Source organism: Amphiprion ocellaris, chromosome 10, assembly GCF_022539595.1.
Source record: "Amphiprion ocellaris isolate individual 3 ecotype Okinawa chromosome 10, ASM2253959v1, whole genome shotgun sequence".
NCBI lineage: Eukaryota > Metazoa > Chordata > Actinopteri > Pomacentridae > Amphiprion > Amphiprion ocellaris.
Genome location: NC_072775.1, coordinates 18,589,213 through 18,652,641, shown reverse-complemented (window position 1 = coordinate 18,652,641; position 63,429 = coordinate 18,589,213). Strand labels below are relative to the sequence as shown.

Below are 63,429 nucleotides of genomic sequence, written 5' to 3'. Positions count from 1 at the left end.
CAAGATGGTTTGGCTGTGATGAATCTAGAGTATATCTCTATAATATAGTTTTGGACATCATCGGTGTTGTTTTTGTGGGCAAAAACGGAAAGCAGATCAAGACTGGCCCACATTTCCCATTGCTGCAGTTTTGAGACATATAAATAAAACACACTTTTTTTTCAAATCACAATAATTACATAACTAATATTGTTTTGAGAAGAAATTGGTTAATACTTTGCTATAATTTTTTGTCTCTTGCAGTAGTTTTGGGATCTTGGGATCCCTAGGGACCCCACTCGGTGTCCTTGTGTGTTAAATATGTTGGTAGGATGAGGGTTGAAATTGGTTTAAATAGGTGGTTTAGGGGTACTTGAGTACATCTGATAGAGCTGCGGTGGTATGTCAGGAACCACAGTCCACCCAAGTCAGTTTTCACGGCTTTGTGCAAACCATTTTGTAAACAGAAAGTCACGCCGCAAAGCGCTTGACCCCATTGCTCGCTTTGTCCATTTCAGAGACCTGCTGAGACCTCTTCAACAGCCACACTCAGAGACACCAGGCACCCGTAAGCTCTGCAAATTACTACCCTCCGGTTAATGGGTCACTTTTTAGTGCAGTCAGGAGAACACTCTTATTTACTCCTCTCTGGGTTTTGCAGTGCTGACACTAAGTTTTGATTCAAATAATCAAGTAAGGGTGTCGGACATGACGCTGACCTGACCTGAACTGAACTTCTACGTGGCTTGATATGAGCGGCTGCAGCTTGTCTCACAGCGTGTTTTCAGGTCCTGGTGTCTGAAAACCAAACAGGGGCCTCAAATTGTGCAGCCATATCCCAGAATGCACTTTCTATTTTTGGTCCCCAACTTTTGTTCTGCCTCAGAGGAAAGAGATGAGCCCTGCCCCTCTAATTAAGTGGCCATAAAAATGCTGCAGAGCTAGGGTGCTCGAGGAATGAGAATGAGCTCAGTTGGCCTGATAAACAGGGCCTTTTACCCCCTCATTATCTGCAAAACTAAACTTCAAGAGGCTGGTGTAAATCTGCAAAGTTTGTTGGATAGCTGGCATTTGTTTAGACTGATATATTTTATGTGACAGGTTTAATCAGTGTTTCTCAGGTCAGGAATGTCATCACCGTAGCAGTGATTACAGCTCCAAAGGGCTGGAAAGTGAATTCTGCTTGAATAAGCAGTTTGTGTCAGTTTTTAGGACCTCTTCTACACCACGGATCATTTTAGTAATAATAAATATTAACACATATAAATCAATCTCAATGGGGAATTATTGTAGTATCGAGTTCAGCACACATATCTTTTACATGCTCGCACACAGTCATTACCTGTGTGAAATATCGTCGCTCCTGACAGGTTCCTCTGTAGTCTAATAACGTTGCTTGCTTTTCTGGACTTTCCCCAGCTTCTTTTATTTCAAGGCCACTCCGCACTAAATAACAGAGGAAGACGGGCTCTGGGCTCTCTGCAGTCGCCACACCTGGGCCTTCGCTTCCTTCCTGCCCTCCCCGGGAATTCTTCACTTTCACCACCTGCAGAGGGACAGTAGTGAGGAGGAGGAGGGGGGAGGAAGGAGGGTCTACCCCCATTACACCTTTCCTCTCTTTGGCTAGCAATTTTATTCCCTTCTCGGTGCCATTAGAGCAACCTGTCCAGGCTTGTGTGGAGGTAAAATCCTCCTTTACTGCACCACACAAATGAGACAGTGGACACGTGTGTCAGGTATGTGCAGAAATACTGAGTCAGAATGGCACAGATGCACACTGCAGATACACGTGTGCTTCATTAAAGGATATGGTGATCCACATTAACGTGCAGCAATTAGCAGCCTTTTTAACCTTTAAGCTACTGCTAAAAAACATTTTGAACTTATTTTGAACAGGGAATTAAGCCACAACACAAAACCACTCAACTCCAGTGCAAGTTGGGAAGTTTTTTGTTACTAGTGTCCTCTGCTGGCTGCAAGCTGAACTGAAAATATTCATTTCTCTGCACAGTTACAGTAACGACATGGGTGTTGTGATCTTTCTATCTTTTGCATATCCTCCTTTGCTTTGTGTGACAGTTGCTGCTGCTAGACTATTTTTGCAGCAGACATTTTTTTTTGCTTGTCACAGCAGGAAAAGTGGTGAAAAATGTACAGTAAAGACCCAGAAGGCAGAAAACCTTGCTGTTGATGTGGCTGAGTCTTGGCACCAGTGATCAATGAACTTTATTCAGAATTCTAGGAGACCCATAAGTTTCCAAAGTTACTCGAAACGATCCCGAATTTGAACTGTGGCTGTAATCTTTCTGTTGAAATCAGAAACTGTACAAATCTCTTGGCTTTCAATACTTCAGGCCTATTACAAAGATGGAACAAACTAATACAGCTGTGTCAGGCAGAGAGTAATATGACAAATTTAATAAAACAAAAACTTACTGAAATTGAACAAAGGTAGAAAAGAGCAAGTGAAAAGAAAAGTTGGACATTTTGGGAAATAAGGCTTAATTTTTGCTTTTTTGTCAGTTCTCGTTAGATATCAACACTAACACTCTCAAATTAACGGACCAGCTAAGAACATGATGATAATGAATCTAACAAGGACTAAAAATCGATGACAGAGCTAACCTGGGTCTATGCTAGGGGGAAAAAAAATCCAACTGAAATCTCTAAAGTTTAAAAAAAACTGAACACATTGCATCTTCCATCCATACAGAAACCAACAAATAACCATTTTACGGAATTATGTGTCAGACTAACATTAAATAAATGTTTCATTTAGTTTATTTACAGAACACATCAAACAATGCAATATCAATACACACATAAACAGTTCAGATGGATTACACAGAGGCACAGTATTGGAAGAGATACACGAGATACATGTAATAAGTCATGAAAATGATAATATAACAAGTGTGTACATAATTAATACAGGAATACCAACAGCTTTGTTGTGGTTTTAAGTCCCTCTCTGGATAAAATGATTATCCAACACACACACTCACTCATATTCACACTCACACACACACAAATAGAGTTAAGTCTATGATCATCATCTCATATACAAACAAACAATCAGCTGGGTAATAAACAGCTTTATCTTTCTCCCAGAGGAAGTAGATTGTATACGTCATTGACAGATGACTAGCTGAGTGTGTCAGTTTTATTTGTGCAGTTCCAGCACTAAGCTCTTTCTTTCACCTTATTTTTCTTTCTCAATGAAAGCATTTGTTCTATTAATATAGCAGCCTGTGTGTGTTTTTACACATTTAATTGAAATGTAAAAAAAAAAAAAAAAATCGTACATACTGATTTATTATTGACACTAAAAGGCTGCGTCTGTTTTCTAGGCTGTGTCCCCTGAAAGAGGACGAAGTAAAGTAAAACAAAAATGGCTGCTGAGAGGAACGAGCCACTTGTTCTTCTACCTACACAAAGTACTGATGTGTTTTAACCAGTTCATATCAAGTCAATATATATATATATATATTAGGGTTTAATTAAAATATTTTTCTGTGATTTCTCTCATTTCAACTCAAGCACACACACATATGTTCATTAAAACGTTGCTGACAGCTTTCAAAGTGGTCAAATACATCTTAAGACGATTTAAGAGGTTCAAAGAAGCCACATACACGCTACACATGTACAGAGAAGCCTTGGTTTAAAAAAATAAAAGCATTTACATTGCATAGATTAAAATAACACATATCTTGTATGCGATGTAGCCATTCCCAAAGTCCAAATTATACATATGCGCTGCACTGCTTTAGCATGACATCAATTCCACATGGAAACACTGCATGCTGTGCAGACGCAGCAGAGAGGTGCTTCTACAACTTGACTTTGTTAATAGCTTAAAAGAAGTTTGTTTTGGTAAAATATTAGATTTTAAAAAATTACATGCAACAATGTAGGGTTTTCTTGATTTGTCCATAAAATGCTATGCATGAAGAAGAAAAGCAGCCTTAGTATTATGTACTCAAAGTATGGTGATAATGAATATATGTAGCTGTTTAAGATGGTACAGTTGTAAACCAGTAGAAACCACATTTTGTATGAGTTTGTTGTCTTACTTGGCTAATTTACAGTACTTACAGTGGAGAGCAATATAACAAGCTAGAAAGGAACTGATATTTTAAGAGATGTCACTGAATGTCCCGGTAATGTTGATTATAATGCATGTGTGTGTAACATCCAGTTAATATCCAGGTCATCGCCACCTTCGGTCCTTATATTCAGTCCTTTGCTCAGTCTTTCATTCGTCGTTTCTACTCTTGGAAAACCTCTGTTCGGGTGACCAGCTCTGTCCTACTTACTCTTGTGCGAGCCGATCATCACCTTGGAAACAAAGTTGACAATAGCACTTGCTGGCTGCTCAGGGTCGTGCTCCGCAAACAGGTGGCATATGTTGTCCATGGAAGTGCCAGTTTTCCTCGCCACAAAGCCGAAGATTCTGCAAAAGTGGTGCACAGTAGTTAATAGCAGCACTGTCATGTGTCCCAGACTGATGGTGCCTTTAAAAATAGTGGCTGTAATGATGTTCTGGTTGTAGCTATGCACAAAATGACAATCATTTACTTACTTTGCTGGTGGGCAGCCATCTTTTTTCCATCTGTGAGCAGTGAGAAGAGAATAATCTTATCTTCCTCTGACATATTTACAATCAGCAGTGATAATTTGCATGGAGGCGTTTGTATTTCTTTATGTTGTTGTGATTTTTCAAGATATTTTCTGATTCACCACGACGGATTGGAATAATAACAGGCTTCTCTAACAATAACTAGTGTCTAGCAAACCATAAATGGCATGTGTGTTTGAACATTAAATGAACAACACTCACTTTCTATCTTGGGGATCCAGAGCACAGAATATTACTGTATTGACATTGTAATGCCTCCTGAAAAAGAGCCTAAAAACAGACAAGGTTGTGGTTAAAAAATAAAAAGCAGCTCTTTGCATGTATGAATAATGTAAAAGTGTGTGTAAGACTCACTTCCTCTGGTTGTCAGTGAGGGTGATTCCCTGAGAAGAAACTTTGAAGTGGACCACAGTGGAGGTTGGTGGAGGGTTGGCATTCAGAGTCATACTGGTGGCTTTCTGCACCGCCTGGACGCCTGTTAGGGACTCCATCTCCACGGAGCCCAGGTACCATACGTTACAGGCTGCAGCAACAAAACACACTCATCACACTTGGATTTGCAGAGTGCAAACAGCTGCAAAGAAGGTGGATTCAGTGGCACAGTGCATAATAACAGACCCAGGAGTATGGCTCATTTCCAAAACCGTTGCAGATTCACACACTTGGATTTGTGTCAGTGTTTATGTACAGTCCCGTCATCTGTTTTGTCAAAATGTCTATTCATAGTAAGTGACATAAGCTGACTGATTACCTGCACCCTGTTTTAGCAGCTCAGCAGCAGAGTTAGTGACTGATTGTGAGGTATTCTCCACAACATCTTCAAGGGGATCTATGATGAAGGAAAACATCAGTGAGATTACTGAGCAGAAACCACAACAGCTACGTCAAGAGATAAAATGACTAAATTGCCAGACTGATAAACACGTAGGCTGGCTTATATGGGTAACTGCAAAACTTAAATGATGGTTATTTTGTTCTCTGGCCATAATCTCCTTCAAGAAATCAAATGTGATGTGTGTGTGAAGATTTACCTCTATCGGGTATAATGAGTTTACAAGGCAGAGCCAAGGGAGTGATTGAATGCTGGCAGACCAACGCAGTTAAGCTTCCTGTAAAACAGTTAGACGTGAAATCAAAATTAGAGCCAGATTTAATGCTCTATTGCAACATCAGCTTCTGTTTCCATTATCTTGCATCATTACCTTAAACAATAGTTTTTCTTTGAAAGAAAAAGAAAAGAAAAACACAGAAGAAATAATTCACGTATGTACACTAATGTTAAAAAATTTGGAGTCACTTAGAAATGTCTTCATTTTTGAAAGAAAAGCATTTTTTTCCCAATGAAGATAACATTAAATTAAAAAGAAATATAATCTAGACATTGATAATGTGGTAAATGACTATTCTAGCTGGAAATTGTTGATTTTTAATGGATTATTTGCATAGGGGTACAGAGGAACATTTCCAGCAACCATCACTCCTGTGTTCTAATGCTACATTGTTAGCTAATAGTGTTGAAAGGCTAATTGATGATTAGAAAACCTTTGTGCAATTAAGTTAGCACATGAATAAAAGTGTGAGTTATCATGGAAATTGCCAGGGTGACCCCAAACTTTTGAACGGTAGTGTAATTCATTGAGAAAAAAAAGACCATAGAAAACAATGACATAAAATAACATCCTTATTTAAGCCAAAAAAGATAAATAGAACTGCCAATTTCTTAATTTCATAGATCATCCATGTACCTTGACGTTAGTTTGGACAAATGAAAGTTGATAGATGGTAATAATTTATCTAATGCACATGCAATTATAAAGCAGGGGCAGGAAAATACAGCAGAATTCAGATAAAAAGCAAAGATTAAAACTGTAAAACAATGCTGTACGAATAAAATGCAACATGGGCTTGTCTGTCCCTGCATGGTGAGGATAGTGGCCCACAGCAAGCCATTAATACAATACGTTACACGCCAGTAGAGGGCAGTATTGTTCAGAAATTCTTGATATGTGCTGTAGTGCATTCAAACACCCAGATGGTGTCACTGTTGTTAGTCAAAGACAAGTGTTAACAAAGCAGGAACTTACCAAAATAAGGCTCATTGGGGCAACCCTTCAGCCGCACTCCTCTCTGCGTGCACTCGATCAGGAAGTGACGCACTAATTCATTGGATAGATCTCCTCCTGTTAGAAAAAAGGAAAGCAGCAGCAGATACAAGAAAAGATATACAGAGGTAAATAATCACCAGCAATAGTTTGTGGACTGTCCTCAATTTGACACACTAGATTTACGCAGTGCCGCACGTAAATTCTCACCCCTAAAAAAATCACCACACTAATTTCCGCCAAAGGTTAAATGGATAATGATTCAACAGAAGCAACTCCGGGGGGGTGCAGGAGGAGTCTAAGTGAGGAATGTCTTGACACAAAGACTTGGAGAAAGGACCGCTCCTTAACGTGGGTTGGGTTTCACACTTATAAGGAGTCACAATGCCCCGAGCTCAGAGTGTGGAGACTGGACTGTGTCATGATGTCACCACAGGTGCTGTTGGACTGCAGAGGGGTGAAGGCGAACAAAAGGACAGGTGTGAGCGGGGGACGCAATGAAAGGACTCAGCACAGCAGTGGGTCAGTGCAAGATGTGCATGAGGACACCCTTTGCGTCCTTGTGGCTTGTTTTTGCTGGAACATACACCTCAAAAATAATGACTGGTTTCTGATACACATTATGTGGGATCTAATGTCATTTAGCCCTTTCTCGCGTAAGAAAACATCGTGTGTGAATCTCTATCATCATTCAATCAGCCTTTGTATTCATGCTGAAACATGGCCAGAGAATGTTTGGCCAGATTCCCCCACAGACTTTGTTTTCATTCCAAAAAAACTCCCTCCCTCTATTTTCTAAATATGCTAAACCAACATACTACACAGTAAATAACCAAACAAATACCCTGTTTTGACCCCAGTCCTGCGATTTAATTTCTCTAGTAGACAGAGTTATGTGGGGCAGGGAGCTTCCAGGAAGAAGGCCCTGGGATCAGAGCAGGCTTATGGACCCAGCACACCTTTTGTTAGGGGGTGAAACATTAGCTGCACATCTAAGACTATCAGGCAATAGAGGTCTGTCTAGCTTCATCTCGATGATGCCCAGGAGAGAAACACAGAATGAAGAGAGTTCACACACAAACAGAAAGAGGGGCTCTCAGGTTCCAAACATGTAGGCGAGTACAGTGGGCTGTAACTGAAGATGGCTTTGTGTGACTGTTATGCTTGATTCCCAGGATGTCCGTACTACTGGACCAGTCTCTGATAGCCTAGCTTAGCATTAAGACTGGAAGCAGAAGTAGAATAGCCTTGCTCTGTCTAAGCACATGAGAGTGGTATCAGTCTTCTCATTAAAAACCCTGATTCTTTCCTCAGCTAATGTTAATTCAAAGAAGATTGCAAACAATAGCATTTTGGTCTTACACCAAATTGTGTCTCATTTTAAATTTTAAATTACACTAACAAAGTGTAATAATGTTACATGTAGATCCAACATCCTGTTTGGTCTTGTCTTTAGTATAAATTCATTTTCTGGTGTTTTCTAAAAAAGATCCTTTGACTTGATTTATGCAAACTATCATTTTCCTTGTCTTGATGAGCAACCTTGTCTATATTTGAGTTATTTTTAACTAAATACAAGAAACGTCTATCTGTACACTTCTTTTACATGTGTAAGACAATAGGCATAACTAGTCTCCTCTGTTTTACAACATTCCACAAATTTTCAGTGGGGTTAAGGTCTTCTGATCAAGCTAGCCATGCATGACTGGGTCTTGTTCTGGAGGTCCTTCATCCACCTTTGATTGAAGCATGGTGGTGGAACCATCATGATTTGGGGATGGCTCTTAGACAGGCAGTTGGACTGCCTGAGCTATTTTAAGACATCTTATTCAGTTAAATTCACTTATTCTACTAGCAGTTATTGTTTTAATCATGAGCTTATATCTAGAAAGTATGGGCTGAAATTTTATAGGGTGTTTTTGCATTGTGTAGGATGAACCAACTGCTAATTACAAAAAACTCTCTGGTCTTTATGTTCACCACATCGAGGTTACCTTTTTTGCTCTGTTGGACAACCGAAGGAGGGGGTGTAGCCACCTTCATAGCCAGACCGTAGGCCCCTCTGAAGGAGTGGCTGTCTCTCACAATGAAGCAGCCAGGCTCCTTGTCCTTCAAGACCGAAATAGCTGAAGGAATAGAAACATAGTTATTGTGAGGTTGACTGTGAAAAAGTTTTGCTTCTTCATGACTCGAAAATTAAAATGGCCACCAACCACCTACCTTGATCCCTTGAGATATCTGGCTTGTACCAGAACTTTGATGTGTCCTGCACAAATTTTACAGTAACCTGCTTGCTGGCTAGCACATCTGGAAAAAACAAGAATCAGCCAAATCCTCCACAGCAGTATTTATCTGTGTATGATAATCAAGCCATGTAACATTCATGGGGGCATTACCTTTTTTAGCACGTTAGCTTACCTGGCAGAGGTGAGGCTGTGCCTGGTGTCTGAACCGACAAGTCAGGCAAGACGTTGGGGAAAGGAATGCTCAGGGAGCTTCCACTGTGGGGACTTGAAAACCCACTGAGGGCTGGAGAGGCTGTTCCCAGCGAATGCTCCCCATCTGACGCCCTCTTCTTCTCAGGCAGAAGTGGGGGCTGGATCTGGGGTGTCTGTGACTGACTCTGCCCGTCCATGGAGGTTAAAAGATCCCTGTCGATGCCCATGTTGGGACAGTCTGTGCCATAGCCGAGGCCCGAGTCATCCTGCTCATCAAAGCTTTGAGCGGGGCTGCGGTTGAGAGTGTAGCAAGCCATGCGGCTTCGCTGGCTGCTCCGAGGAGAGCTGTGAGCATTAGGGGCAGGGTGGATGTGGGGGTGGTGCAGGGGAGGAGAGTGGTGGCCATAGTCCAGTGACATTGCGTGGTGAGGAGGCTGCCTGGCAGAGGGGTAGCTGCTCAAAGAGGAGTGGCGGCCTAGGACGGGATGCTCGGGCCAGGAATGACTCACGGATGAGCTGGGGTGATGAGAAAAGATAAAATTAACTAAAATTTTATATTGTTGGTATTCATATTGAAACTGAAGACTTGCAGTTAGTATGGAAGGCTTGCTAGTATGGTAGGTCCCATAGAAAATCAATACTAAGTTATTTCCTTCTGGTGGTAAAAGATGGCTAATGTTGCTTGAAGTTTTTCTATAAGTCGGATCCCTACCCGTCTGTCTGCTGAATGGTCCCAACAATAGATGCAGAATGTGTCGAACTTAGCGTCCTGTGGCAGTTCACTGAGGAATCTGGCAAACTCTCCACTCCAACATGACTGATCTCTGAATATCCCCGGGGTTCTGTGAAAAAGCCAAGAAGAAAAAAAAAATGTAGAATGCTTTAGGATGCTTTAAAAACGCATTCACAGTTTGGATTTATGTTTTTTGTTTAAGGTTAAAATGAAAATGGAGATACGCTAATTCTAACCCAAGTAAGGAGAATTATGGATAGAAAAGCAGCAGAAAACAAACCTATGAAGTCAACATAAGCCAAAATAAACTTGTTCCAACAAGCAGCACTGTATAATATGGAGAATAAATGGCCAGAGAGAATGCAAAAAAAAAGTCCCGTGGGAAAAGCTCTGGGTTCGTTCCAGTAACAATCAATCAACATTGGAGTTGAAATGCAATGAAAGCTGTTTGCGTGGCTTTGAGCCGGGCTATTCAATCTATATAAAACCAATCGCTGATAACCCCTGCCACAACCCACACAGTCAGTCAACAAATCAAACTTGACTGCAGCTAGAAATTAAAAGCCTTCTGCCATATAAACCTATCAGTCTTAGTTTGAAGTTACCGACATCAACAAATCTAAAAGCTCATCTTCCAACTCAGTCTTTACAGCCGAGTTTTTACTTTTATAGGAACCAGAGGTGCAATGCTTAAGGAGCTGCTGGGTTCTTCATGTCCCTGTTTCCCCTGTGTGTACACAGAGAGACTTTCATGGGGGAAGAAAAGTTTTTTGTGCCATGCCTCCTGACCCACAGTAACCATGGAGACGTGGCACCACTGAATGCAGGGATTCTTGCCTGGGTGTCTGAGGTAGTAAGAGGCACAGCAGGGGCACATATCTGCTCCCAGGCCTTAAAACTTTTAGACATACTGTAGATCTCTATGAAAACACGTCAATAAGAGGTCAACATGGAAGTAAATGAAAGAAATGGCCTGGTGCACAGTGGATGGGACAGACTTGAAACTAGTTTTATGTTTTTTTTGAGTCGGTTCTGCAAAACATCACAAAAACAACATGACCTTTGGAAAGATGGTGCTCCAATGTGCTATAAATGCACAACTCTTCTCATAAAGACCATAGAAAAAACACCCATACAAAAACGAACAAAATAGCTCAGTTTTAATCCAAAGAACAACACAGATATGCCTAAAAAAAAGTTTACACTGCAGACCATAACCACGCAGACATACTTCAAAACCTAAACATGCAGTACTGTGAATGGTTAGGAATCCCCCTAGTTTTGCATATATGAGACGTCTTTGTTTTAAACCCGTGTCTCAAATCTGCAAAAATTCCACAAACAACAATATACCCATTATTAGGTAAAGCAAAGGGGGACCCAAAATAGCTGTGTTGTAATGACACAGTGGATCCAAACAAGCAGACACAGGGCAGACATGAAAGGAGACTCTTGCAATTACCTCCCACTCAATGCGTGTCTTCTTGTCACTATGTTTTATTGTTATAGGGAAAAACACAAGTAAGTTATTAGAAGAACGCAGGAAATGAAAAAAAACGTTTTTTTCTTCAACTAATTTACTGTAGTAAAGTGCATGAAATTTATAGAATTAGAAATAGGTCAGATAATCTGTATTCTTTGGTCACAGCTGAATAGCACTCCTGTATTTTAAACATACACTACCGTTTAAAACTTTGGGGTCACTTAGAAATGTCCTTATTTATGACAGAAAAGCAGTTATTTTCAAAGAAGATAACAATAAATTAATCAGAAATACAGTCTAGACATTGCTAATGTGGTAAATGACTATTCTAGCTAGAAACGACTGATTTTTAATGGAATATCTACATAGGAGTACAGAGGAACATTTCCAGCAACCATCACTACTGTGTTCTAATGCTACATTGTGTTAGCTAATGGTGTTGAAAGGCTAATTAATGAGTAGAAAACCCTTGTGCAATTATGTTAGCAAATGAATAAAAGTGTGAGTTTTCATGGAAAATAGTTTCATAGTCTGGGTGACCCCAAACTTTTGAACGGTGGTGTATATTGTCAAATTATAGAGAGAATTGCAACATAATGGTATAGAATACCACTGTTTTCATGTCTAGCCTTAAAATATGCTGCTCACAATGAAACGTCCTTTTCTTCTTTCAAATTAAAGAATTTTCAGTGTAGTCTTATGTAATGTTTTGCTTACTCATAAGAATAAGCTCCGTTTGCACTTTCAAGAGATCTGAACCTACCATGGTCTGCTCTGTAGCTTCCAAAGGACTGTACGCTGGGAGATAAAGTTTGCCTCAGGTGAGTAAATTCTGCCATAGTTTTCACTGAAAACACAAAGCACACATGGATGAGGCTTTTAATTAAACAAAAACAAAGATAGTGACAAATGTGAGAAAAAAGAAACCTGGGTACGGTGAGAGAGGAAACATACCATACGGTGTTGGTGGAGAGATGGGGAAGGCAGGAGTAGGTGGAGTCATGTCACTCCCAGCCTCGACTCCGCTGTCCATGTCTGGGCCCTGCGCTCTGTAATCTGCACTCTCACTCCTGTACAAGATGGAATGCTGCCACAAGCAACACACACAGAACAGAATGATACACTGTATGGGGAAATGTCATGTATTTACAAGATTTTCACAGTGAGCACACATGCTGCATTTACCTGGGACTGTGGGATGCAGGGGGAATATATCCCCTGGCCCCTGTACTCCTCCGTCTCACCCCACCCTGAGTTACAGAAGCCTGGGTGATCAGTCACATCTCTTCTTTGGCAACTTAGATTCCTGGTGACAGCCGCTCGGACCTCACCCGACTGGACAGCTGGACACACACAGGTAGACAGCAGCAGGAACGTCGTTAAATGTTAACAGGCTTACAGGCATCACTGATTTCAAGGAAGTACAGAAAATAGCAGGAACCTTTTGGGAAAGTATTCAGCAAAATGTTTTTTTTTCCAACATCATATAACCTGAAGGTAGTCAAGGTGTCACTGAAATGTCTGTGTACTCAAAAGGCATGAACGACTCAGCTTGAGCAATATGGTTTAGACAAATATGACAGCATTAATTCACTGTAAATTGTGATTATAGTGTATTACAATGACAAATTCATTCAGTATCAAAGCAATTAAATGAGCTCCACTGTACTCTTCATACTTTATCATATGCATTTCTGCACATATAGATATGTCAATCCATCACGCCTCATCTGTGCATGTAAAAGAAATACATCATTTGTTATATCTTAATTTATAGCCGTCTTGTGTTGCTTCTCCCATGCCTCATTTGTATCAAGCTGCTGTTACATGTAAATTTCCCCGGTGAGGGATCTTATCTCATCATATCTTAATAACTTAGTGACTTGACACATTCGTGTCATCATAACGCGATTCAGCTGAATTCATTTACAAGAAAAAGTTGGTGACACTTTAATTGGGTCAGTTGCTGAGGGTGTGCTTCCAGTAATGTTTGGAGAAGACAGCTGAGGAATGCCAGGGGTCTGGTTGGTGGGTGAGAGGGTGAGGAGTGAGTGTGTGTGGTGTTGTGTGGGGGGGAGTTCAATGTTGTGACGACTCTGAGGAGTGCTGCCACTCAGCACCACGGTGTTAATTTGAGCCCTCCCAGTGAGCTTCGACCTCTCAGCCCTGAAGAATGCTAATGGTGCAGAAGTGCTAATGCCTAGGATCATTACTCACTTTGTCTGGGCCGAGCATTAATGACACAGGCTGTGTTCTAGGCATTATTTCTCCATGAGTGCTTTTCGGTGATGCAAGTTGTTCCTCTTTTGTCATATACATACCATTGCAAATGCGTTGATTGAGAAAATGTGCGTATTTGGTCTGTCGTGTAAGAAATTAGCATGGATTGCACAACACAGACAGACATTCTCTCCAGCCCATCTCTGTAACCTAATATGGATTCAACAAAAGGGATAGGAAATATAATATGCACAGTATTGTGCAATTTGGTTAAACATCTTCCACTGAGGTAGTGATATCTTTATATAATAATAATAATATAATAGTAGTTTCTCATATTTCTTTTAAATGTAATATATTGCAATATACTGTACATCTATATACACACTATATTTATATATACACTTCCATTCCAAAGTCTGGGGTCACCCAGACAATTTTATGTTTTCCATGAAAACTCACACTTTTATTCATGTGCTAACATAATTGCACAAAGGTTTCCTAATCATCAGTTAGCCTTTCAACACCATTAGCTAACACAATGTAGCATTAGAACACAGGAGTGATGGTTGCTGGTGATGTTCCTCTGTACCTCTATGTAGATATTCCATTAAAAAATCAGCCGTTTCCAGCTAGAATAGTCTTTTACCACAGTAACAATGTCTAGGCTGGATTTTTTTATTAACTGAATGTTATCTTCATTGAAAAAAACTGATTTTCTTTCAAAAATAAGGATATTTCTAAGTGACCCCAAACTTTTGAATGGCAGTGTATATTGTGAAAGATGATTTCATGCTGTCAACCAACTATATTAAAGAGGAATCTTAGTCTGGAACAGACCTTTTCTTATCAACATAAGTAAACCAGAGTAGTTCATAAATGGAATAATTCTGATCATATCAAAAGAAACAAAACCTGCAAATGCAAACATACTGCATTCCTGTTTGCAAATGAAACAATACAAATACTATTTCCTGCTGAAAATCATTACAGTACTAAAAATTTTGTGTTGGGTCACATTTATCCTTCAGGCTTTTCTTTTGCTTCTAGTGGAGATCATATTTGTATGCCATCCCCTTCTGAAAACATAAATGCATCCTTCCTATGTTCTTCACCTCTTTAATGAAGCTATGTGTGAGCAGTCAGTGTTAGAGCGAAAAGCAACATGCAATAACACGACGAGCACAAGCAGCAAAAGGACGATGAGTCTAGCGACATGCATACTGGACACAACGGAAAGAACCAAGAAGTACAGCTAGAGCTTGGATTTCTCTAAACAGTCATGACGAATAACTCCTAACTTCAAATAATCTAACCAGCCGTCTTTTATCATGAACAACTTTTGCTCCAACTTTATGTTATAACACAGCTGGGCAGACTCTGAGCCTGTCAACACTGAAAATTACAAAAACCTACATTAAAAGGGAACAATCCATTTCTGCCTACAGATTATCTGCAAATTAGCAAAGTTATTGCTTTTGGCGTTTTGTTTCTTGGAATGGTGCTTCCGTGTAGTGGATATGCGCAGGCAGGTAAGCCTTTGGAGTCGAATGGAAAACACGTAGCCTGCGGGCTTACTTGTTCCTCTTCTGGAAATTCCTCAGGCCTCCCTATCTTGTGGCCCGCCTCCCCCCCAGCAACCACATGTGTGATTCATGCGTCCAGACAGACTTCTGAATTCTCTCTGCTTCACGGAGTTTTACCGCAATTGCACCTAGTATGAATATTCTTGAGTAAACACGTAGTTGTATCCTTGTAAGGTTGTGAGCCAAATCTGATAAAGAAATGCTGCAGTCTTTGCAGCACGGTGAAAAGACAGTGATAAACATTACTTGATCAAAAATCAGAATGTTGCGTGATGTTTTCCTGATCATGTTTATCACCGTTCGTGGGCCGCAGAGGAAACAAAAACAGATGGCATTCTATCATCTGATAATATCTACTGAATTTTACAGCTTGTGGGTGGAAGCAGACGCAGTTATGGAAACGCGTACTGTGAATTCTTTTGTACAGTTTCTATCCGAATATGATCCTGGGATCGGTTTGAACATGAACGAAGAGGAAATAACTCGGTGGTTATCTATTACGTTGCATAACCTCTGCACAAGAAGCCTAACAACAACAGTAAAAGAAGATATTTCAGTAACACGGACATGTAGCTGTAAAGAAATGAGTCTGGGCAGATGGAGTGTGATGCTACACAGTGACATGAGAGAAAAGTAGGAACAGCATCTATTTGAGTCGATCAATATTAGAAGAAATAAATGGTATGTATGTTGTATGTAGTGCTTCTATACACAGCAATAAGGTGTCAGGAAAACTATTTTAAACCCTCTGGTCTTGTGAGTATTTGCATTTTAATATACAGTGAAAAATTTAGAGACAGCAATGCTCAGAAAGCTTTATGACAGCTGCTCTCCCTCTTCTTCATGCACCATACTGATCCTGTACTCAGATAGCTATACCGACAAGTCTGGACGGCGCTCTTTCCTCAGAAACATACTGCAAACATCTGAAAACCTGGCAACAACCCTGCTATTTCTGCCACTAAAACACGCCAGGTGGGAGAGGTGCTGTGTGAAGTTAACTCTGTAGTGGAGGGTCAGAAAATCTCACACTGCTGGAGTGGATCTATTCAAGTTCAAATATTCCTAACATGATGATTAAAGCTGTTTTACAACTTAGTTTTTTTGCGGTGTTTACTTATCATATCTAGGTAAACAGTTCCTCTGGTTTTATTAAAGCTGTCACACATTATTTCCACAACCAAACATCCAGACCACACTGCATCATCATCACCACCACATTCAGACTATCTTACCTGTCTGCTGCGTGTTTTTCAGGGTTGCTGCGTTATTATTGTTGAATCTGAGATCGATGCCGTTTGAGCATTTGCCGACTGAGCCGTTGACATGTGTGCTGCCGTTCCTCTTGATGGAGCTGCTGTGGTTGGACACCGGCACGAATGTGGGATCCAGGTCCATGATCAGCTGATTGAGCTGATCAATGGAATTATCAATGTCCATTGTTAGAGATTTGAACTCCTCATCCCGTTTGTTGTTGTTGTTGTTGTTTATTGTTGCCTGTTCCTCATGGGGTGCTGTCGTGTCCCTGGGAGGGGCCTGTGGTTCCGTAGGAAGGCCTGCTTTGGGTAAACTACTCCCCTGCTTGTTGCCAGGATATCTCTCTGTATCATTTCCATCCTCTGGCATATAGATAAACTGTTGTGCAGCAACCATCTGCTGCTGGCGAACCCAGGACTGAGTGGAGTAACTTCCCTGTCTGTAGACATGCTGCTTGGGCATCGGAGTACCGCTGGGATTAGAGGAGGCCACAGAGTTGCTCCTGGAGTTCAGACAGCTCCTTCTAGCCTCAGCGTAGGATCTCTCATACTCCTCCATAGGAGGAGGTGCAGCATGGTGCAACAGGTGGTTCTGGCTTTGGCTCTGCTGCTCCTCTGCTCCAGGACTCCCGAAGCCATCAGACAGCAGCGAGTTCTGACTGCTCTTGTGGCACGAAGACGACAAGGTCCCTAAGCTGTCCACACTGTGCAGATCATGACCTGTAATGACCTCATCATCGAGGATGTCTGTTTCCCTCTCTCGGGGTTGAGGGTCTCCATTGATGTGCACTTGTGCTGGGACTATCTGCTGGATGCCCACTCTAGGGCCTTGATCATCCATCTCCTCCAGTGAGGGATCCTCAAGGCCAAAACCACTGAGGAGGCGCTTCAGCTGGACTTTTTCCTTCTGGCTGGGTCCCTGGTTCCCCTTGACGGTGGTAGCAGTGGTGGCGGCGGCGGTGGTGGTCACAGGTGTGGGTCTGTCCGCCCACAGAGAAGTGCTGGAGAGACCTGAGTCGCTGCTGACAGAGAGGGCGTGGTCGCTATGGTCAGGGCTAGAGGTGGCGGAGGTGGTGCGGGCCCCTCGGCCCAGTGTGGCCTCTCCTCCGTTGGGGCTCCTCTTGTTAGCTGCTTTGTCCTGGGTTAGGCCTTGAGAGCGTGGCGCTGCAAAATAGAAGAGATGCAGCGCTTCATACAGTCAGCAGGTATGGACACACACAGAGACACACAGACAGCACAGACTCTCACAGACGGACACAAACGGCACAAAACCACAAACAAAACAAGACTCTGTTAACATGCACGGTCACGCCATTCCACAAACTTTCTGAATCTGTGATTGACAAAACTCACATATAATCACGCCTCACCTGATAAAGACAACATTCCAGACTATACAGACCACAAATATCTAAGGCATTGAGACAGTAACAGAGAAAATCTTGTGTCATTTTGCTGAATTAAGACAAGTCACCTAATTAGAAGTGTCAGAAAAAAATGCAATACTAAGCAGAACCAACCAAATCCTTCTTTTTCGTGTTGTAATTCAAGCTTATTTCAAAGATTTTCGATTCATCCTCTCCCATCAGGCCACCAGGTGAACTGTCAAAGCATTTGTTTAGTAGCAGCAGCGGTGTAGCATGAGCAACAGGCAAAGGTGTCCTTCATGCACAGGTTATATAAGAGATGTTAAGGTTTCTGAACGCTGCTCCGAGAGTCAGACGGCTGTGGATCTCGTCTGACCCTTGCATTCCTCACCCCACTGTGATTAAGCCACCATACTCCCTCTCGCTTGCCCCTTGACCCCCAGCATATGTCCAAACAATCTCCTTAAGCCTCAGAAGTAAGAAGAAAAATCGCAAAGGTCACTCATTTTGTAATAGGAGTCAAATCACGACAACAGTTTAAAAACAAAAATCAAGTTCAGCCTCACTAGGCCTCTGCTAAATGAGGGCTTGGAGATGGATTCCAAGTGCGGGTGAACAGAGCTTCTGCCAAGTAAGTAAAACTGCTGTTTCACTGTCACTCTCCCTCTGCTTCAACAAAAGAAAGCTGGAACATGACTCCTACGCTTCTCCCTCAACCTACCGCCTTAAGTACTTGCCTTCCAGTCAAACCATGACCAGAGGATCTGAATACCAGACACGCATGATAAAAGCTCCCCCTCCTCCTCCTCCTCTCAGAAAGCTGCTGTATGTATGACTTGAGCCCCCCTGAACTCACGCAAACTCACTGCTGGAACCTGCAGCTTCAGCTCAGGGCTCCATGCAGGTCAGTTCCACTGGGAGTTTTCCAACAAATCCCTCTAATAACATTCCTCCTAGCAAGGTGCAAGCAACCTTTTAACCTCTGAACCTCGATACTGGCCATCTTTCTCCGTCAGCCCTGTCATCATCATCTCTCCCTCTCTCTCTCTCTCTCTCCACCCTCTCCTCTCTCATGGCCACCCATCTGAGTCAAGAACAAAATCTCTTACCTTTGCTGCCCCTGCCAGGTGAGCATGTGAGACAATCCCAGTCTCCAGTAGGGCAAAACTCAAAGAGGAGAAGAGACGATGCAGATACGTGAGAGTGGACATGGCTTTCACCCCAGCCGATAACAGTGAGGGGCAAAATCAAGAGAGTTGGAATAAGTTGGCCCTGCTTTCTTTCTCTGCTGAGAAGGTGAGAGTGTTTGCACTCTACACAAGGGGGGGGACCTTGAGATCTCCAAATAAGGGCAGAGGAATGTAAACAAGTGGGGCGGAGCTAGAGGATGGGGGCGGACCAGAGGAAGCCAGTAACCCGACCTCTTGCCCTGAATTGGGGGACTACCCCACTGGGGAGAGGGGAGGAAAAAAAAGAGGGAAAGAAAGAAAGAGGGCGGCCCGGAGAGGATCAGAGAATGAAAACAACATTCCTGTAGCTCAAGACATTTGCACTCTGTAAAAAGACACTTTTTGATTAAAGCAATCATTAGCTTCTGCAGGGAGCTCTGGGCGATTTTCATGAAAAGCAGCAGCCGAGTTGTTTTTCTCTGACTCTCGTGTGTCATGAAATTACATGCCTGCTATCCTCATGTATAATACTGGCAAGAAAACAGATGTGCCCCCCTAAAACCCAATTACGGGGTTTAAGAAATTGTTTTAAAAAGAGTTTTACCTATCGGAGTTTACACTGACATTAACAAAGCCATAGACGTTTCACCAAATATGCTCTTAGCCAGTGAACTTGAAAAATCAGGCAAACCATTTATATCTAGCATTCATCATGCTGGCTGTTGTGGCTCGGTCAGTCCCTGAATAATCCACCAATTACAGTGCAGAGAAGCCAAAACTGTTCGTCAAGCTGCTCTCGTATCACAGGAGGAGGTCTGGTTGTGTATGGCTATGCAATTACCCAACCCTTTCCATTCCTTCTCAGTTACTACCATCCCGAATGCCAGAAATGTGAGTCAAAAGCATAATGATGATGATCGTCCTCATTTTCTTCCGCCCAAGCTTCTACATATGTGTAGATGTTAGCGCAGTGGGAATTACATCTCTTAAAATCTTCTGTACACTTGGCACAGGACATCTTGTACGTACAGAGAGCAAAACAAGGTACAAACTATTGTGAAAGCTGCATTAGTCCACTGGAAGCCTTCATTTGTGTAAAATATTATGTAGCCATGCAGACATTCTATTGGTTCAAGTTTTCAGATTTCTATCAGTAAGAATTCTGCTTCGATTTTAATAACAAGATGGTGAATAAAAATATGTTAGTGGTGCTCGAAATTTGAACTAATCAACAACATTTCTTTACATAACATGTCCGTTACTATGGACAATCAACAGCATCAATAGTTTGACATGAGCAATGCACAGTATAAACAAGAAAAACACTCAGAGAGCGCAGTACTCCGCCAAAGCTGATCAGCTGTATTATTTCTGCTGGCTGAAATCGTGAAAAAATCTGTGGCAGAAATCACGGCACTGCAGAATGTGGCCATTTAATATAGATGTACCCACAAACAAAATGACCATGCGCTGAGCACAGGCGTGTGTTATGCATGTGTATGTTTTGTATGGATAAAGAATCACGTGACCTAAATATGTAGCGGGCAGCGGGAATTGATGTTACCTGGAAACACCCTCACAATTCAATCAATTGTTCCTTGTATAATTTCCGATGGATGACTCCAGATAAGTCTGCAACGGTGGATTTGTAGTAGGATCGCAATCGTGATCATCAACAGGCAGCTGACGTAGTGTTCACTTATAGTCATAGTCACAGTGACGCTGTGCTGCTATCTCGCAATGATACAGAAATCTTTAACAAATCCGTGGATCCAGACTATAAGCTGAATCACTGCCAAAATCTACTCAGTCGGTCCTTGTGTCATTTCTGACCTTCCCTGAAAATTTCATCCAAATTTGTTGGTCCATTTTTGATTGTTGCTGACACAGACAGACAGACAGACAGACAGATCGTCACATAACTCCATCGTTCCTTGGCGGAGTAAAAAGGTTTCATTTTACGGGCATTTATCTGAGATTAGCGAAGACAATATAAGGGAGAGACTTGCAATGTCCAACAATTCTGAGTAGAAATCTATACCTGTATGCCAAATAGCATACTGTGTTTTTATTTTACTTTCTACAGCAGCCCCCAAAACCTGTCTAATGTTGCATGTAGCCTGCATACTGCTTTGTCATAATAGTAATAATAATATTGTGCCTTAAAGTTTGACCGTTTCGCTCATACAGCCATCTTAATCTGTAGTGCAGAACAAGCTTTCATCTGTCTGTTTGCTTTAGGCAGTTGCAGCTTTTTCATACTAGTATGAGACACCATGATGTATGTGACATATCTACTGCTGTGCAGAGGACTGTGGGTTAGCATGGCTAGCAAATCATGCTGGATTGTATTCTGTGAAATGCGACAAAATGTTACAGGACATGCTAGTATTTTTGGCATGCTGCATTTGACATACTAAATCTCTTTCTTTCTGCTCTACTATATAGTATGGCAGTAGGGTTTAGTGGGACGCACCCTATGATGTGTTTAATTACTCCACCAAGGAACGCAGAGATGTGACGATCGGTGTTGGTTTGTCTGTCTGTTTATCTTTTTGCAACACTACTCAAAAACGGACTAATGGATTTGGATGAAATTTTCAGGGAAGGTCAGAAATGGCACAAGGACCAAGTGATTAGATTTTGGCAGGGATGCGGCATATAGTCTGGATCCACGGATTTGTTAAAGATTTTTGTATTATTGTGAGATAGCAGCACGGTGTCACTGTAACTATGACTACAAGTGACCACTACGATAGCTGCCTGCTGACATTCACATGATTGCGATCCTACTACAAATCGACCATTGCGGACCACAAATTTTTTAAAGATTTCATCAGTCAGACATCCTACAATTACTTAGTAGCCTCTCTGAGTACTTTTCTTGTTCCATAATGCCAAAGATGGCGGTTATACTGCATTTGTCCTGCCCCTCTGCTCAAAAAATCAATTGTCTCTTTTGTAACAGCTGAACTAGGAAACATGCAGCCAGTCAATCGTGTTGTTGCACTGATGCCAGTGTGGTGTCATGAAACTGCACATATGTATTAAAGTATGTGCTGTGGGGGGGAAAACACATTTTAAACACAATTTAGGGACAAAGTCACCAAATTTCTAAGGCAGTTTCTATTAGATTTGCCCAGTGATTCTAAACAGTTTTGTATGCCCTTGTGACCTTTGACAATGCAGGTATGGCTTCTCCCCACTCATTTAGATGGAGGAGTGGTCTGCCTGGGAGCGTTATCAAGATCCCTGCTGAATGGTGACACTTACCTATAAGGATTTTTCCAGGATTTTACAGATGTAGTATTAATGTCAGATGCTCCTTATATAAGGTTATTCGAACTTGCTTGGATAGATCCTGCAACTATTTCCATGTGATGGTTGTCTTGTGCTTTCATTTATACTGTGCCATCAGTTTGTCACAGAGTTTGCAAAAATACCATGTGATAAAAGATTATTTAAACTTCTATTCAAAATTATCTCATTATCTTTAAAGAGACCTTTTTTAAAATTACGCTATAACTTTTTGAGGGTTATATTCTAGTTTGTGATGAAGATTTTAGATATTTTTTGCCGTGACCAGTTTTTATGGAAGGGCATTTTACTAAAAGAAATTTTCCTCATAAAAAATGCTGACAGCATAGCTTATGGAACCTTTGTGGAAGTAAATGCAGCTGTAAACCTTTGAGCTATTGTATTTCTTAGCCCCATAAATTAAATCCAAATTATCTGCATTGTATCGGGGTGGCAGCAGAAATCTGTCAGACAGACATCACAGAACTGTCTGCATGGCTGTATATGGCTAGTGGTAATCAAGAAACAGATTTACTTCTGTAATTTGGGTAAACTGACCCACAAAGAGACAATGAAATTACTTAAAAGCATTCTACAGAGACCACAAACTGATACCTGAGACATAACCCAAATACCACTTGCTGCTACACAAAGACATCAACTGTCTTTGGCAATAAACTTAAGTCAATAACCTTTCTGGAAAAACAATCTTAAAATTCAACCCTTAATTCACACATGGGGATAAACACACACTCGGGCAATTGAAGACAAGCCACTGAAGTAAATGAGGTTTTCTTTTCACAGCCTTAGCACTACAGTGGCAATGTTTTCTAGACTTCCTCCTCCAAACCAGCCTCTGAGTGACAGCCAAAGCAGGCCTGCCAGAGGGCCGCTGGTAAGTAGATGTAGAATTCCACCAAAGCTCCGAGTCTTCCCTCTCAGATGTAGTGTTTACACGAGAAAACAAAGCTGTAAATATCCCACATGAATGCTCTGGAATCAAGGCAGAAGAAAAAAGAAATGCCCCTTTGTTGATGTCTTTGTTTTGCTTTTAATGAATGCTTAAATTTCAGTGGCTGCACTTTCATTTGTTGGGGGATTTTAAATGAAAATGTTAAAAAAAAAAAAAAAAAAAGGCAGCTCATTTTCATCAAGTTGAGCTTATAAAAACGCTCAATGAATAGTGGAAAAGGGTGGATCTGGGTTTTAATGCCGCCACCACGTTGCTCTATTCTGGGAGGTTGTTGTGAATTCTGTGGTTGAGTGGAGAGAAACAACCACAGCGAGGACGGGACGCCCCGACAGGGTGGCTCTGAGTGTGAGTATATGTGTGTGTGTGTGTGTGTGTGTGTGTGTGTGTGTGTGTGTGTGTGTGTGTGTGTGTGTGTGTGTGTGTGTGTGTGTGTGTGTGTGTGTGTGTGTGTGTGTGTGTGTGTGTGTGGGCGCTGGTGAGTGTGTGGATATGTGTGCGTGTGTGGGATGGTTAAAGCATGCCTATTCATTTCATGAAACAACAAAACAGAAATCTCTTGAGAACTAACTGCTCTTCCTCTGAACCCAGCATTCCCTACATACAACAACACCCCTCCCTGCCCTTCACACAGAAACAACACTCCGTGCCATCATTCTGCAATCTCAAGTAAAGTCTTGTTTTTGAAAGGTCTACCTGCTTGCCCGCTTGGGTTTTAAGTTCTCTCATAAGTAAATTCCCATTAATAACCATTGCAACATAAACCACAGCAGTGGTGACTGTGTGTGGATGTTAATGCAATCACATTGTAGTCCCTCAATCGCCTGTTAACTCCCTGAAAGAAAAAAAGACGTTGTGTGGGCGTTAGGTAAGTGTAAAATACAGAGAACACACTAAAAGCTGGAAAAGTCACAGACAGAAAGGTAGGAAACTACATTTAAGGTCAAAACAACATCCCATATAAACTGTTTCCATTCATAAATCTGCTAGACTGTATCTGATTCATGGGGTCGACCTTGGCCCTTTTGTAACCAATTCTTGTGAGTCATATAGTGATGAATGCAGCGTAGCAACAGTACCTTCACCATCACAGATGTTCTGGTATGAGTCCCAGCGGGTTAGAGGATCTGCGGTGTTGTAGTCCACAATAACATCTGCTCCGTTCTGCCACCTGTCAGCACCTAGACCCAAAAATAATCTCGGTATGTAATATATACTATCAGCAAATCCTGCTATTCGCCAAAAATGACAAAAAAGATAACGTTCCAATTTCCCTGACTTTTTCTTTCACTAGGACTTTCAGATGTAAAAGCCTTAAGGGAATAGTTGGGGGGAATACTGATGCCTCTAGTGTGAATGCTCAGTATAGGGATGCAATATATATTCTCAACAATACACTACTGTTCAAAAGTTTGGGGTCACCCAGACAATTTCATGTTTTCCATGAAAACTCACACCTTTATTCATGTGCTAACATAATTGCACAAGGGTTTTCTAATCATCAATTAGCCCTTCAACACCATTAGCTAAAACAATGTAGCATTAGAACACAGGAGTGATGGTTGCTGGAAATGTTCCTCTGTACCCCTATGGAGATATTCCATTAAAATCAGTTGTTTCCAGCTAGAACAGTCATTTACCACATTAACAGACTAGACTGTAACGTTTCAACTATCCTGACTTCCAAGTGTAAAAGCCATAAAGGAATCATTTCGGTGAATACTGATATTTCTTGCTAAAAGTAAGATGAGAAAATTTGCAATGTTCTCATGCCTGCATGCTCAGTATGATTCTACAGTTATCATAAAGTTGGCTTAGCTTAGCGCAAAGCATGAAAACATGTTTTAAAATTTGTTTAAAAATAGCATTTCATGGGATAATTACAACCAATTAAAACAAACTGAGTTGAATCAATGTTTTACTGTGACCCTTGTAGCTAAAAAAAATATCCAAGTCACTGTGCACCAAGAATCATTATACTATAGAAATGTGTTTAATTCACACATATAGACAAATAGACCCATACAGTCTCACTCCTGTGGGGGTCTGGGGCAGCACATGCTGTGCTTCTTTACCCCTCTGTCAGCACACACTTCACACTACATTTCCCCTCTGCAGCATTCCACATCCCCTCTCACCAGGGGGCAGAGGGGGAAGTCCAGAGCGCAGGACAGCGGAAAGGAAAAAAAATGAAGCCAGCACTGCTTTGCTAACTACTGTTCCCTGTGGAAACATTTTTTTTTTAAAAAGCCGAAGCATTAAAAATCTACCTGGGATCCTCTCTGGTCCTTCGGAGAACACCAGCTCCACTTTGCCGTAATCTGGAAATCTGGAATCTGAAACATCAGCATACAGAGGAATGCCATGAGTGCACTTCATTCAGAACTGGAAAGCTGAATGGTGGTGTTGGTCTGCGAGTAGGATTCTCCCAGTACACGTAACATGTTTAGGAAAACATGATTATCGGTCTGAAAGTGCCAAGTCTAAATTAAGTCCAGACTCGGCCTTGTAGATGCTGCAAAGGAGATGCTGTTTACTAGAAGTGGCATGTTCAGACCTGCTCTCAAGGATTTTTTTTTCACCTTTGTTGGCAGTCTCCATGTCCTCTTTTTCAAACATCAGGTTGTAACCCTGCACTGCTCCCGTGTGGAACTGCAGCCGGAAAATAACTTCACGCTCGGAAGTTACGTCACTCTTGTGATAGCATTTAATCTACGAAAAGAAAATACAAAACTACTGTGATCACTCTAATCAGGGCTGATATTCCTATATCTGAAAATGCAGGTTGTTTGTTTTTCCTACCATGATGTCCCCCTTCAGGAGCTGGGCAGGCTCCAGGCTGATGCACACTCGGTCTCTGTGGCCTTGACCAATGTGACTTAAAAACAACAGAGAAGTCTGTCAAAGTGAGCCACAGTTTGGAAGCAATTACAGATATTTACAGAAAGCAGTAACTCAGAATTAAAATTAACATTAAACTGACTTAAACAGAGAACTGCTTTAAAGGATTCCAACATTCTTTGAAGTAAACAATAATGTTCAAATTACTTTACCACATGTGTGAGCTACTTACTAGACTCCAGATGAATACACTGCTTGCATTCCCTGGTAGACCTTGATGTAAGGACGGCACACTAAGGGAAAAAAACAAAACACAGAAGTCTCAAATGTTTATTAAAGGTGCCTGATAACAGGTCTGTTGAGTGAAAAATTCAAGGGTAGTTTCTCCGATTGTTTTGCTCACAGCTAAAGTGTGATAAGCTGTTTTTGTGAGAAAGGGATTTTAGCTCCATGATGTGACGAGAGCCTTTGTTGTTTCAGGGAAATTCAGGAAAACAGTAATTTAAATGCGAACATGTAAATGTGTGGATTCCCATGGTTTTACTGGCAACTGGGAAGTTCCTCTCTACGGTTTTGTTTATATACACAACCTCAGTCTGTCTGTCTCAGCCTGCATATATGTATTGGAAAAAGAGAAAGACATAAACTTCAGATAAGACTCAATTTTGTTTACTGCTTGAGCTCTGATGTGGTTGTGTCTGAATTCTCTCAGATTTTTTTTCCGTCAGCTGTGTGTGGCGGTAAACAGTGCGAGTTTAACCTCTTGTGGCGTCGAAGTTTGGGATCCCATGAAGGATGACACAGTGCAGGAACAGAGGGGAGGCATTAATCTTCATGGATCCACTTAGTAAACTGTTGAGGATCCAAACATACCTGACAGAAAAGCATACCAGTGGAGGTTAACATTACACAGAAGTGTTACAAAGACTCCCACAACAGCAAACATGCTCTTATCCAGGGCCGACTAAGTCTGTAGTACCAAGTATCAAATACTGCACAAAGGCTGGCATCCAAAATCTGGTCTATTTGCTCTTAAATCATTTATTTAATCATTTAAAATCAGATTTTTGGCTATTTTATTTATCCAAAGTTCTTTGTCTGCTTGTATTAAAAATTTATTGCAATGATTCAGTGTTACACTGTCCTAAGGGAGGGGGACTCATGAGATGCAGATTTAAAAGCAGCAGCAGTCCATTCAATAGAGGCTATGTCCTGACTTTTGGAACAGCCAAGCTCCTCAAATGTTGGCTCTTTCGTTTTTGCTCATGCATCTTGCAATGTCTTTTCATTAGATTGTCCCTGTCTCACAAATGTCTCTCAGACTCCGCACTTCCATATTATACTGCAGGATTTTCTTCAAAATTTTGTAATTCCCAAGCCACAACTTGGAAGCCCATCACTACAATGTTATAAGGTTGTCGTTTTATTGCTAATAAAAATTGAATTAAAAAAAATTTTTGAAAAAAATTGGAAAATAAGCTAATAGGAAGTTACTAAAAAGAAAAAAAAAAAAAGGAAAACAACTGGCATGGCTCTGTCCAACACCTCTAAAGTCAGCAATACGATAAGATAAAATAAGACTTTATTAACTTCAAAGGACATACTTGTGCCAGATATTGCTTGGGAACAAAAATTATATAACAGGAGAGAAGAAATTACATAACTTAAAAAACACATAAAGTGCAACTGTGGCTGGCTGCCGCCCCGGTCGGCGCCGCATCAAACCAAAACCACAATTATTGTAAATGTTGCAGGGGTATCACCAATAAACATGGAGCCACGACAGTGCAGAGAAACCAGTCCAGCCCCAAAGAAAGCAGCTTGACTGATGACAAATCACAGAGATCCACGGGGTTAGGATTAAACCAGGTCACCATGGGATCCCATTCTCATTAAAACCATGAACAATGACCGGCTTTGAGCTAAAAACAGGCAAACAGCACTGGGACACTCAATGTTTGATGCTGAATCAGGACGGTCTGGGATCTGAATGTTTGGATGGGGACGTGGCTGGATGTATGCTACAGAACAGAAGGGCGTGCTTATGTTTTGGGTCTTACCGCTTCTGCGAAGGTGTCATCAGAGCAGAGACCTTATCATCGTAGTATTTCCTCATGGCGAAGCGGTCCAACGCCTGATCAGCACTTTAAGGGAGACAGAGAGACACATTAAACACTTTAGGTAATTATGACTCAAGAGGGAGATTACACTCTATACTGCTCTATAATTGAACGGTGTTAACCCCTAACTTCAGTACACACGCATAATGGAAGAGGGAAAGTAAGTGGAGAGACAGAGGATTCCAGCAGAGAGGAAGAGAATGCCAGCCTAAAGTAAACACAGAGGGGAGAGGAGGACAGAGAGAGGCCAGAGTGTGTGCACAGCTTGGCTATTCAGACGGACCTAAAACCAACAGGCGCTGGAGCCTTTTCACCACAGCTCTGTTTCTCGCTCATCGGCCATCTCCCTCTGCTCCCCCCTGAATCTGTTCCATTGTAAATCTGCCTTATTGTTTTCCTATCTCTTCCTCTACTCCTCTTTTTTGCCCTCTGTCTTTCACATTCACCTGACTGATCTTCCTCAGTGGGACACAAACACGAAGGAAAGCAGAGATTGGCTGAATCAAAGGCCAATTTGCAGCCATGCTACAGTGACTGCTGTGTGCAGAGAGGATCTGCATAGTGGCATAACACCAGGGTGTTTTAATCTCACTGTTTACAGCTTTTCTTCACATTGAGATTCCTTAAAGCTTCAGCACTTCTGAATTACAATCGGTCTTCTTCATGGTGAATACGCTTCATGAAACTGACACTGTGGCCAGAAGGCATCACGGCAACCAACATGTTTCCACGTTGATTCATGCAATTCAATACAGGGTGATTCAAAGCCTAAATCGTGTGGGTTTTACTTTGTATCTCAAGGAGGTGACTTTCTTGACTCACGTTCTGAGTCACCTTAACCCGAAATGAAAGGAGGTAAATAAATCAGCCGTGATTAAGGGATGACATCGCTTACGGTCTGCAAAATCAGTCTTTGTAGAGTGCTGCGGTTTGTTGTTGATATTGTTCGCTGCCAAAAGTGAGTGGGCGCACTCATCTTACGATAAATCCTGACTACAGAGCACACAAAACATGACATTTATAGTAACATAACATGAGAAATGTGACACATGGTGACGGCTACCTGGCTGACACGTCAGTGAAATGCACAAAGGATGAGATGACGACACCGATTCGACCCTTGCCACCCTGAAAAAAACAAAAGATGACAGGAGATGATCCACTACACACGTAGCACTTTTGGTTTTAGTCTGTTTTAAAGGCCTCAAAATGGTGTATTTTGTATTGTGACCGTGCATGAACACGTTATTTTCTGACAAAATTGGAAAAGTACCGTTTTTTTCCCACGACTGGCTTCTGTTTTTAGTGCTTTTGTCACTAGCTGGACTGAAACAGGCATCGTAACGTACACTAACCAGGATGTAGCAACATTTGAACAAGACTCTGATAATAGTTGATGGATTGCTTGGTTACGATCAATCAAATTTGATCAATCACACTGACACAGCTCTTATGAAGCAGATAAGCATGAAGTTTTTCAGCATAAAATTCTCAATTACACCTAAGGGGTTTTACTCTAACTCTGGTTGTTGCCTATTTAGTCAAGAATAATAAATATTTGAGAGACAAACTAGTTTCCAATTTTTAGCGGTTGTGCTTTCTAAATGGGTAGTTTGAATCTCATTCAGCTGCCACAAAACAACCTGCAGATGCTCACCCTGCAGTGTATAACCACCACGTGTAGAGGGTCAGCGTTAAGCCAGCTCTCCATGGCCTTACAGATGGTGCAGATCTTATCCAGAGGTGGAGCGTGCAGGTCAGGCCAGCCTGTATCCAGGGTCTTAAAAAAATATCAATATATAGTGTGAATGCATGCACTTCTTCTCACAGCTACAGCTTTATTCTCAGTTTCTATGCATTGGCAATCAATGACATATTGTTCACAGTAGCTGGACAGACAGAGATGATCAAAGAGGATGGACAGAGATATACAGTATCACTTCTATGCACTGTTTCTGCTCTTTTCCAAACTGATATGAACAGTTTTGCTGCTGGGATTATAAGATCTTGCACTGTTTTCAGGTAGATACCACATTAACTCACCTTGGGGTTCATTTTAGAGAGATCGTGTCTTCTCTCTGACAGGTTGATAATCTAAAGAGAGCACAGCACAACAAAGCGCAGGCTTTAAAATGATGCCTCTGAGATTACTGCATTCTGCTTTAACACAGAGCGAAAGATGAGCTCTGCACTCTGAGATCAATACTCTCATGTCAATATCCCATGAAAGCCCATCAACCCTCGACATCAATACTATTTGCACTTTGACACTCAGCTGCGGCACGGTGAAAGGTGAGACAGCAGCACATGGACCAGCACTGACCAGGTAATTATCGGCATGCTTGGACTTGAGCATTCGCGTGACATCCTTCAGGTTGTGTGAGTAGACCTCCTCGGAGCAGCCCCGGGGGAAGGACACGGCTATTATCCGCTCTGTGATATACGTCAGGTCGAGTTCATATCCCTCCTCCATCGTGAATCTTGGGATTTCCTGTTTAAAAGATAAATCAGAGCAGAGGTACAGGATGATACAGACCTCCAGTTCTCTAAAATCGTTTCTATTTTAAGCAGGTGACTTTGCTCAAGTCAATATTTGATGGTCAAAGTCCTCAGCTTTAGTCACTGCGTCCAGGTTTCCTCAGATATCTATAGAGAATGACTTCAGCCCCAGATTGTATGACAGAGGCTGTCTTGTTTGCACAGCAAACGGTCAACAGTGTGTGTCACAAATACCACGCTGGTTGGAATAAAACTAGGTATCAAGGACTTTCCAGCATATGACAGATGACTGCAGCTTATCTGTGTTGCAAAGAGAGCTACAGGACAGTAGTATCAAAAGACGTGGATACCAACAATCTGATCATCACGGTCTGCCAGTCGGAGCAACAGTGACAAAAAAGAACTGTCAAAGAATTCCGGCTGAAACCAGTTGTTGTAAATCCCTGAGTGACGGCGTGTCCCTGTGACCTCATGGCCATGAACTTCCTGCTGTGGAGGTCTGGAGGGAGCCCGTCTCCCCTGCTCCCCTGCCACCCCACCACACCCTACAGACACATCCCTGACTCCCTTATCTAAAATCTCTCTGTGGCCTCCCAGTAACTCTGCTGCCTGTCAGCTGGACGGTCGCAAGCTGCAGCCTGCTGCCAAAGGCAGGATCGAGGTCAATTAATAAATTACTCGACTGACTGAAAATGAAACACTAGACACATAAAAAAAAGGTAAATACAGCAAACATTTGCCAGCCCTAGCTTCTTAGCAGTGAAGATGTCTTTGCATTCATATGACATACATTTATTAAAAAACAAAAAAAGATGAAGATTAGGATCAGGAAAGTTACTTAAAAAACATGAGTTTGTCCTAACATTTCCTAAACAGAACAGGTGTTTTGAAAATGAAAATCAACAGCCAACAATGTGCAAAACAAATTTTTCCACATTCTACAGTTAAAATTACTACAGCTTATCAAGGAGATGGGAGGAGTTTATGGGCATGAGTCAGTGTAGCTTAAATCTTTATAGATTCAAATCTAGGTTAGGTAAATACTCCAGTCATCTGTATGTTCACTGAAAGCTATTCCTGATAAATAAGGGGAGTAAAACCCTCCTTCATTGAAGAGAAAACAATGCCATCTAGACAGGATTCCCTTCTAGGATGTGGACATCTGAATATATTTGCATCCATTGATACCTGCACATAACTGCTGCCCATGTTGACTGATAATTCCTGTGCTATTTTTGCTTTTTTACTCTGCCGAGGAACAAGTTATGCGACGATCAGCGTATATTTGTCCTTCTGTCCGTTTGTCTGTGCGCAACATTACTCAAAAACAGACTAACGGATTTGGATGAAATTTTCAGAGAAGGTCAGAAATGACACAAGGACCAAGTGATTAGATTTTGGCAGTGATGCGGCTTATAGTCTGGATCCACGGATTTGTCAAAGATTTCTGTATCATTGCGAGATAGCAGCACGGCGTCACTGTGACTATGACTATAAGTGAACACTACGTCAGCTGCCTGCTGATGATGACATGATTGCGATCCTACTACAAATCGACCCCTGCGGACTTATCGAGACTTATCTGTCGGAAATGATACAACGACTGAGCAGCCTTGGCGGAATACTGCGCTCTCTGAGTGCTGTTCTTGTTTTACTCTTTGGTCCTGATTTTCTATTATTTAATGTGAAACACTGAACATTCCCTCATGCTTACCCTCTCACCATCTTGATAAATCTGCTAATTATTTTCTTTTTCAACCGTTTGATAATTTTGTGTCTGTGTTTGTATTTGTGTCATGAAAACGGATATAATATTCAGCTTACAATATGGGAGGACAAACTTTCAAATGTAGGAACCTATAACCATGGAAAGCTTGTTATTTTGTATGTTAAAAAAATATCAAAATACACCCCATTAAATTTTCTATCAGTCAAAAAAATTAGTAATTAATCAACAAGGCATTCAGTTTTATGGTGCTATGTTGATTTCTGTGAATATACAATGGAATACTGTCAGGAAACCAAACCAAATCCCTGATTTAAAAAAACAACAGACTTATGCTCCTGTGTGGCATTTGCAAGCCTGATTAATAGAGTCTGATTATTGTCTCCGATTGCAGACTTTACACCGACACGCCCTCACAAACAAAACAGAAACACATTCCTATGGCTGCCAAAGATATCACCATCCTTCTTGAATGACCCCGATTGTTTGTTGTGATGAAATGATCCACAGTCAAGAATGTGTCCATCAATTAAGTGTGAGATGACTGCAGGCTATGGGCTCATCACTTTAAAGGGGCACAGTGAGGGAGCCATAAACCAGGGACAGTGTAGCCATGGCTTAAACCAACCCTCAGAGCGGAATGAAAGAGGCCATGTGAAGAGGTCATCACTCAGGGAAACTGGGCTGTGTTTTGTGTGTGTGTTGGTTGGTTGGAGGTGGTGGAAGCAGGAGCGGGGGAGAGGTCCTCAGGGATTGTTGGCACTAATGACAGGGTTAGTCTATTTCCCCTGTGAGTCTGAGGAAAAACTGTTGACTAATGGGAAATTAATGAACACATTGGCCAGTACTTAGGCTTTGTGTATGTCCAGGGCAGGGCCACTGCAAAAAAATGCATGGTAGTATTTTGGAAGTGTCAAAGTACTGTGCTAACTAGAGATGGGAAAGGGTATATAACCAACACTTAACCTCTGTATGACCCAGGATAGTGAAGTAATTAATTTAGTGGAACAGTCATTAGCTGAAAAATCAGGTTTAAACAAACAGTTTGACATTTTGAGACATATGCTTGCTCCCTTTCTCGCTTACAGAGGAAATGTTTGATCCTCATCTCATATGGATAAGGTAAACATGAAGTTAACATCAATCCTTTAAATACATTGCATACACTTGCATCATTTTTTTCCCCCTGTTTTTACATTTTATACAGCATCACAACGTTTCTGGAAACAGAAGACAATAAACAACACTATCCTTCTTATTATCAGGGGTCCTGACATAATGAGTCATTGGTTCTGATAAGTCCCCGCTATAAATTAACTGCCCTGAAGAGAAGTCTATTATTCTGACTGTTAACATATTGCATGAAAAGACAAACAATAACTGGAACGTATCGTACAACTTTTGCTGTTTATGAGGCCAGGTTCTATTCTTGGTGCCATAAAACTTTATTATTACCCAAAAACACAGCAATAAGTTGCACCTTGCCATATTGTGCCTTCACTAACACTAATTAATCACTAAAGACTACCAGGATAGTTTGGTCAAAAAGTCACAAATTCTGCCTATTTCCCCCAAATTCCAACTATTAAATAATTTACACTACTGTTTGGGGTCACTTAGAAATGTCCTTATTTTTGAAAGAAAAGCATTTTTTTCAATGAAGATGACATTAAATTAATCAGAAATACATTCTGGACATTGTTAATGTGGTAAATGACTATTCTAGCTGGAAACGGCTGATTTTTAATTGGAATATCTCCATAGGGGTACAGAGGAACATTTCCAGCAACCATCACTCCTGTGTTCTAATGCTACATTGTGTTAGCTAATGGTGTTGAAAGGCTAATTGATGATTAGAAAACCCTTGTACAATTATGTTAGCACATGAATAAAAGTGTGAGTTTTCATGGAAAACATGAACTTGTCTGATTGACTGAAGACTTTTGAGCGGGAGTGTATTCAATAACCACTTTCAAGGCAATTAAACAAAGTGAAATAAAGGTTTCAACCAATTCAAATAAACCCATAAAGCAACAAATAAATCACTTTCTAAAATACATAGTAGAATTTCTAAATATCAACATGAGGCCCAATATTTTCATATGAATCATTCATGCGCAGCTTTGTAGTAATCAGCGTCATTCTCCTACCACAACCTCTCACTTCTCCCACTCATCATTCGAAGCAACATGAGCGACTTGCCCCAGCACGCACTAAAGATAATTGGTCTTTAATTTGCACTGACTGCTTTTGTTCCTGGTTTCAGGCACAGCATTAGTTCACAAAGGCAGAATAAGCAGTGCCAAGGAACTCAAATCCAGAGCCCACCCATGGCACTGTGAGAGAAGAGGCTGGTAGAGGAGATGGGTAGGCAGAGCGATCCCAAGGAAACGGGTTGCCAGGTCTACGGCGAGCAAGCCGCGACAGGTTTACTAAGGTCAGGATGTTGGGGGATTAGGGTGTGTCTGGCTCCCCCAGCTCCAAACCCCTGCAGGTAACTGCTTGACTAGGCTGCACTGGTGCTGTCAGCCACGTTCACACATGCATGGCCATCACTTGGGACCTACACCAAATGCCTTTCTTTCAATTACCCTGAACAAACTCTGACAATAAATTAAACAATCCATTTCTGAGTGAAAAGAACGTAAGGAGGGCAGAGTAGGATGGAGAGTTACAGCGCCGGGATGAAGCCTGTTCCTATTTCAGGAGCCACACCCTTCACCCGGCCAACACCGTATGGAATCTTCCATTTTGTACAAGCAGGTGAACCATGAGATAAAAGAAAAGGCATCGTGTAATCGGAACCTAAAGTGCAGAGAGAATCGCCTCAGAATGCAGACGTCGGTTAATCGGGCCTCATGGGTTAAATCGCAGCCTCATCATGTGAGCAGTGACCTCATAGCTGTTTTCATTTTTGAGTCTGCTGTGGTGACAACAGTTGGCAAAAACCTTGCATACTTATCTGTCGCAAATAATCAGACTCTCGAGAGCCACAGCAACCAAATCCATTTATGTGAAAGTTTGTTTGTGCGCGATCAGGCTGGTTGCTACATGTCTCCTCACTGCAGTTTCCATCAGTGACTTCACTGTGGTCATCATTGCGCAGATTGTTTTTATAGATTTGTACAAACCAATAGAGGGAAAAATACGGAACAAAGAAGGAGCCTTCATCAAATGAGGGAAGGAAAAAGGGTAATTAACAAATTTAAGGTGAAGGCTGCTTATTTTTTGATCAAAAACAGGGTCAGTCATTAGATGGTGGTATCGGCACCCCTACGAGTACAATGAGACGGAAATCTCAACCTTTCATTTGGGCTGCAAATTTTGTTTCCATAACCAATGTATTTATTCTCCATTAGGTTTGATGTTTAGTCTGTACAATGTCAAAAATAATCACAGATACCCACCACAAGCTACCATCAGAGCCCTCAACTATGGACTTTTTTGTTAACTGAACAGTCAAAGTTATAAATGACTTAATATAATCAAGAATTGAGGTTGCACAAATCAAACTTTAGTCTTACTGGATCTATCCACTCAATTAATCAATTTTAACTGCCGAGGTTTCAAGAAGGCAAGAGATGAGATGAGACAGAAGTAAACTAAAATATACACAAACTAACATTACGTCTGCACCCATATGAAAGCAATCAAGGCCTCCCATCCCCCCGTTCACACTCTCAAATCAAACCAAATCGCTTGTGATGGCTCAAACTTTTGCCTTATGATTGACATTTTGTGGCAATGGCCTCCATTTTGAAACAACTTGAATATATTTAAACCGAAATTACGTGTCTGCAGTGAAAAATGGGTGCACTTAATTCATCATTCGCTACGCCTCAAAACTAACTTTATCTGCTACAGACTAAAGTGCTTTAGTGGGATGATGGAACTCAAAGAAGCCCAGCATGTAGACACTGCCTCTGTTTTCACATACAGTACACTGCTGACCCTTTGGGAGACTCTGGACAGATTAATGATCTCTAAAGCTGTTTGTCTGCAAACCCAAATAACACCTACAGGATCATAAATGCTTCAGGAAGTCTGGCTGCCTGCGGGCTGGCTGCTGGACTGAAATGGTTTCTTTTTTTCCCTAACTTTTTACTACATTTAGCTACATTTTTTGCTATTACCTTTCGGTCTTTGTTTTCCCAGCACAAAGACCCATTCATGCATGTTTACCACTCCATCAGATGACAGGAGCTCGACATGCAGAACAGATTTGTTTCTCGCCCTTGTCACCTGGCTGCAGCCTCCTGTCGGTATTTAGCGTTCACATCTAATAGCCATCTAATAACCTCGATACCATCTAGCTTTCACTGTTCCAAACCGCCTTGTGTTCCTGCTTGGCACGAGATCGCGCCTCATACTGCCGGATAACATGTCCACAGTGACATGACAGGCTCTTTTAAAGGCCCATAGAGGGACAAGGCCACAGTTTGTTCTGGCCTTTTCCTGTCAGGGGCTCTGTATGTTTATGCTGTGGCTTTGACACCCATTCACCGCCGAAGAACTGAAATAAACAAACCATGAGAACTATCGTGAAAAAAAAAAGACCACAGAAGTGGGTGCAGGGTATTTTTAGCAAGTATATTTTCTAAGCCTGGAACTCTAGCATGTAGTTGTCTCGCATTTTCACGAGATATTTTGAAGGAAATAAAAATGACAGTGCTCGCTCTGAGCAAATCTGTGCACCCTTAAGGATCCTAAAGTACTCCCTAATTACCATTTTCTATCCCAAGGTCATAGTGGAATGCGTTCCAAAATGGATTACGTTCCCACTCTCACTCTCTCATTCTCCCTTTTTTCTTTTCCCCCTTTCTTTCTTGCCGTTCTTGCCCCTTTATTGCTTTCATTCTCCTCCCTTCTGCAGGTCTCCTCTCTGTTTAATGACTTACACATGTCAACCAAGTGGCTGTGGCGGTGCTGTGACAATGTGAAATGCCCCAGTGCTCCTTCTCATGCTGGGATCACAGTGTTCTGCTTACAGTACACAACCCACCTGTCCAAACCACACTATCAGGATCTCCATTCATGTGTCGCTCTGCCGGCCCCTTTTATAACTTCCTCCTGTTATCAGTGAGAAGAAAAAAAAAACGGGTACACTTTGTGTTTCTGACGTGCATTTCTTCCTCGACTGGAGGGGTAGATATCGTTCCCTCCTGACCTGAAAATAGAACCAGCAACAAAAGCTATAATTGCCAGTTCAAAAAAATGTTTCTCCTGTCTCGCTGGCCCTGTAATTAAAGCTAATCTTGAAAGAGTTTAGCCTGCAAAAAACGCTCGGAACAACCTGCAAGGTTTATGTTGGTGCGCGAATGCAGGTGTGATTTTCAAGGAGGGAAAAGACTGATATGATGTAAGGACACTTGTACATGTCATCAACAATAGGTGGCTGAGAAGCAGAGCCCTGAGGCTGCACATACCGAGAAGCAGCTTGAACTCAAAGACAACACTTCCTCAATCTGTTTGTCTCCATCATTTATCCTCTGTATTTCTTTGGAACTCCACAGACTGCTGGGTACAAGGCACAAGAATGGCCCCATATGTTTCACATTATAAAGGTCCTCAGTACATCATAGCCCACAACAGCATGGAACCCCAAATTAAAGCCACTGCACAACACAATTCACTGAGGAAGACATTTAAAAAGCTAAAAAGGACTCCAAGAGGTCAGACCAATTCAAAGACTTTCAACAATACTCTTTCATATGAAAAAGAAGGAGAGAAAAAAAAACAGCACAAGATCAGTTTTTGCTCAGTATGAATGACTCCCTTCTGTCTTCTGAAAGAGCCTGGACACACACACACACACACACACACACACACACACACACACACACACACACACACACACACACACACACACACACACACACACACACACACACGCACACACACATCTCTGCTTAGGGCCAAAGTAAATACAGAGTAGTGCCCTGTTTTGCTCACTGAATAAATGAGCAAACTCCATGAAATGTGAAAGAGCAAAGGGCTGAAGGAAAAAAAAAGTTGAAAGCTTCTGGAAGTCTAATCCTGCTTTTAAGTAGTGACTTAAAAAAAAAACAAACTCCCTGCTAATGATTGACCGTGGAAAAGTTCAGACACCGTGCCTTACCTTTTCAAAGTGAAAGGAGCGCTTTTTTTCTTATTTCCCCCCCTCTTTCTTTGATTCCCTTTTGTCAGTCCAGGCTGCTGAAAGAGAGACAGACTGGACTGAAGTCCTGAGTCAGAGTCTCAGCCCGTCATACAGGCTTAGTGCAGCCTGAGAGGCTCATTTTCCTCCGCTGGAATTTGCTCTCAGGTTGATCACTTCTGTGGGCTCACTTTGTCCCAGCTGCTTTGTTCTGTAGACTGTCGATGATAAAAAAGAAAAAAAAAAAAATTAAAAAAGATTTAAAGAACAAAAGTCCTTGCTCGGTTCCTGAGCTGCTCCTGTTGCTGCTCCTCCGGTAAACTTCTTCTTCCTCCAGTCCAGGCAGCCGCTGCAGCCACCACAAGTCCTGGCATGGGATAGTCCTCCCTATGTTCCCTCCCCCTTTCTCTCCACCTCCTCCCTATGCCTCCCTCCATTTGTTCTCACCCTCACATCCTCACACGCAGACACAAACTTCCTGCGACCCCCCTGCACCCCCCCCGAACACGCCCCCCAAAAAAACAAACAAAAAAAACTTTCATAAAGGAGAAAGGATGATGAATAAAATTATCCTTTTGATGTCATCCTTCATATGATGAAATAGTATATTAAAAGGCATTTAATATTTAATATTAATATCCAAACTGGCATTATGTAGGATTTAATAAATGCATTAAGTCAAGGAAATTTGTAACAACATGGCCTCCAAAGTCTTAACTAGTGATGTGTCAGGCTTTTATGTTCAAAATATATTTAAAATACAGAGCACATTGTACGTGTTGGCAACAATGGAGATGAATTCATCTTACTGGCATAGTTCAAGAATAATAACTTCATAAATAGCCTTACAAACAGCATACAGTATAGTAGTAATAATAGTATAGTATAGTATAGTATAGTATAGTATAGTATAGTATAGTATAGTATAGTATGCAATAGTTGCAAATATCAAATCCACTTACAAGATATCCATCATCCATGGTCGTTTGTGTGGTCATGTCATCTAATTTCAACTCTGTTTCATGTATTGTTTGTGAAATTCCAATTTTATTAGCATTATATAGGATTTAATAAATGTAGTAAGTCGAGGAAATTTGTAATAACATGGCCCCCAAAGTCTTAACTAGTGATGTTTCAGGCTTTTATGTTCAAAATGTTTGTTTTTTTTGTTTTACATCTGACATTCATGGTGCATAGTATAGTATAGTATAGTATAGTATAGTATAGTATAGTATAGTATAGTATAGTATAGTATAGTATAGTATAGTATAGTATAGTATAGTATTAGTATAGTAGGTGTTGGTATTATAGTTGCAAATGGAATAGTCTATATAAATCTCCATTGCTTCATGCAATCAAATCTGCTTGCAAAACTTCATTTGTGTGGTCATGTCATCGAATTTCAACTCCGATGTTTCATGCGTTGTGAAACTCTAATTTTATTTGCAAATACTTTTGACACTACAGTGTGCAAATATTTAACTCCAACCCAACTGTACCATTTTATTCACAGCCTTTGCTAAAATGTAAGATGTCATACAAGTCAAACATATGTGCGATTAAACACTTTAATATGTGAAAGAATGAATGATGTTTCGATCCAAATATTAACATCTCATGCCATGAATTGTTCATATTATAAACTATGTCAACTTATACATTCTTAGGTGAATAATTATCAGAACTTTTGTTCAAATTACTTTTACAGTTCCTTGGATTTGCTTTGCTGTTAACTTGAAACACTTGCTCCTATTTGTCTTCCAACACTTACTGTCTACTGACTTGCAACACTTGCTTTTAAAAATCTTTTTATACTTTGGTAAAAAATGTTGTTCTGGAAAATAGTGGTTTTATATATTTGTTTTTATATGAACATTTAATCTCGCAACCAATTTAGCTTTTTTGTCTTGTAACAAATGTTTCTTGTAACAGTTACTGTCTACTGATTTGCAACACAAATTTTTTTTTAATTAAAAAAAATGTTGTTCTGGAAAGTACCAGTTTTATATGTCCATTCCAATATAAAAATTTAAGCTGGGACACAATCTTTAATGCACAATACAGCTGGTGTGAATGAATGAGTACATAAACTCATACAAATTGCTATGACAACTTTATTTTTAATCACTCAACAGTAACATTTTAATGGCAAGGAATTTTAATAAATGATTGTTACTTTGTCAGATAAGTATATTAAGCTAAACCTCAGCATTTGCAATTAACAAAAAATGTTCTCTTAAAAAAACATGAATCAATCTGCGATAACCACATAACAAAAAACTGCAAAATAGCAAAAAAAAGCACAATTAATTCTGAGACCATGCTGAATCTGAGGTCAACAGGCATCTAACATTCTAAAAAAAAATATATTAAAATGAACTGTGACAAATATATTCATTTAACATTTGTGTGTTACAACAATAGGGTGATAGTACTGAGCATTTAATATTGAGACACAATGAATCAATAAATCTGCAAAACATCAAGACATTTATATGAATTCAGAATCAGATTAAGCAATTAAACAAATAAACCCTCCCAAATCTTGTAAGTAGAAGTAAAATGTTTTGAAAAGCAAACAGTTATAAAGTAGTCACACTGCACAGAAGCTGCTGGTAACAACTAATCTAAATTTAGTTGGAGCTATAGGTGGTGCTGCTGGAAGAGAAAGAGGTGTAGGAGTAAGTGGAGGAATAATCTACACTGCCTCTACGAGATCCACTCCTGGAGCCGGCACGAGAACCAGCCCTGGACCCAGAGCGAGACCCAGGGTTAGAGACGTTATAAGGGCTGCTGATGCCCTTTGTGGACATAGACGAGGCCTGTAGCATCTTCATACCATTGCTTTCCTCCACCATACAGCTGTCCATGGCTTCTTTGTAGGAGATCTTCAGCTTAGTCTTGGGACAGTTCAGGTTCTTCTGGTGGTTCCGAGATTCCTGCAGCTTTTGGGCTGCTTGACCATCTAGCCAACCTCGGCGGATAGCCTCTTCGATGGAGATGCGCCGACCGGAGCCAGGCTCTATCAGGCCTCCTGTCAGGTACTGAAACTCCAAAAATCTCTGGCCAGCCTCATAAGGCAGCCATGTCTCCTTTACTGCTTCTGCTACAGACATCCTCCTTTTTGATTTCACATCCTCAAAACCAACATAAGCTTTCTGGGCAGCTTTCAGCTTATTTGCCATGCTGTCATCAATGATGCTCTGATGGACAGCGTCCTGCAGGGACAGCCTCTCGCCAGTAGCAGGGTTGATGATTCCGCCTGTGCATGCCTGGGCCTCCAGCAATCTCTGTGCTGTAATAGTGTCAACTATGCCTCTTCTGAGCCCCTCTGGGATAGTAATCTTCTCCAAGGTCTCTGTGTCAAATATGGCTGCCACAGGGCTCTGGTCATCAAACATCTCTGGGGGAGACACTGTAATAGAAATGCTGTTGAAGCGTTTACGGACAGTAGGAGAGGACGGCTGTGTGGGGCTGCTGCAGGTGACCATGTCATCAACACTGCTGGCTGCAAGGACCATTTCAGAGCTGCTGGTTTTGCTGGTGATTTCATCTGCAAACTGGGTCAAGGTTAGGGTTCCAGCACGATACTGATCGAAAGACTTTTGATCGATGACGCCACGTTGCAGGCAGTCCTGAATGTCATACTGTGTTCCAGTTTTCCTGTCCACTATCACCAGACGTGCAGAGCCATCTGCTCCCCTGATGGTTATTTCCTCCCACTCGCACTCCTGTTCCGACAACTCCAGGAAAGTGTCATAGTCAATGAGCTCCCGATGATAGGCCTCCCTCACTGACATCTCAAGCCCAGTGTCTGGGTCAACGATTACAACCCGCCTTTTGCGGAGGACATTGGTGCGGCTCTCAGAGGACTTCTGGGGCTTCGACTTGTCTTTGAGTGGCAAGAGTATCAAGCCTGTTTTGCTATCTGTGATGCACCTGTCCTTCAGCTGAAGATATGTCAAGTTATCCTTGGTGTTAGGATCAAAGAACCCTTTTGTGTCATCTCCTTCATAAGCTAAGATTTCATTCATCTCCCTATCAAAATAGCCTCTTCTATAGGCAACATCGACATCAATACGATGGCTCTCAACAGGGTCAATAATCCCACCACTGGCAATCTGGGCCTCAAGCAGTCGGATTCCATGACCTTTCTCAATAAGATCTTTCTCAATAGCCTGGAAGAGGGAGATTGTTTTTCCTGTCTCTGGGTCTCTGTATCCAGTTACTGCCTTCTCTGCAGACAACAGCTTACCCTTAAACTCCTTCCCTATCAGGCCTCTCTTTGCAGCTTCCTCCACTGTCAAGAAGACATTGTTGACTGGATCAACAATGAAGCCAGAAGCAGCTTGGGCCTCAAGAAGCTCCAGAGTGGTTCCTCTCATGAGCAGACCCTCCTTCATTGCACGATAAAAAGGCAGTATTCTGTCATTGGCCTCATCATACACACCTGCAATACAGGTAGAGCCATAGAGATAGGTCTTTAGTTTGTCTTCAATGTCTTTACTGGTGAGTTTGCCCTGATTGAGCTTCTGCAAGTCAGTTGCATCCAGCAGTTCAGCGTTGACCAGATCTGTGACAGAGACTTCACCACGGATACCCTTCACTGTCATGGGCTTTTCTGGACCACGGACCAGAAGCAAGCCAGAAACAGGTTCCACTGTGCACTTCTTTCGAAGGTCATTATAACTTATCTTTTCTCCTGTTGTTGGATCCAGGTAGCAGGCAGGTTTCTTGTTCAAAGCCCTGTGGAGCTCCTCATCAATAAGATTGCGATTCAAGGCCAGATCTTTGGGAAGAAACACACTCAGAGCAGGGTCCAATATGCCTCCAATAGCCTCCTGGGCCTGGAGCAAGCGGATGGCAGTGTCTTTGTCTATGCGGCCTTGTTTGCAAGCCTGACCCACAGATAACACTTTGCCAGTGTATGGATCAGTGAAGCCTGTGCTAGCTGCCTCTGCTGTCACCAAGGTGTCTCTGTCTTCAGTATCCACAATCCCTCTGGAACAAGCTGTATCCACAGGCATCTTCTCATTAAAGACAGGGTCAACTATGTACCCTGTTGCTGCTTGAGCTTCCAGGAGCATGAGAGCACTTTCTGGACTGAGGAGGTTCTTGTTCTTGGCTTCAGTGAATGGCATTTTACCTTGAGAACCCGTTGTCATGCCAGCAATGATGCCAGTACCTTTTAGGTTAACCTGGATGTTTGCAGCTACCTCATCCACTGTCTTTTTTCCCTTTAGGAGGTCATCTAGAGTAGCTTTGCTGATTATACCACAGTCACAAAGCTGGTGTGCTGTGACTTTGCGGCGAACTCCATCAAATAGGAGCTTTGATGGATCAATTGTTAGGACTTTCTCATCTGTCTGCGTCTGCCTAGTCAGGGTGCTGGGTCTTTGCTGCAATCTCTGTATCTCTCTTTCCAGGAAATCTCTCCTGAGAGCCAAGTCGGATGCCTCCTTCTCCGAGGTCAACAGACGGCTCTTGTACCTCTCTTCAACACTTCTCAGCTCCCTCATAAGCCTCTCAATCTCATTCTTCAGGGAGAGCCTCTCTCGATCAGCCTTGTCCCTGTCTGATTCAACCTGCCTAATCTGACTGTCTTTCCGCTCATACTGGCTCTTCAAAGAGTTGAACTCGTTAAAGATGGAATTTTTCTCATCCTGCAGCCGCTGTTTGTTGCGAAGCTCAGTCTCTAGTGTGAGTTTTATGCGGGTGAGCTCCTCTTCGAGCCTCTGCTGACGGTTCTTGTCCTGCTCCAGCAGTTTAAGCTTAGATCGCAAACTATCCCTCTCCATCTGCAGCTCACTGTATTGGCTTTGGGACTCATGCACCATCATAGATGTCTGTTGAGAGATTAAAAAAAAAAAGAACATCAGTATAAGTAAAAAAATGTCAAAATATATTTTACACACGTGCTTGTAATATATATGAAATTGAAATTAGATTACATGTTTTAAAATTTACAATAACAGAGATGCGTGCACGCAGTTTCCAAAATTTTAGTGCATGTTGCAAATGTATGTGTAGTGTTGAATAAAGTGATTGTTATGTAGTATGTTTAAAGTTCAGTGACATAATGTGACACATGGAAAAGTATTAATGGCATGCATATCCAAGCAAAAGCATTTGTAAGTAATGAACCACATGCAAAACAATCTAAAATCATCAGCCTGAGTATCTTTACAAAGATACCAGGGCTACTTTAAAATCAAATTGAGTCCTAGTGCACATATAAAGATTCATGCAAGCAGCAAGGGAAATTAGTTGTATTATTTGGAGGTGATCCTTCAATGCAATCAAAAATACCTCAATAGATTGCTTTTGGATTTTGTCTATTTCCAGTTTAAGCTTTTCTCTCTCCTGAGTCAGGTCAGTGATGAGAGCCTGGAGCTCCGCTGTCCTCTTGGTGCTACTCTGAAGCTGGACATGCAAGGCTGAGATCTGAACGGCACTTTCTCCATCAATAGCGTCTTTGCTAAGCTTCAAGTCATCTCTGTCCTGTCTAACTGCTCTCAACTCCTCTTCTAACTTCAGTCTCTCCTTGGTGAGGTTCTGTGTCAGAGTCTTCAGCTTTTCAATTTCTGTAGTGTATTCATTAAGTTGGCGACTCTTTTCTTCAATGGTCTTGTACAAGCTTTCATTACGTTGGTTGAGTTCTTTAATTCTGGCCAGTTCCTGCTGGAGCTTCTGCTTCAGTGTCTTCAGTTCAGCTGACACAGCTGCCAGTTCATCCTTGGTCACTTTATGATCCCTCATGCTCTTGTCCAGAGCCTCCTGGAGAGCCTTGAGGTCCTGCTCATACTTTCTCCCAGAGCTGGAGGCCTCTATCTGAATAGATTTCAGTGTGCTAATAGTGGTAGTGTGCTCTCTGCAGGTATGGTTCACCCTCTCCAACTCAGCCTCCATTCGCTTTCTGCGAGTGAACTCCTCTTGAGTCGCTTTCTTTTGCTTTTCCAACTCAGCTTCAACCCCATCCAGAGAGGACTGAAGTTCCTGGATACGACTCTGCAGTCTGGCAGAACTCTGCTCAGCCTTAGTTTTCTCACTGGCCTGCTTCTCCAGCTCCACTCGGGTAATACGGACCTCCTGCTCAGACACTTTGAGCTTGTTGATTGCCTCCAGATAGGAGGTGTTCTTTGCCTTCAGCTCTGCTTGAGCTTGTTTCAGGTGACTAATTTCCAGTTCCAGAGATCTCCTCTTCTTCTCTTCTTCCTCCAGGTTAAATGTCAGTGTGCTGATCTGCCTGGACTTCTCCTGATTGTTTTTAGTGGCTTCCTTTAATTTAAGCTCATAGTCTTCTCTCTGGTGTGTGAGTGTTCTCAGCTGCACTTCCAGCTCACTGCGCATCCTCGTCTCTTGTGCCACTGAGGCCCTCTGCTGGTTGGCCTCCTGCTCTGCTCTGCTTTTCTGCTCTTCTGTGTGAGAAATGGACAGCCTCAGTCTCCTCAGCTCCTCCTCCAGGTCTCTCTTCTCAGCAGTGAGTCTGTCAACTTGCAGCCTCAGGTCTGCTGCATCCTCTTCTTTCTGCTGCGAGGCCTTCAAGATCGTGGTCTTGGTAACGTGGATCTCTGTCTCGTACGTCTGCTTAAGCTGGTTAATCTCCTGGGTGCACTGAGTTCTTACCTTTGAGATATCTGATTCAGCATTTCGTCGACGTGCTGCCTCCTCGTCCAGCTGTATCTTCAGCCTTTCCAGTTCACGTTCTTTGTCCTTCACGGTCTTCTCTAAGTCAATCTTGGACCAGTTGAGCTCTTCCAGTTCTTTCTGTCTACGGCGAACAGTCGCCTCATACTCTTCCTGCTGGCTGGTATAGCGCTCCTCTGCCAACCTTCTTTTTCTCTTCTCTTCGTCCAGCTGGTATTTAATGCGGGTCAGCTGGTCGTTAAGGTCTTGAAGGTGGCTGTGTGTGCTATCCAGGCTCTCTTTGGCTGCATTAGCTTGCATTGCTGTGGTTCTCTTCACTTCCTCCATAGAAATGAGTTGGTCCTGTGACTGAGTGAGCTCCAACTTGTAGCGAGCCAAAGCATCTTCCAGAGATTTGTTTTTCTGACCACGATCCTGGAGATCCTCCTTTAGACGCCTCAATTCCTCCTCCAGCATTTCTATCTTAGTGTTTCTTATCTGACGAGAACGACAAAAACAGAAAGAGTGCCAGTCAGTTCCAACAACCTATTTGTTCAATAATCCTTCATTTACTATACTATTTATTCTTACTTATATTATTATCATATATTGCAATATTATTGACTTAAAGGAAACAATGTTCTCTTAAATCACATTACACACATGCAATACTTACCTTTAGCTCTTCCATGTTCTTCAGCAACTCCCCTAGGAACTTGTAGTAGTCACTAGAGCGGGTAAGCAGCTCGATGTAACGTGTCTGGAGGTCAGACGCCTGATGGAGATAAAATTAATGGTTATGATTACTGATGTTTAGCAGTAAGGTGTTAATCACATCACAGTTCTATATTTAAATGGCAAATGCAACTAAGGGATTAACCTTGGGGGTCTAACATTAGCTGATCCCACAAAGGAAATAGCCATTATCTAACAGAGAACTTAATAAATACTGAATAATTCAGAAAGGATCTGCCAAATGTATAGTAATAACAACTAGGGATGAAAATTGAGTGACTTAAAAAAATTGAAAGTGCTCATACCTCTTGCCTGACTGCAGAAGCAGGGGACTGCAGCATAGTTCTCTTGATAGGAACATTAAGCAGAGTTTCCAGGCCTGAACTGTAGGAGGCTAGCTGCAGCTCGTAGTCCTGCAAACACACAATGCAAAATGATCATTTGTGCCATACTTGCATGTGGCAGCTCAACAAGATGTATAACTGTAACAGAGCACATTAACTGACAACCAACCTTTATAGAGGAAGCACAGGTGTCTGCGTTCTTCTGCACATCTTCCACTTTCTCCTTCCTTCCTTTAATTTCAGTGTGAAGCGCCTGTGCAATACAAAGAAGAGAGGTCATTAAATTCACTGATTTAATCTGACATCAGTCTGTGCTGCTTCTGGAACATCCACTGGTTTATTCGACACAATTTCTAATGACAATATAAGCTGTCCACATGAGATTTTTTCATCTCACTTTTAGAGATCATCTGAGGAACAGCTGATAATTTTACAACACTTTCTACATCTGTTGCTGTGAAATATATAAAATCCACACAGTAAATGGTGGCTATTTCTAATTCCAAACCAGATGAATCTGCTAAGAATATGTTGGTGTAAATAATGAAGGGCATGCCTTCTGTTGGTTGAGGTGGTCCATTAGAGTCTGGATGTCGTTGAGCTTCACCGCCTGAAGGGTATCCTGGCGCTTCCTGGCATTGTCTATCCACTGATCCAAGGAAGTGCTGCTCTGCTGATAATGTTGTAGCTGTTTCTCCTGCTTCTCCAAGTCCCACACTCTGAAAGGAAAGAGTGAGTGGAAGAGGAAGGAATGAAAGGGTATTTTTAGTGTTGTTACCAGCAATGACGAACAGAGGATATGGAAAAATATTCGTAGGTAAGGAAGACATGTGCCTACGTGTACAGATCATCCTACTATACCTGCTATCAATCTGTGTCTGGATGCGACGCCAGCGGTCAGACATCTGTCCCACCAGGTCTGAGTACTTGGACAAATCTACGTCACACTTGTGGAAGGACTCAGAGATTTGACCGTTCCAGTGCACTGCTTTACCCAGGTCAGACTCCATAGATGTCAGCAGGTCTCTTTTTTGCTCCAGCTCATTCTTCATTTGCTTTTAAATGGAATCACAAATAAAGATCAATCACAAATCTTACTTGCAAGTAATGATGGGCACTGTGACAATATATACATTATATGATTTTTGGATTGACCAAGAATCTATGTTTGAAATACATCTGCAATCAATTCAAATCAGAATTTTGTAACTTGATATTTCAAACATAAACACCAACTGTTTATCGAAATAATCTTTAGTAGTCTTTATCGTGGTCATCAAATTTCTGCTTATTTGCCTGGAAATGCTATAGCATAACATATGGGTATTTAAGTATTATGTTATTTTGTGAAATTTTAGCTTGATACATCAATTAACTCTAAAAAATTGCACGTCAACCCACTTTTAGCATTTTTGCATTGAAAATAAACTCAAAAAAACTGAGATGCGAATGAAAGCTCAGAAAAAGACTATATTTTGTGTAAGCCTTTAAAACTGGAAGGCAAGCAATAACAGCTCATAATAAAAATAGAAAGTGTGTCAAACCTTTAGCGTGGTCCGATAGTTTTCAATTTCACGGAGGTCCAGAGAGCTGGTCTCCTTCTCGGTCAGCCGGGCCTCGTGAGCTTTGATCAGATCCTCAGCCTGGAGGAGGCTTTGAAGCAAGGCCTTGATTGCTGACAGTCTGTTGCAAACACAAAGTTGTGACATTAAATGATCAGTACAGTTGGATGTTGCCTCAAGTTCTGTTCCCAGAATTCATGTCTGCTTCCAGATTATGGCAGAAAAAATTAAAAGGTGGTGCAAAGAGCCTAAAATAAAATACCTCTGAATGTAAGCTGAGTAGAGACCCTGCAGGCCTCCCAGTTTTTGGTTGATGATTTCCAGTTCGGAGCGGAGGAATTTGGCTTGTTCGGAGTCAGCAGGTATCCCTTCCAGCTGCTTTATGATCCTTTCTCTTAGACGCAGGTACTCATCATGTATGGAGTCCAGATCTTGGTGCACATTCTGGAAATCAAAAGGATGTGACATTTAGCTGAATAAAGCCAAATCAGGAAAGATTGATTGATTGATTGATTGATTGATTGATTGATTGATTGATTGATTGATTGATTGATTGATTGACAAACAGCCCTTTATAAAATTAATTAGCAATTTCCTTGAAATAAAATGTACATATGTTGAACATTTGCAAGCATATTTTTCCCCCCCAAAAATAACAGGTTACATACCTGCAGCTTCTGAATGTTCACCGAGCACTCGTGCACACTGTTGTCTCCCAGGGGAATGTGCAGATGTCTGGTGAGGCCAGATTCAGCCATCTCCAGCTTGCGTCTCAGCTCTTGCAAACTGCTGAGCAGTGTAAGGCTGAGGGTAGAGGTGGACTGTGGAGGCTGGGTGGTGACTTTGGTGACAGTGGTCTTGGTGATTTTGGAAGTTTTGCTGGTGTCCTGTTTCTGGGTTTCAGTCTTCGTCGATTCCTCCCCTTTGCTGGCTGGTAGAAACATGGGAAAATGTAATTTAATAATGGAAAACAACAGCACTGTTTTTGCAAATTTAGTAGGTAGTTTGTGTAGACATACTAAGCAACATTTGTGATTTGGTATGTAAACTTTTTTGGAGGTGTTAGGGGTTTTGTTTAAGTGTAAAGTAGCATTTTTGTCATTTTTTGTGTGAAAAAATTGAAACATTAAACAATGGCTCTTAATACAAAATGATAAATGTAAAGGCCAATTTGTGGTTTTGACATCTCCATGTCTGCAAGACAGACGTTTGTGCGCAGCTCAAAATTTGAGATTGTGCAGACTGACTGCACAGTGAGACCACTGAAGAAATAAACTGGATTCTTATTTACAAAAGTCAATTTACCCAAGTGCAGCACATTCATAATTCATAATGTATGCTTACCGTTAAGCTCAGCAGGTCAGAGCCAGCTGTTCTAGCACGCTGGATCTGATAGACAACAACTAGAGTAGCAGTGCTAAAAGAATGTGTTGCATTTTACACTTACTGTAAGCAGGCAGCTGGACAATCAGTGTGTCATAGTGGGTCTGGGCTTTGTCAAAGTGACCCTGGATGACCTTCTTATCCTCTTCCCCGAACATTTCAGAACCTTGACTGGTCCGCAGGAACTCCTGGTAGTGAGTTTCCAGTCTTTTGATGACGCTGCGGTACTCCTCAGGACGCATCTTGGACAGCTGCGGGACAAGTGAGATGGATTAGATAAGGCAAAAGACACAAGAGGAGAGTAAAATCCTATGGACATTGTTTCGGGTAAGGCTCTACTGTTATTTATTTAAAAAAAAAACAAAACAATAAGTCATTTTAAAAGTAAAACCGAGACATGATCTGTGTTGTTTGTAACATCTTACCATACTGAGAGTGAGGGAGTTGATGTAATTGATGTCTTTGAGGCAATACTGCCATGAGATGAGACTCTTGATGTTGATGTAGAGCTGATTCCAAATGGCCATGATGGCTTCATAATACTGCTCATTTCTAGAACAGAACAAACAATTAGTCACTACTCAGGAGAAACTGCAAACTTAGAAGTCATATTGACTAAAGGACTCTACAGATTAACTGGACAATGTTAAACTTCTGAAGTTATAATCCCATATACTCCCGCAATGTATCCAATAATGTATCTGGACACCAGTGTAGAAAAATAAAATAAATCCAGACTTCACCAGGTCTAACAGCATTTGAGCAGGATTTTCTCACACCATGTTGGATCTCCAGTCCTCCCAGTCACTGAATGTTTCTTACTTGTTGGCAAGGCCGATGCTGAGTGGGTTTGGTGGGGGGATGAGCAGACACACGGAGGGAATCAGCATGTCGAGACCTCCAGGTCCTGTCACAAGCCACTTGCTGCGCTGCGAGTTGTCCTTCAGGATGCCCTCATTCCCTTTCATTATGCCTTTCTGAAACACACATAAACCATACAAACAGAAGACACACTGAGTTACACTTGTAATGTTTCACTTTATACTCTTTAAATGTGTGCATGTGTGTGATAGATGGAGACAAAGATCATATATCCCACCTGGTCTTGTTTAAAGTCACACAAAGCCTGGACTATGACAGGGCTGCTGCTCTTCTCCTCAGGGTTGCGAGGTTTCAGCCGAACTATGGTCTTAGACTTGCTGACCAGACTCTGGACCTGCCTCTTATTCTCCATGACACGTTCTTTCTCTTTCTGTGAAAACAAAACAGACAGGAGTTCCTTACTGAGCAAATGTATGCTGTAACTTTCAGAAGTCAGCTTTTTAGTCTTTTAAGGTTCAGACTTGCAGAAGCATTCCATTTAGTCTCATAAAAAGCTGGTCTAACTCGCAAAATCTTGACACCCCTGTTCACAGCTGTAGGAAAACACATACAGGGAAGTCCTGTACTTAAAAAGAGTACAATGATACCTCCAGGTTTTTCAGGAGCTCAGCGAGGTTTTCCAGTGGAGTGTTCTTGTCACAGGAGAATTTGCTTCGGATCGTCTCATGCTCCCTCTGCAGCTTCGCATAGGTCTCATTGGCCTCTTTGAAAAACTGCATACGAAGAGTTTTGATGAGGGTTAACATGCAAATATTTGAAGCTCTATTTTCATCAGACAGGCCCGAGCACTTACTTGGCTGTAGGCGGCATTCTCCTTCAAATGAACATGGATACACTTGGTGATCTGGAGAAGCCAGCTCCACTGGGTCTGTAAGGTGTCCATGTAGGCCTGAGGGCGAACACACACAGTCATAAGCACCAAAACACGCCATAAAGTGCTGTTTGAGATGGGAAAAGTGGAAAACTTACTTCAATCTTATCTGAGGCAGGATGGTTGCTGTTCAGGAGATTGTCTGCTTTCACCTTCAGCTTGTTCAGGTCCTTCTCCTTCTCCTCCAGGTCCCTCATCAGCCTCTGTCAAAAAAATAAAAAATAATACAGAAAGTTAAAATACCAAAAGTCTACAGTGTGGACTTAGAAAGCCAACCGACATTAACCCTCTGAAACACCTGAATTTACAATACATTTTTGCTCCTGCCACATTTGTAAAGTTCTACACCTCTATGGAAACAGAAGTACAGAGATTTTTTAAAATCTGGAATCAACATATGCAATATTTCAACAAGTATACACAGCATTACTAATACTGAAAAAAATACTGTTGCTTACATATGTGTCTCGTATCTGCTCTGTGTAAACACTGCCTGCAGTTTAGCCTGTCAGCTAAGCATAGGAGCACAGAATTCTCCATTTTTTAAAAAAAACAGAATCTGGTTTATTTTGGATATTTTTTAAAATCATATATATAGAATAAAAGAATTTTGCTGAAAAATTTGAATTATAAGCTTAGATTTTGTTATGCTTTCCAATGGAAGGAACAACACAGATGAGTAGTTCAAGGACTGTCAAAAGGCTGCCAATCTGAAAGCTTCTACAGTTTCTAACTCTGATAAATGGTGTAATCATTTGATTTGTTTTTTCAGCTAACATGCCTTTTAAACCAGCCTGTTGGTTTTTAGGGTTCAAGGGTTGAAGTGAAATAAAAAGAGTTTCGACAGAGATTCTTACAGAGTAGCTCTCTTGCTTCTTGGGGATGTACTGGTCAATGTTTTTGTCTCCCCAGTCAAACACAAGCTCCTCCTCCTCCTTCTCATTCACCCACATGATCTCTCGGGAGATCTCTTCAATGATGCTCTGAAGGTCTCGTAGCTGGCTCACTCGGCTGTGGGACATTTTCTAAAACAGACACAAGGAAAACTTTTGAATGTGATACAAAGCAACAATGCTGATAATAAAGAAAGACACCTATTGTTACAAATATTTTTTATACAAGCACATGGTTTTACCTGCAGACTGTCCCATTCTTGGTCCAGCATGGAGAGGTTGTACTTGTCAAATCTTGACGTCTATAAAAGAGATTTTGTTTGTGCTCAGTTTGGAGAAAGATTACAGAATATAAAGCTTTTGCACATAGATGATAAGGCTCCTCACAAATTTACCGCTTAGCTAAAACAGCCCCAAGTAAAAGTGAAACACAGCAGGAAGAAAACTCACCAGGTCATCTCTGGCTCGCTCTACTTCTGGGCTCCGCTGGATTGAGCTGTGGAGTTTGTTGTGGCTTAGAATTTGCTTTTCTATGGTGGCTGAGTCATCTCCCCATGGAGCTGTTTCAATCATGCGCTGTAAGATACAGAGCGGTAGTTTGTCAGTTACTGAAACACAGTAACTGCTAAACACAACTGCAACGTCAAAGGCAACTTCAACTTAGGGAAAATATTATATTCTACAATGTGTTTCTATTTAAGAGTATATCAAGTAGCACATACTGTGTGTATATGCAAATCATAAACAATAAGGGTCATGCAAACATATAATGAAAAGACCAAAACCAACAATGCATGAATACTTTATGACCCCCTATCCAGACTATAGCACTCTACCTTCAGTCTATTCATTTCTACTGGGGACAGCAATCACTTAAGTTGCAGTAATGGAGGTCTATGGCACAGAAGAAAAAGCTAGACAAGGTTTTGGATACACAGGCAGTACTGATGAGTATTGGCCCATTTATAAGACTGATTGAAATGAAAAAAAAAACAGAATATTACCAGCATTAGATTATACTCGGTAAGTACAGTATAATACTACAAACATACACTCCCTTCTTTGCAGTCCCTGGCCTCAAATCTCTGTCTTTTTCCTCTTTGACCTCTAGGTGTCAGCATATAATCATTAGGCCCACTGTTAAGCAGGAAACTATTCCAACTATTCCCCCCTTGTGCTCGGCTCTCAGCTTAGATAGGAGCTCTGCCAGTAAAGCAACCTTAGCCAGCCCCTGTTCTTCACTTGCATTTTTTTTCTCTCTCTTCTCTCCCAAGGCCTTTGTTCTCTCACCACTCCCTTTTTCTACATGAATACTTGACTGAAGCTACAAACGGCAAACCCAACTGTCAGCAATATGGCTAATATCTAACTGGGAAAGATCAACAAAGTCATGTATTATAATGTCAACACAATGCTTGAAAGAATGACCAAGCAGCACAAAGAAACTTTGGGGGAAAATTGTAGTTTCAGAGGTGATTTGGATCTATTTTTCTGGACAATAGACAATACCTAAAGTACAAAAACTGAGACAGAAAATGTGTGAAGCCACGTGACAGCATGGGGGTGAAAATGAAGGGTAATATATTGAAGGTGAGGCTCAAAGTGGTGACAGACTGACAGGGTGTGTTTTTGGTGGGATGGGAGGGTTGTGACAGAGTAGAAGGGCGTTTTCCCACAACCATGCTAGAGTTCAGCTGAACTGCCCTGTCCCATAACAACTGACTCAGTAGTGAGTGTCAGATTTCACACCCCTTTACTTCTTCTTTTCTCTTTTTTTTTTTTTTTTGGTTCCACAGCTTCTTTCCCGTCACTGCTGCCTCCCTCGTTCCCTGCTCTATTTCTTTCTTACTTTCCTCTCTCTAGCTCTTTCTCAAATGGCACTGCTCTCTCCTTTCCTTTGTTTCAATCCCTCTGCACCCCTCTCAGCCTCTTTCACTCACGGATCAGGTTTTGGCAGCGTGTCCAGATGGTTTCAGTTACGGGAGGTCAGAATAAGTGATAGGGTACGTTCATCCCTGCCTCCCTTTGCATGAGAAAACAGTGCACACTAATGCACCCACACAGGCACGCACACACATGTAGGTGCAATTACACAACCCGGACAAATGAGACAAAAATTGCTCTGCATAGCATCCAAGTTTTACCATGCACCTGCGGGTGATGTTGTCTCTGAATGCATCAGATAAGGATACAGATGCTGGTACAGATTAATTTTAGGAAGTTACTTGGAAGCATTGCAATTGTAAAAACCCAATTTATCCATTTGGTTATCTGACATATCTCTACGTATATTTACAATCTTGTGATGTGTCTTGATAAGAAAAAGATTCTCACAGTCACACTGAGTATTATAGTAATTACATATTTATTGTGTCTTTTTAATTCCGTTCTTTTGTATGTCCCTGGGGTATACAAAGCTCACCTTCTGTTGGGCAATCCAAGCTATGGCATCATTAAAGATTCTCCCCCCCTCGAGGGAACCCACACTGCCTCTGTTCCGTCGTATAGTCGTAGCACCGACGAGCTGCTGTTGGAGCCCTCCGTGCATGTGCTGAAACTGTTCTAGACTGCAGAGTTGTACAAAAAAGGAAAAAAAAATACTTTGTGAGCCTTTTCAGGGAACGCTGGTTGCACCGCTTCAAAGAGCACACATGGGGAGATACACGGAACCACATGTAGACGGCACTGAACTGTCTCTGTGTCTGGTTCGTTTCAGCGACGAAATACAATTCTGTTTTTATTCTGCAAGCTCATGCACTGTCATGCTATTTGAATTCAGCACTACCTACACCTGCTAAGCTGCAGGAAGGATAACTCAGGAGTGCTCACACAGTCCTGGCTGAACACAAATGCAAATATCGCACACACCGGCAGTTTGCAAAGTCACACACACACTGTATTTGGTCTTACTTTCTGAAAATATCACTGGGAATACGCATTTGCTGCAGCTCTCTGCCGCAGTTGCTCATCTGCTCCATGCACTCTGCAGCCATCATCAAAAACTTCTCCGCTTCCATGGCCGGACCCCCCTATAAAATCACAAAGAAAAGACACTGATGAAATAAATAAATTTGTATTTCGCTGAGCTGTGGCTGATGATATTATCAGCTCTCAACTCAGTTTTAAGTAATCTGTGATAATGTCACCTCACAGCCAAGTTAATCAGGCTTTTCTTATTATTCTCATCATTATTTTTCTACAGTTAAAGATTAAAACAAACAAATCGGATCAGTTATGTCCAGTGTTCTAAATGTGCAACACTTACACGCTGGATGGTCACTTTTGCTCTCTGAAGGAAATCCTGACACTGGTTGGTCAGGACTGCAGCTTTCTGCTGAATGGCTTGTACACTACACATAGAAATGAAAAAAACAATATATCACTCTAAAAAATAAATAAAACTGAACTGACCCCTATTTAAACACATCAGCAATTTCGTATGGTTAAACATTTTAAGGAAATTGTACAATAAAGTTGACAGAAAATGTGAAGTCAAAAGCAGCTTTTGATTTTTCAAGCTTTAATTTTAGTTTATATATAGATAATAGATCACTCAGTTGTGAAATCCTTGTAAATGATCACTAAAATCGAAACAGAAAATATCAGATGGAAGTTTTGTAACTAAAGTTAGGCTTTTATTTTAATTCAAAACACACTCATTCTGTGTTTTGAAGGTCTGATTGTGGGTCACTGAAGGGTCACCAACACACATCAACACACTGCTTTGGTCATGTCTGTGTAAACTCCACCACTGACGTAAATCGTGACTCCTATTTTACTTTGAAGCCATGAGTTCAGCATCCTGAGAAAAAGGAAACATCCCGACAACCTCTGGTACAGACACAGACTTAATGAATAACTGGAGGACATTTAAGGGTATGAAAGGATCTCACAATAATGTGTCTCATAGTATTAGGCAACAGATGAGGAGTGAAGATTACTTGGAAACATTTAGTATTAAAACCAATCAGAAAACGAGTCTTTCAGGAAAGCAGGTCAAGGCCTGAGATTCCTTTGGACTGACGAAACCCAGTGAGGCCAACAACAGGCTGCAATTTGCGCCCTTGGTGTGTGTAGCACTGCTATCCAAAGGTGAACCTGCAACGTTATTGGAACTTGCTCGGTGACATTTTAACTCTGTTACGGTGCAAATTTGAAAATACTTCATGTCCTCAGAAGATCTCACAATTTAGACTTTATATTTAATTATTTTTCACAAGGTAACGTCACTTCTGGTCTTGTTTTTGGACGCGCGTAAATGATCAACTTTCCCTCATATGGCAACAGGTGATCTGAAGACTCTTACCTCATTCCTCCACCTGGACCCCCAGCCATGCTGACTTGCACCCTCTGTCCTGCACCACCTCCGTGCACCGAGGTCCTGGAGTAGGTGTAGGTGTATCCGTCCCCTGCTGGGTAGTCCCCCTGGAAGCCGTTTCCACCGACGAACACGTCGTTTCTATAACTTGACAAATCCGGACGCGAGTTGCTCCTCTGGCCCATCGTGGCCAGTTTGGAAGTGGAGCCGTACATACTCATGTTTGCTGTCTCTGTGGTGTTTCAAGAAAGTTTCTGTATTGAATTTAGTTGCTGTCCAGATCGCGGACAGACCGTGCGCCTCTCCCCGCCCCGTCGTCTCCTGTTGCGCAGATAATGGTCTGCTGTGAATAGACGGAAGCTGGCTGCTTTTGGATAGAAACCACACCTTGCTGTCTTTACGAAACACCAACACCGTCCTGTGTGGGACGGCCGCCCTCCCCTCTCTGCTAGAATCTGTTCTAAACGTTATGTTGCAATGATTTTGAATTATGATGACGCACAGTGTGTTTAAGCTTGTTAACTCAGGAACGTTGTCATTACAGAGACACATAAGTAGCCTTAAATGTGAGCACAGATTATTGATTTATACAGACAGACTGTCAGAAAACGTTGATTCAGTTGTATATCATCAAGCGTGCCTCATTTTTTTGTAGGATTAATGGATTTTTAGTCTTTATTTTTGCAGTGTAAAAGCATGTTCACTGTCCATTAAACTGAACCTTCTTAAAAACAGTCACCGTTTTCAGTTGGAACGAAGATTTCTGTAACTATGCGGTGTTAAAAACCAACATAAACACAAAAAAACAACAAAAACAGCCACATTTTGCAATAATACAGTATGAAACCCTTCAAATCAAATTAAGTTCAACATTCAGGTGAAAAAGACAGAAAACTAAGTTCCCTTCTTGAGTCGTCTGTTCCCCACACAGCTTGAAACATGCACAGCACTGTGAAGTCAGAGATCCAGTGTTAATGCCTCTATTTGATCAATTAATAATAAATTATTTAGTCTAAAATGCCAATCTGAAGTTTTCAGGGCCCAAAGTGACCCTCAAAGTAATGTCCAGGTCGGATTATCAGTTAATAACTAAAAGACAAACCTGAGAAATACAGCAAATTATCACATCTGATGAAGTAAAATGAGATCGTTTCACAATTTGCTGTTAATGTTTACCTTGACTCCAAAGAACAACAACAAAAAGAAAAAAGCAAAACATTCATTGTAACTTTTGCTGTTATGATTTTGATTTCTGCTTGTAATCATCACCATAAGCATAAAGATGAGATTAGAGTCAGCTTTACTGTCATTGCACAGAGTACAAGTGCTAAGACAACAAAATGCATTTGTGCATATAACCAGACGTGCAAGAGCAAAATCAGTAAAAGTGCATTATATGCAGTAAGAATACACACAGTATGTTACATTATTAGCAGAATGAATAGTATGGACAGACACACTATGTATAGAAATAGAATAAGCTGTAGATAACACTACAAATGTGCATATAAAGGTGGAAATAAATTCAAGATTTTTATTTGTCACATGCTCTTACAGTATGTGCAGTGAAATGCAAAGTGGCTGTGCAGTTAGAATTTAAAGGACAGTTCATTTAAAAAATAATAAAAACAATAGGAAAAAAAGCCACAATATCATAAATAAATACACTACCAGTCAAAAGATTGAGGTCATTTAGAAATGCCCTTATTTTTAAAAGAAAATGCTTTTTTTTTTCAATGAAGTTAACAGTAAATGAATCAGAAATACAGTCTAGACATTGTTAATGTGGTAAATGACTATTCTAGCTGGAAATGACTGATTTTTAATGGAATATCTACATAGGAATACAGAGGCCCATTTCTAGCAACCATCACTCCTGTGTTCTAATGCTACATTGTGTTAGTTAATGGTGTTGAAAGGCTAATTGATGATTATAAAACCTTTGTGCAATTAAGTTAGCACATGAATAAAGTGTGAGTTTTCATGGAAAACATGAAATTGTCTGGGTGACCCCAAACTTTTGAACAGTACTGTAAATATTGGCAAAATAAATAAATATAAATGGCAAGTACAGCGTAAACAGTCAACAGTGTGAGATAAATGCAGAATATACACAGTAACTATGAGGTGAGATACTACTATTCACAGTGCTTTTACCCCTGTGATGAATCAATGAAATGAAATACTTTCCTATGTCAAATCTCTTTGTTTTTGTACGGATCATTTGGGTTAACTGAACCTCCCTTGTAAAAATAATTCTCCATTTATTTTGTGCTTTTTAAAATTTGTGATCCAATAACTTTCTGTGGCCTTTGCCTCCTCCTTTAGTTTCCCACCTCTTTACTGCACAGCTACAGCATCACATGTGGATTCATTTAAAGCCTGGCGAGCAATACTGCCATTTTCAGTTGACAATAATTAGAGAATGCAGCAGCCAACACATTTAATCCTCAGCAGAGTGAGCAGAGATAGTGGCTGCACAAGGAATCTGTCATCTTGAGTTCAACATACTTGAGGTCGAAAGTTGTTTTGAGAGTTCAGTGTTTTTGCGTAACTGCTTAAGCTGACAGCCACATGACCCCAAGTGAAAATAAAGATGTCCAAAGTTGTTTTTTTTGGGAGGGGGGGTTTACGTTCCCTCTTACTCTTTCCTTGTGCTGTTAACCTGTCTTTATCTCTCTGCTGTCTCTCAACTTGCCTGCACACTTAGCACAGACAGGAGTGTCTGAAAAGTGAAAGGGTGTGAGAAAGACAAGGAGACAGAGTAGGGAGGGTCACACACACCCATTGTGAGTATGAGGCTTTGTGTGGGTTAAAAAAAAATCAGGAAATGTCTAATTAAAGAGCTATTGCCCATCTGATTTAATATTCAGATGTGGGAAAAGTAGAAATCACAAAGAAGCTCGAAATGCTTTGGTCTCAGGTGAAGGAAAACACAAGAGTTGCTGTTGGACATATTGTGCCCTCTGCTGTTTTAGGCCTGACGTATATCCAATGAGCACTCAGCTCCTCCACCACATCTCACAGGCGTGTGAGAACAGAGAGGGGGAGGTAGGCAGGAGTACAGGGAGACATGGTCACCACTCAAAACTGAACCGATGACTTCAAGACACCAACGCCCTCAACTGGAATTTGAAAACCATTAAGCATGTAAAACATTTTTGAAAAATTTCCACCACTCAGACTTTTTGAATGTGTTTGAGAAACTTGATGCGACACGTCTGTGCTGAATATTTCCGAGGAGCTCACATGGCATTCATTTTACTTCCAACTACAAGGTGACACAGTCAGTTTGTAACAATGACAGTTTCCTGAAAGGCCGCTCCAACACTAAACACACCACAAAGACACACCCTGCAGCCTAGTCCTCTAGGCTCAGGTGGGTTTGCTTAACATGTTGTTCTCTTCCTCACACACTTAATACACGCTTTTCAAAACAAAAGCTCCAGCAAGACTGAGCATGTAAGACTTTCCAGACCGTGGTTTAAGAACAGCTCTCCTGCCAAGAGAACGGCAGTACAGTGAACCTTCCTCTGATGAGATTGTAAAAATGAACAGAAACCAGACCAGGCAGTTATAGGAAATAATTTAGCCTTTTAATATAAACATTTTTTTTCAAATATAAAGTCACATTTTTTTTGTTGTTGTTAGATGACAATCTTTCTGGGATCTTTCTGAATCCTAATAGTTTCAGTAGGGTGTGGCAGTGACTGGAGGTTCATTTCGTCAGATTTGGTAATACCCATCTGTCATCGAACAGCCACCCTTTATTCTTTATGGCTTACTTTCTGTCTGCGTAATTAATTCAGGTGTACACAGGACAGCATGAGGAGAAAGTAAAAGCCCCGGCTACACTCTCTTTACCCAGCTCGGAGTAAATATTTAACTTCATATTTGTTTTCTGTGTTAAATCATGGCTCACTCGACATTTCACTTGAGCAACATACATTTGGAAGCAAAACTTCCAAAGGGCTTCCAAAGGGCTCACACCCCAAACTTAAGGATAGAGGATTAAATTATTAATTTAAAAACAGTGCAAGGGTAACACCAGGTTAATTAAAATAGACGTTTGAGTCTAGTGATTCACAGTGACTGGGAGACCTGCTCACACTTGTAGGGACACATGATATCATTTCCAGACATTGGTACTGACATCATGCACTGAGTAAACAGTGAGAAAAAAAACCTGACAGCTGGTTTACTAAACTACAGACAGTGCACTAGGTAAACAATGCAGGTTGCTCCTCAGTAATTCCAGAGCACCTTTTTTGCTATTCTTTAAAAATATTGTCTTATCTGCAGTAAGATTAACTGCAGTGTCTTTGATGTGTGGACAGTACAAACTGCAAACACTGGCCATGACTTTATGGTTTTCATCTCCAATCTAAGGTGATACCATCCACAGAGTGATAAATCTGAATTCCAACTATCTGTTGAACTTTGAATACAAGCACACTAAAACTATAGAGCAATTTCTGTATGGTTTCATTGTTCTCTTGTGGAAGGATCACAACGTGAGGATAAAGTCTAAATCTTGTGTTACCAGGTGGAGCATCAGTACTGATTCACACAGTTATCTGACTGAGAAAATTAAATGGAATTAAATGTTTTTTTTCACAAAAGAACTCAGTGGAATTAGTCATCGCAGAGTGAAAGCTCGGGCACACCCCCTTTTTTTCCCCTGTTTTATACTTCACCTGTGTAAACCAGCCGGTTTATGATACAGAGACAGATAGATAGGACAAAACACATGTACACACACACATTCGAGGTGACTCATAGCATCAGATATAGGGGCGGATCCTGGACACACCTGCATTAGTTGCTAGGGAGGGTAATAAGATTATATGATAACAAAACAGCAGACTGTGATGGTGTGACGGTACAACGGTCAGCTGGTTTCTGTTGGCGTGCAGCCATGCAATATATTCTACACATACTGAAAAGAAAAGCATTGTCTGAGATTAGATATTTAAAGAATGTGGATAAAATAGGTCCAGACAATAATTTAAAAAATAATAATGATAATAATATAATCTGTAAGACAATAGAGCTTGAGGTTAAGACCTTTAAATTTAACAAAGAATATTTATCATTCATTCATCAGCACAATAATTTGCATTTAATCACTTAATTGCAGAAAAATATCATGGCATTCATTTTAGGAGAACTACATGCAACCTTTAAGGAAAATCACAAATTTGTTTTCATGTCAACATGCCCAGCTTTGTTGTAAAACTACAAAAAATTTAAAAAACAAAAATACTAACTTGCTAATATTATGTTATTGAAGCCTTAAAAAGGAGAAAATGCTACACTGACAAAAACAAAAAACAAAACAAAACAAAACAAAACAAAACAAAAAACAAAAAACAAAGCAAACAAAACAGCAGTGCTTTTCCACGATTTTGCCAGCAGGGGTCATCAGTGTGTAAGGAAACACAACATGATTGAGCAGGGGCCATTCAGAGGCCATTCAGGGGCCCTTTAGTCCTTACTGGGGCTCCTCAGGAAATGCCATGCTTGGAATCACCGTGACAATGACTGAAACCTGTGGGTTAATTCTTAAAATATATGTCAAAACGTGACATAAGCTCTAATTGCATTAATGTTTACTCCAGTGTCACAACTAAAGGTGTTTTTTTTGTCCTTATACTGGATAAAAACAAGTAAACAGTCAAAAAAAGTTCACTTTTTCCACTTGATCATTGACAAAACTAATGAGGATTAAATGTGCATAATTCTGCTCCTGAGTTAAGCATGTATTTTCACATCATGTCCAGGAGGGTGAAGCATTGTACATGTGCTGCAGATGAAGTAAAAGTCTGCCTCACATGTTAGATAAATAGAGGTTACCAGGCTGTGAATCAAACTTGATCAATACTGAACTCGTTGCCATCATGATTGATCCAGTTATTGTAAGGCTCCATTAACTTCATTACACCATAATATATCAATTTTAATTGTATGTTTCCCTAAAAGAGAGGTTGGAATTTCAGCAGTGTGTCAGACGGTAAATATTACAATAATTAATGATCTTCCAGCATAACTATCTCATTACCACTTTAATTAATTAGTAAGAAGACAAGAAGCTAAAGATGGTCTGGAGCAAAATCCATTAATTAACTTTTGCTAAATTGCTAAATCGGACTTGATGGAAAACTTTCTAAATGACTTTATGTAACATTTTAACAACAGATCTGTTGGCTTATTATAAAGTGACTGTGGATTTGACATCAAAGCCAACTTGA

General features: G+C 41.2%; 2 protein-coding genes across 4 annotated transcripts; both read right to left on the bottom strand.

The window, feature by feature from the left end:
- Positions 1-2,742: 2,742 nt before the first annotated feature.
- On the bottom strand, positions 2,743-38,939 carry LOC111568693 (tensin-3). Of its 2 annotated transcripts, XM_023270460.3 has the most exons (27): positions 38,547-38,939; positions 30,527-30,694; positions 30,247-30,297; positions 29,861-29,983; positions 29,267-29,331; positions 28,144-28,227; positions 26,844-26,956; positions 26,316-26,376; positions 26,045-26,120; positions 25,825-25,954; positions 25,513-25,578; positions 24,322-24,423; positions 16,419-17,603; positions 12,563-12,720; positions 12,332-12,464; positions 12,141-12,224; positions 9,874-10,003; positions 9,142-9,677; positions 8,944-9,030; positions 8,718-8,849; positions 6,706-6,801; positions 5,653-5,730; positions 5,373-5,450; positions 4,976-5,144; positions 4,823-4,891; positions 4,565-4,594; positions 2,743-4,435 (listed from the first exon to the last, which is right to left on the bottom strand). In XM_023270460.3, exons 2-27 carry the CDS (start codon positions 30,674-30,676, stop codon positions 4,291-4,293), a joined length of 4,131 nt encoding a protein of 1,376 aa, XP_023126228.2. In that variant the 5' UTR covers positions 30,677-30,694; positions 38,547-38,939; the 3' UTR covers positions 2,743-4,290. The 2 variants fall into 2 exon arrangements, with proteins under 2 accessions (XP_023126228.2, XP_035804186.2); XM_035948293.2 differs by lacking the exon at positions 16,419-17,603 and having other exon boundaries at positions 38,547-38,937.
- Positions 38,940-40,660: 1,721 nt separating this feature from the next.
- Positions 40,661-57,523, bottom strand: dspa (desmoplakin a). 2 transcript variants are annotated; one of them, XM_023270493.3, is made up of 24 exons: positions 57,167-57,523; positions 56,126-56,210; positions 55,771-55,889; positions 55,283-55,427; positions 53,311-53,436; positions 53,103-53,162; positions 52,825-52,992; positions 52,066-52,170; positions 51,890-51,985; positions 51,684-51,809; positions 51,314-51,466; positions 51,037-51,191; positions 50,640-50,766; positions 50,279-50,465; positions 49,500-49,762; positions 49,094-49,275; positions 48,814-48,952; positions 48,131-48,324; positions 47,826-47,988; positions 47,439-47,522; positions 47,231-47,338; positions 46,867-46,965; positions 44,874-46,688; positions 40,661-44,410 (listed from the first exon to the last, which is right to left on the bottom strand). In XM_023270493.3, the coding sequence occupies exons 1-24, from the start codon at positions 57,397-57,399 to the stop codon at positions 41,198-41,200; spliced, it is 8,145 nt and encodes a 2,714-aa protein (XP_023126261.2). In that variant the 5' UTR covers positions 57,400-57,523; the 3' UTR covers positions 40,661-41,197. The 2 variants fall into 2 exon arrangements, with proteins under 2 accessions (XP_023126261.2, XP_023126262.1); XM_023270494.3 differs by having other exon boundaries at positions 46,191-46,688; positions 57,167-57,522.
- Positions 57,524-63,429: the final 5,906 nt, after the last annotated feature.

Bases quoted from the DNA above. Each gene is read 5' to 3' on its own strand.
- LOC111568693 (XM_023270460.3), bottom strand. From the start codon at position 30,676: ATGGAGGAGGGATATGAACTCGACCTGACGTATATCACAGAGCGGATA. The intron at 12,721-16,418 runs GTAAGATAGTCT...GTGTGTGTCCAG, and splicing joins GAAAAACACGCAGCAGACAG to CTGTCCAGTCGGGTGAGGTC. The intron at 4,595-4,822 runs GTGAGTGTTGTT...CACTGCTCACAG, and splicing joins CTGGATCCCCAAGATAGAAA to ATGGAAAAAAGATGGCTGCC.
- dspa (XM_023270493.3), bottom strand. From the start codon at position 57,399: ATGAGTATGTACGGCTCCACTTCCAAACTGGCCACGATGGGCCAGAGG. The intron at 56,211-57,166 runs GTAAGAGTCTTC...TTCTATGTGTAG, and splicing joins GGTCCAGGTGGAGGAATGAG to TGTACAAGCCATTCAGCAGA. The intron at 47,989-48,130 runs GTATAGTAGGAT...CTTTCCTTTCAG, and splicing joins CAGACACAGATTGATAGCAG to AGTGTGGGACTTGGAGAAGC.